The following is a 72,089-nucleotide window of genomic DNA, read 5'->3' as shown; positions in this document are numbered from 1 at the left end:
ATGCTGGGTAAGTGCACAAAGATGGTGGTAAAAAAGGGGGTATAAATGGACAATTTTTTTCTAAAATCAGGTGAACTTGAACTTGGAGGCAAAATTTTGAAAGTCATCCACTCAAGATATGAACATAATAAAAGAACACATATTGTAGTACTCTTAATCTAGTTTCCAAACTACTAAACGTTTTCAAAATTGGACAAGATTAAGGGGGTCAAATCCTTTGTGTACGAAAAAGAAATCCTAATTTTTTCTGAAAAACATAACATAGTGTCTGACGTGTGTATAAAAAAAGTCATAGTTAGATTTAGTATTTTGACAAATCCTTTGATAGAAAGATAGTTAAGATTGAGCACTAGAATATGTGTATTTTTCTATAATTTTTTGTTGAGTATTTTTGTTTTTTATTATTTTTCTAATCAAGCACATCTAGAAAAATTAGGTACCTATTTGTGCCATAACGTGCACTAAACAAATCAAAAATACATTTTTTTTATTTTAAATTGTAAAGAATCAAGTGCACTACAATAATATATAATTTTTTTAAAATTTGGATAATTATATCAAAAGTTATTAAAAAAATGGTGCACCTATGTGTGTGAGAACTATGGAGATATTGGTAAAAGAAATTCAATAATAATAGTTTATTGTTATTCAAATTTTAAAAAAATTATATGGTTAGAAATCTCAGAAGATGGGTGAAAATATGGTGGCAATTTTAGAAATACCCACTTGATGAAGTGTAAACCTGATGATGACAAAGTCGATAAACCAAGTTGATAAAATAAAACACGTCAAAAATGAGAGAAATATAGGGAAATCAAACATCCAAACCATAGCTTTGTCATCCAAGCCTATTTCCAATCCTAAATAGCCAAAAGCGTGTACGGGGGTACTTATGGTGTAAGAAGTGTGTATGCGCTCTTTTTACTATAAATAACATGTATGTGCTATTGTATAATATGATATTGTATATATAATATGTGTATATATATATAATATATGTAATACATAATATTTGTATAATATGATATTATGTATATAATATGTATATATACATATAATATATAATATTAATAGATATATATGTATATAATATATTAAGTATATATCTACACATATAAGTGTATTGTCTCCCAATCTCAAACTCTCTCTCTCTCTCTCTCTCTCTCTCTCTCTCTCTCTCTCTCTCCCCCACCCTCTCTCCCCTTCTCCCTTCCTCCATACCCCATCCCTCTCTCTCTCCCTCCCTCTCTCCCCTTCAATCTTCCTCCATACCCCATCCCTCTCTCTCTCCCTCCCTCTCTTCCCTTCTCCATTCCTCCATACCCCATCCATCCCTATCTCCCCTTCTCCCTTCCTCCATACCCAATCCTTCTTTCTCTTCTTCTCTCCCTCCCCCCCTCTATACCCCACTACAACTGTGTCTGCACTTCTATAGAAGTAAGTGAGTTTATTTCTTGTCTACAAATTCCTCTTTGATTTCTATCCTTTATGCTCTCCTAAGAAAATTGACTAATGGATTTGTGTGTGTATATTGAATAGGAGGAATAGGGTTTGAAATTGAACCATGGGTGCATTACTGTGACAAACAAGGAAACCTGCAACAATATTCTTCTCGAATGTGTTTTTAATGAGCAGAGCAGATGTGGAAAATAGTGTCAACAAAGCAACAGGATGAGTCAGAGTACCTGCAATATGTTTTTCAAAAGGAAACAAATGGTAGGAAGAGAAAGAGGGAGAGTAACATAGATGATGTCCTAGAGAATGATAGTGGTGCATATGCGAGAGTTCCCATTTTGTTACACAATACCTGTCACCTAAAGAAATTAAAGTTTGTTGTAAGCATGGCAGTGGTAGTATATGATGATCATCACTTGTCAAATGACTTGGAATGGTACATACCAATGAAAGAAATCAAGTGTGTAATTCGTATAGTCACAATAGATATCAATCCTATAACCTTGCAAATTTAATAGTGATGCTCTGAAAAATGGACAATGTTTAGACAAAATATATGGTGGTATAACACATATGAGAAACTGTGAGATTTTGCCAAGATCAAGAGGCAATGGAAAGCACAAATAAGAGAGACAAAATAAATGATAGAAATAAACTGTATTCTATCAAGATGAAAATATTGATCAATCGGATCATCAATTGATACATACAATGAATATGAGCCTACTTATATAGGCAAGGCTATATGAATATGTGAGGACACTAACATGACATGTTGTTCAATAAGAAACAAGAGTAGGTAGGAAATAGGTGTGGGTAGGTAGGAAAAACAATATAATATTCCACATGAGATGGATCACCACTAAATGTGGATTATAGCAACAAAATCACACCATAAAAAGTGGAAATTATCCTACACACACTATCCCAGTGTGGCACAAACACCCAAGTGTCTCATACCCAAACTACTATGAAATGCATGTACCTAATTAAACTTAAGTAAGGTGTAATACTATCCAAGATGAATATTTATTTACACCAACACCCCCCCTTAAGTGCAACTTAGAGGAGTGCACTTAAGTCTACAAAGCAACTAAGCAATGCAAGATGGGTCCCGACTATGAGGTCATGTTAGGTACCCATGTACAAATGCAAATGCATGAAAACCAATGCAAGGAAATCTATCACAAAGCGGGGAAAGAGAGAAAAACCCAATGGGAAAAAGCCCACCCCCAAAAGAGAGATGAAAACTAGATACAATGAACTCTCATAGAAGTATGTGAAGGACAAAACCCCATGTGAGGAAAAAGTCCCCCTCATATGAGAGAAGAAGAAGAGAGACTAGGAAGCCCCCCCTCAATCTGGAATCTGCACCAATGATAGAATCTTGAAGATGAATGAAGAAACTGCTCCATGAATGTCGAACAACATTCCTCCCCTTAGGAAGACACAAAACCAAAGGTGTATCCATGAAGTGTCCCCAACCATGAAGGGAAGATGAAGCAATAATACTCATGATGAAAGGAATATCTGAAAACTGCTCAAGTGTCCCCATGTCAATGCTGAAAGGTACCCCCTCCAAAGGTGGTAAACTGTGCCACACTGCTGAAAAAGGCACTCCAAGATCTAGTGGATATGAATGTAGAACAATATCCAAAGACTCATATGTCTCCTCAAAAGATAAAGAGACCTCCTCCAAGTGTTGTACAAAAGTATCCACAATCATGTCAACCTCTAAAGATTGATCATGTACAGAATGCACAATAGGGTCAGAGTTATCCCCCGCAACAATCAAAGAAGGATCATATTCATCAAGGAGAAGATGAATGCCATGAATGGTGTCTCCCAAATCTGCAATGTAGGAGTCCACAAACAAACCTGCAATGTCTATCAAGTAGGCATCCCAATCAACTGAAGCTGGAAGACATGAGATATCTTGTTGTACTGAATCATAAGAAGGAAAATTTGTCGGACTACCTACATCATCAGGTGCAATAGGTGGTGTGATATCAAGTGAAGGAGACGAAGTGCAAGGCTCAAGAATGGGGTCACATGTGAGAATCCCTAAGTTCAAATGCCCAAAGTTCTCCTCAAAATCTAAATCATCAACACAGGAAGAATCAACCTTATCAATAGGACCAAAATCTGAAAAAGAGTACAACTGAGATGAATGATCAACCACCCCAGTCGCAATGATAGCTCCACTCTCCAAGTCTCTAATGATAACCGAATCAGGTGTGAACTCCACAGTTTTCCTAGTTTCCCCATGTGTGATTTGATAGATGGAAAGAATATTATTTGTAAAGTGGGGTACACACAATACATCATTAAAGGAGTTATCCCCAATGGCAATAGATCCTTTCCCAATCACATCCATGTATGTATGATTTCCCATCAAAATCTACGGCATGTGGCATGGCTCAAATGTAGAAAACATAGACTGTGAAGATGCCATATGATGAGAAGCCCCTAAATCTAGAAGCCATCTCCCTAAATCATGACTTGTAATAGCACAAAGAGCTTGTCCCTTTCCTTTATCTATCCCAAAAGAGTGATCCTTTCCTTTATCTTTGGAAGAAGAAGCTGATGTAGACATTCTAGAAGGTAGGTTGATTCTATTCTTCTCAAGAAGATTCTTCAACTCATCAATATCCTTCTTATAACAATGATGTTCATCATGTCCTGACTTCTTGCAATATCAATAAAAAATATTGTCCTTATATGATTTCCTCTTAGGTGAGAATGGTGAATCACCTTATTGTGGAGAGGAAGATTGTGATCCATCTTGTTTTGGTTTAGACTTAGATTGCTTTTGATTCTTGCATTTTCCTTGATTACTTTGATTCCCTTTGTTAGCCACCAAAGCTTGTGACTTTGAAGATTTGAGAATCCCCATCATGGTCAACTTAGATTGCTCAAGTATCAACATCTCCGTAAATGAATTAAATGAGGGAGAAGTGTATGAGGAATCTTGAGCCAACCTATGGGTGTGAAAGCTAGATACAAAGGCTACATACTCTCAAGGAAGCTTGTCCAACAAGTTATAAACCAATTGAGCATATTTTTTGTCAATTCCACAATTCTTTAGCTTTTCTCTTAGCTTAGTTGCTTTTGTGACATAATCTTGGATTGTATCAAAATCCTTTGGATTCAAAGTTGTGAGCTCACTATCAAGCTTGTAGCCCTTAATCAAGAAATCCCCCCAAAATGGTGATTTTGGCACTTTATACTTAGTGCATATAGAATGGTCCACTTGCAAAATAAGGAAAAGTGGACTTTTGATTTCAATTTACAACTTCTCAAAATGAGATCTAAGAGACTTCAACAAATACTACTAGTGATCTAAAGTGAGATCCAAGCAAAATGCAAGTACCAAATATGCCAAAAATGGTCAAATACTAAAAGTATAATTTCTGCTTAAAATCACTACAAACAAATGGCAGATTATGAAAGTAAATGAAAAATATGCACTTTACAAAAAAATGGCACCTGAAAAGGAGTCCATATGAGCCCAAACGAAGCCTCCAAAATTGTAAAAAATGGGATTTCATGATTTCTGACAAACCTGTATCCAAAAATCAGAAAACTCCTTCACCACTATAAACATCAAGAAATTCTACCCCAAAACAAAAAAAACTGCTCAAAAAAATGAGTCCAGATGAGTGAGATATCGCTATTTGAAAATTGCCTGCAAAATTATAATTTCTGAAAATTTTTTGCCACAACGTCAAACTTCAAATGCCTCTAGATTTGGCCTTTGATGTCTGATTTTGATGAAACAAAAGGCAAAATTGATTTTCTTGGACCTCCTAAATCCAATGGTAACCTTATATTTGACCCATCAAGGTTCAATAACAACTTGGAATAGAAAACTCCAAATGGCAAACCCCAAATAGCATCAAATTTCTCTCAATTAGCAAGCCAATGACACTCTAATGGCTCCGATACCATGTGAGATTTTGCCAAGATAAAGAGGCAATGGAAAATACAAATAAGAGAGACAAAATAAATGATAGAAATAAACTATATTCTATCAAGATGAAAATACTGATCAATTGGATCATCAATCGATACATACAATGAATATGAGCATGCTTATATAGGCAAGGCTATATGAATATGTGAGCACACTAACATGACATGTGGCTCAATAAGAAACAAGGGTAGGTAGGAAATAGGTGTGGGTAGGTAGGAGAAACAATATAATATTCCACATGAGGTGGATCACCCACTGAGTGTGGAGTGTAACAACAAGATCACACCATAAAAGGTGGAAATTCTCCTACACACACTATCCCAATGTGGCACAAACACCCAAGTGTCTCATACCCAAACTACTATGAAATGCATGTATCTAAGTAAACTTAAGTAAGGTGTAATACTATCCAAGATGAATAATTATTTACACCAACAGAAACAACAAGAAACAAAGAGTTGTTAGTGTTAATCAACCAAAGACTATTCCAAGCAAGCATACCAAGAGAGACACTAAAAACACAATAAAGCATTTGACAATGAAAGCAAATACAATATGGCATCTCCAAATGCCTTCCACCATGCTTGTAGCTCCTCCTCTCTTTTTCCTCTCCTCTCCAAGTTCCAAATTAGTGTAGCTCTCAGCAGCTTTTTACACTATGGATGCCTTATGGAGGTTCAAGATTGAAAAATGATTAATCTAATGCTATGCAAGTGTGAACAAAAGATAAAATAAGAGATTATCTAATTAGCTAGTGTTGAATTTAAGCCAAAAGAGTGAATATGATTGATTTATACTAAATTCTTTCTAAAAAAGACTATAATGTAAATGCATACACGTTTTCAGGATCTGGATTATGAAGAAATGGGCTCTATTTATAAGAAAAATGGAGTAATGGATAGTTGAGATTGAGTAATCTCAACAAGGGTCAGGATTGAATGGCTTAAGATTCATGTGAGGACTTACAACCCAATCCCAGGATGACAGGTTCCAACATGAGATGGGTTGAGAGGAGAGGGAACAAGCATTAAATGCTTGACATGACCTGAGGGTTAACTTGGGAGTTAAGGTTAAGGTTGGGTTGAGTGAATAAATTTATTATCCAAAGAATAATGCTTTTATCCAATGGATAAACTCTTGTGCAAGAGTTAGTGAGGATAACCATGGTCAAAGCAATAAATGCTTGATGAGACACATGGGTCACATGAGGGTTGAGTTAGGGGTCAAAGTCCCTAACCATGGGTGCAAGTGGATTTAATCATAAATGGTCATGTAAGAGCCATTAGTGGTTTGGAAGACTTGAGAGGTTAAATTATTGAACATACAAAGCTTTTAATGCTTTTCAAAGACTTTGAAGTCTTTGAGAAGTGACTTCAAGTTTCTTAGGAATGTGAGAATATTGAAGGGATGGATTAGGTTAATTAGAAAGCGGTTTAGAAGAATCTAGAAGGGGGTTAGGATTTGCAAGTGGGTTTGGTGGGTGAGAGAAAATAGGATCTTTTATTAAAAAATAAAATTCATTTATTTCAACAAATAGGTGCAAGTTGCATTTTTAGGAGAATGCAAGTGGGAGGGGATCTAATGATTTAAATAATGTTTTATTTAAAAGAGGAAAGAGGATTAAATTGAATAAATAGTATTTATTCATCTAATTGATTGTGAATTTTGGTTTAATGAATTAACTAAAATAAATTAAATAATTTATTTAATTAATAGGAGAATGTTTTGAAGATGAATTAATTAAATGTTAATTTAATTAACTAATGACTAGTGGATTTTTAATCGAATAAATAGAAAATATTCATTTAATTAAAATGGACAGATGCATGTGACTACATTTGCCCCTCTTTGAGATGGTGTGGTTTATCACATCATTTCAAAGAAAGAAAAATAGGTGTGAAGAAATATGCCCCATAAAATGTTAATTTAATGGGTGGTATGCCCCCTTGAGAGATGGACCGAAAATTTCGAAAAATCAGGCGATCTCATAAAAGAATGAGAATTGGAGGGGTGGTAGAATAGAAGAAATTAGCAATAATAGTGAAAGAATGGAAGAAAATAAAGTGAATATAGAGAAATGGCAAGCCACTGAGTACCCTTAGGTCATGCAAGAGATACGGTGCAAATGTGGTGTTGTGCTTTTGATTGATACTGTATTATTGATCAAAATGGTTGGATAATCTGGTGCAATTGGTTAATTTGCCCAGGTTGAGTCAAAGCATGATAGTTGATGTCAGTTGTTCACTTGGATAGGATAAAGTTTGAGTAAGTGAATCAAAGTGACCTATTGAGCCTTAGACAATTGATGTAATTGCCCAATGAAGTCAAGGTATTTGACGCAAAATACTCATTGAGACTTAGACAATTGATGTAACTGTCCGATGTGATTGTGTTTAATTGGTTGACCAATTGATAGTGTGTGTGTGTGTGATGGATGGTTGTGGTGAATCATAGTAGCCCCATTGAGACTAGATCATTATGAAAAATTCCTATTGTATTTTAGGATTATCATGATCGATTACCTATTGAGACCCGAAGATACTTGATCAAAGTATCTGTTGATAGTCTAGGTGTGTGTGTGTCGATGTGCCTATGTAGATAGAGTAACTTAGTTGATTGGGTTGTGTTAGGATGGGAAATGTAGTTGGGTGAACTCACAATAATGGTTCCCACTTTTTTGCCACTTTTGACACTGAGATGAACAATTTTAAAATAATCTTCAACTTCCGACAACTATAACTTTTAAACTATTAAGAATTTGAAGATGATGTAAATTAGTGATTTGTAGAATTTTGTCTGTAGATTCTGTATATGTTTTTCTCAAATTTTTTTGAAGGATTTTTTAAAAATTTTTCCATCTCCCTCGAAAAGTAGTTTTTTACATCAAACAACATTTTTTAAGAGTGATGTGCCTCCCGAAATGTATAACTCTTTTTATAAGAATAATTAAAACTCAATTATTTCAAATTTTAGTTTGTAACATCAATATCCAAGGCTTGTAGCTGGTTTAATAGTGATATGTTAAATATTTTTCATTTTATTAAGTTTTGAAGTCCAACTAGTCATAATTCAGACATAGGTTTACGTTTGAACACATAACTTATTCTATATATATAGAAATTCAATTTTATTTTTTTTGTTAGAAAGAAGACATCAATACCCAGGGCTTAGATATTTTTCATAATTTTTTTGAATTAGTTTCATATTTTGTCCAATGCGTTGAACAAAGAAGTTCATGTTCGGTGAAAAACCTATATTTGGTAAAATTAAAAAAACAAGTTCATAATAAACTCAATATGTAATAAAATTATATTCATTGGAAAGCTTGCTTCGAGGACTATAATACTACATTTTGGGTTGTCAAGATCATTCCATTTGAGCCTTCAACCAGAGGTTTCAAGGCCAAAAATATGCAAAAAAATGTAGAAATCTTTAGAGAAGTGTTAAAAAAGGGGTTCGAATGAAAGGGGGTTCAAGCGAACCCCCCATTTTTAGGGGGGTTCGAAGGAAGGGGGGTTTGATCGAACCTGTGCGCTATAACTGAAAAATGACATAAATGGGCATTAAAGGTGCTTCACTCGAAAGATGGGGTTCGAGCAAAGTGGGGTCTTCGCTCGAACCCCAAAGGGTATTCCGTTCAAACACCCCCACTTCACTCGAACCCCCCGTAAACAAAATTTTCCACTTTCATCAATTTCCTTCGTTGGCAAAAGTGGGAACCAACTTTGTGAGTTCACCTAGTCTGTCCTGTTTAGAGATAGATGGTGATGAATGTGGCTTCAAGATAGGAAGGGTGACGGGGGGGGATTCAATGTTAGATAGAAGATATGGAGGACCTATTCCTATGGAAGAAGAATGAAATAGAGTATGCACCCATTGTCATTACTATGTATGAATGATATCCAACTATTTATGAATGTATGGATGGATGGAATGCAACAAAATACAATATATACAGATGAGATGGAATGACAATCCATAGTGCTTTATTTTCATCATTGAGCATGGGAGTATCAATCTCGGATGAGGTAGTAGGAACCAATGATGGAGCATTGTACCTGCACACAAACAACATAAATAAAGAACAAAGAATATGGACCCTCCATAATGGTTCATGCTCATATGGTCGAGGTATATGCTGTAGTTAGCAAGCCATAGTGATCCATGATTGTATTTTTCATATGATCATGTAGCTTAGTGAACTTCCCACGTAGAAACCATTAGTACATGCCCCAGAAATTCCTCAGAATAATTCACAAAAGACATACAAATAATGCTTAGGAACCATCCTGACCACTCTAATCACTTGTGGATATCCCGGAGTAGCGTAGGAACCTGATATATATAAATGAATTAATAACCTAAAAATCAACCAAGTAATTGATAGCTTAAACATAATTTTCTTGTCAAAGAAAATGCCATCTTGTCTTTGTTTTTGGTAAGGAAGGATGCATCCTTGTTAAGATAGTTTACGTGTTTGATGTTGATTGTTTGGTTGATGTGAGAAGTGGTCATCATTTGAGTGTTTCACAATGTTTGTTTGGTATTTGCTTGGATGCGTATGTACAAAAAGTGTTGCCATGTTTTTGGTTGAATTTTGATGTTTTCAAAATGTTTTTGGATTTTGTGAGATAGTTTGAATGAAGAACTCGATGAATCACAAGTAATGTAGAATCCACTTCCATCAATAGGTTAAGGGCATTGCCCCCAATTTTAGACATGACTATGAAAAAGCGGGATGAAATACTATCCTTGATTGCAGATCAATAACAAGCCATGGTTTGGATGGATGGATGAATGGATGAAATGAATGTGATCACAACAAGTTTGAAAGACAATGGAGCCATAGTTATTACGAGTGGTGCCTGTTTTCCTGGATTTCACCATCACACTTATCCAAGGTGGCACCAGAGTGGTTGTTCACCATTTGGATGCATGATTTTTCTTTATTATTTTGATTTTTTTTTTTTGTATTTTCTTTAGGACATTTATCTGAATGTTTTTGGTGTTTTTTTGGTATGTAGGGGAGCCAGATTCTCTGTGCGGCTTATGTATAAAACCGTTTGAGGTGCATGTTGTTGATCGTATCTGCTAGCGATTTGCCTTCTGATGTAGCCAACTGATATGCCCTAGACCCAAATTCAATAGTGATAACATATGGACCTAACTAGTTTGATTCAAACTTTCCCTGATGTTCTCTATTTGGTTGGTTACAAGGATTCTCTCTTAGAAAAAGATCACCTACCTCAAATGTATGAGGTCTACCTTGATGATTATAGCTCTTGCTCATGCGCTGTTGATAGGATTTGAGGTGATTGTATGCATCTTGTTGTTTCTCATCCAATATCTCTAAGTATTGGAGATGGGATACTATGTATGCTTCATCATCTATCAAATTATGTAAGAAAACCCATAGTGATGGTATCTTGACCTCAATAGGAAGGATAGCTTCTACACCATAGACCAGTGAGTAGGGAGTTGCACTTGTAAGGGTTCGAATGCTAGTTCGGTATACCCATAGTGCTAGATTCAATTGAACATGCCAATCACAATCGATATCATTGACTATCTTCTTGAGGAATCTCAATATGTTCTTGTTTGATGCTTCGGCCTAACCATTTGCTTGCGAGTAATAGGGCATAGAAAAGCGGTGTTGGATGTGAAACTTCTCACAGAGCTCATAGACATCCTAATTTTTGAATGGAAGCCCATTATCTGTGATGATGGACATGGGTACACCATACCGGCAGATGATGTAATTAAGGATGAATGAGGCGATCTGCTTGCTAGTGACTTGGGTAAGTGGAACAACTTTGATCCACTTTCTGAAGTATTTGGTGGTGGTAATGATGAATTTGTGGCCATTGGATGAAGATGGATGAATCTTACCCACAAGGTCAAGTCCCCATTGAAAAAAAGGCCATGGTGTTGTGATGGGTTGCAATTCATGTACTAGTGCATGTATCAAGTCTCCATGAACTTGGCATTTCTTGCATTTTCTGACAAAATAGTAGGAGTCTTTTTCCATGGATGGCCAATAGTATCCAGTGCACATGAGTTTCTTGGCTAGTGATAGACCACTTGCATGATTTCCATAAATTCCTTCATGTACCTCTTCCAAGCCCTTTGTTATATCATCTTGTTCTAGACATCAAAGGAGAGTACCATCAAGACTGTGCTGGTATAGGGATTCAGGAATAATGGTACATCGAGCAGTTTGGTGAATGAAGGTTTTATGTTGGTTATTCGATTGGTTAGGAGGAAGTGTGTGATCGCGTAGATAGGTGTAGAACTCACCATACCATAGGGATTCAGAACCGATAAGGCAACATATCATCTCATATTCAGGGATATCATAAGTGGGAATGCAAAGTTGTTCAATCAAGAACTCGTAGTGTGTTGAATTCTATGGAAGATCTAGGAGAGATGCAATGGTAGCCATAGCATCAACAGCTCGATTCTGATCTCTGGGTATCTTCTCAAAGGCGATTGTAGTGAATGATGCCTTTAATTTGTCCACCATTTATTTGTATAGCATGAGTTTATCATCCTTGGTCTGATATTCATATGTTGCTTGTCGAATGACTAGTTGGGAGTTGCCATATGCTTGTAGTTCTTGTAACTTCCATTGTATAGCCAATCAGAGTCCTATGATTAAGGCCTCATACTTAGCTATGTTGTTGGTGCATGAAAAAGTAAGCCTGTAAGACTTCGGGATGCTGTCACCTTGAGGTGTGATAAATAGAATGCCTATCCCTGAGCCATGCCTAGTGTATGAACCATCAAAGTATATTTTCTAGGGTTGTGCTATTGTGATAATGAATATCTCTTCATCTAGAAAATTGGAAATGAGAGGATGATCGCCTATGAGGGTAGCATCAGCCAACTGATGTGCAATAAATTGACCCGTGATAGCCTTACGGTCAACATACTCGATGTAAAATTCACTTAGAATCATCACCCACTAGGCAAGGAAGCCTGTCAATGTTGTTTTGCTGAGTAAGTATTTTAGTGGATCGATCTTGGCAATGAGTTGTACTTTATGTGTTAATAGATAGTGCCTCAATTTATTAGCTGCCAAGATTACTGCTAAGCAAGATCGCTCAATATGTGTGTAATTGAGTTCATAGCCAACTAGTGTGCGAGATATGTAGTAAACAACACACTCTTTTCCTTCTGCATTATGTTGTGCCAGTAGCACTCCTAATGCTATATTTATTGTTGATATATAGAGTAGTAGAGGCTTACTCAGATCTATTGGGATCAACAATGGTGTATTCATGAGGTAGTCTTTAAGCATCTGAAATGCTTGTTGGAATCTGGTATCCCATTGAAAGCAGATGTTCTTGTGCAACAGAGGTGTAAAGGGGTGACACTTATCTACCAATTATGCAATGAATCTTTGAATTGATTGTAGGCGCCCTTCTAATGTTTGTAGCTGATTAATATTATTTGGAGGTGGCATGTCCATGATTGCTTTGACCTTTGCAGGATCTAACTCAATACCTTTGTTTGAGATAATGTATCCTAGAAGCTTCCCTGAGGTTACTCCAAAGACACATTTCTTTGGGTTGAGTCAAACATGATATTGTTCCAGTCTGTCAAAGATTTTCTCTAATATGTCCAGATGACCTTCTCTTGTTAGTGATTTTGCCAGTAAGTCATCAACATAATCTTCCATTATAGTATGCATCATGTCATGAAAGATGGTGGTCATTTCTCTTTGATAGGTTGCTCCTGTATTCTTTACACCAAAAGGCATTACATTCCAGCAGTATGTTCCCCATGGACATGTGAATGCCATCTTATGTTGATCCTCTTATGCGATCTTTATCTAATTGTACCCTAAAAATCCATCCATGACTGAAAGAATGGCATGTGTTGTTGTTAGGTCCACTATTATTTTGATGTTTGCTAGGGGGAAGTCATCTTTAGGACATGATTTGTTTAGATCTTTGAAGTCAGTACAAATATAGATGCCCCTATTTGGTTTGCCAATAGGTACAATATTGGATATCCAATCCACATAATCAATTGGTATAGTAAAACCAACATCGAGGAGTCTCTTAAGTTCTCCTTTGACTAGCACTACAATCTGGGGATGCATCTTACAAAGCTTCTGCTTAACAGGTTTGGCTCCTTCTGCTATGGTGAGGTGATGCATGGCTAAATCCAAATCAAGACCAAGCATGTGTGCATAGTCATATGCAAAGTTGACTTGATGCTTATGGAAGAATTTGATAAACTTAGTATATTCCTCTGGAGTTAAAAGATATGCCAGATGTATGTGGTGAGGAGTTTCAGGAGTCCCCACATTGTATTCTTTCATTTCCTCGATGAGAATCATTGATCATTCCTGTTGTGTACTAGAGGGGAGAATGTCAAACCTTCCATCCTCAGGTTCCTCAAAGAGGTTTTCAGCATTGGATACACTCTTTCCTTTTACTTTTGTGGGATCAAACAGTGCCACAGTGTGGTTTTCACTAGAAGATCCATGTTTCATTGTTATATTTTTGTAGCTGAAAGGTTTGGCATCTGCCCCAAAGTATGTTGCACTATTAAGTTCAATGGTGAATCGAGCTTTGTGATCCCTTCTTAGTATGTTATCTCATAGTTCCAAAAATTCAATGATCGCCTCATCGTTTTGGAAGTGGTCAAGGCATGGGGGATTAGGTTGGTTCCATTCAATGAGTCTAAAATGGATAATGGGCATTACCTCATCGACCAGGTTAAGTTCATAAGAGGTATCAATGAGGGTTAAGACATTGTGGTGAAGGTCATTGATGGTACTCTCCCTGTTAGAATTAGGCATAGGATGTGACGTAGGGTCTGTGGAAGATGTTTCCAATTCAGGAACCCAAGAGGTTTTGATTTGTGCTTCTCCATAAACAAGGATGTCTTTGCGAGGTAGAGGTGGTGATGCATCTTCCTCATCTGAAGTATTTAGATGTACTGAATCAAATTACCACTCATGTGAGTCAGTCTCTAAGTCACTTTCCAGGATCTGGTTTCTATACCATACTAGGATGTCCTTTGAGTTAAACACTGCAGGTGTGATTGGTTGATGTGTTTGGATAGATGGAATGATTGGTACTGTAGGAAGAATTATAGGGATTAGTGAGTCCGATATGGGGAGTACCGATTGTGTTGAATCTGCTGCTTCTACTGGAATTACCGGTGTCATAGATACTATTAGGAATTCTGATAGTGCTAGTGGTGTTGTTGGTGCGGTTGTTGTGGTTGATGGGATTGCTAGTTTGATTGGTGGGATGATTGGTATTGTGCATGGTTTTGCTGGGATTTTTAGTCTCAATGGGGCAGTTTCTGTGGTGCGTGATGCTACTGATATAATCAAAGGTGACATCTTTAGAGTTTTAGGCTGATATAGAGGTTTGTTGGGTTTTCCTTTGAATCTAAGTTTAGGAAGGATCGCCTTTTGAAAGCCTAATCCTGTGTTATCTTTGGGCTTTAATTATGGCTATAGTGGTTCATGTCATCCTTGCTTGCAAGTTCCCAAAACACTCTAACCATCATAACCCATTCTTTCAATAATGAGAAGGCCTTTGCCATACTGACCTGTGGGAAGCTTAGCTTGTGGGATGTCCATGGTGATTGGGTCTTTATAGATCCATTCTTGTAACTCTTCATCTCTAGTTTCTTCTTCTTGACTCTTTTCAAGGATGAAAGGCATCAAAGTGCATGTTGGCTTGACTAGTGGTGATTGAAGTAACCGTTGAGGTTTACCATGAGTTCTAGGAGAAGTAGGCATTTGTCCAACACAAAAGAGTTGACACAAATTGTACTCCCCAAGACATTCCTCTGCTATTTTCATCTTGAGCTTCTCTTGCTTGGGTATAGTGGTGTTTGAACTAGAAAGAGAGGTTGGACTTATGTGTGATGTGGATTTCATGGCTTCTCTATTGTTGGGAACGGTAATATCTAGTTGATGATTGATATTGTGACAATATGCAAAGGGATTTGCATCGCCCAAGATTGTAATTTCTACACCATTATGTGGGAACTTGATACACTGATGGTAGGTGGATGGAATGACTTGCATGGCATGTATCCAAGGTCTTCCTAACAATAAATTATATGGTAGAGGAAGGTCCAAAACTTGACAGATGATGTATTTCACCACTGGGCCCAATCGGATTGGTAGCACAATTTCCCCTTAGGATGAATGCTCTGCATCATCATAGGCTTTGATTGTTATCTTCTTAGGTTTCCAACCATGGCTTGGAACTAATATGTATTTAGGTTTGCAAGGACTGACGCCTCTTGGAGAGCTTGATCCAAGATTGTTTTATGAGATGGGGATATGTGCAATATCTCTAAGATAGATATCAGTGCAGGCATTTTGTCTAACTGTTCAACAAGGTTATACTGCTTTGGGATAGATGGGGTGCCTTGTGGAGCTACTTTTATGGTAATCTTGTCATGATGTGTAACAACATTGCAAGTGGAGCTAGGATTTTCGATGGTCATAGTTGCAATTTGTTCACTAGAATCATATACGTGTTTCATTGTGTAATATACATGGCTTGTGTATAATTAGTGGTATCTATTTTTCTCCCTGAAGTGGAAGGACCCCTTTGGTCTTGTGATGGAAGTGGATTTTTGAACATAAGATGATCATTGTTTGTTGTTTTCGGGTCATGTCCTTTGATTTCGATTTCACCTCAGTCAATAAGATCCTAAATAAGATCTTTCAATCTATGAAAATTGCTTGTCTTATTCCCTTTCCCTTGATGGAAATTGCAATGTTCAATATCCCTCCACCATGAAGGTTTAACCTAAGGTTAATAATTTAATGTTTTGGGTAAGGTCACCAGATTTTGAGAAACCAACTAATGTAACACCATTTCAATAGGTTCCCCTAATGGAGTGTATGTTCGTTTTGGTTTAAAATTTTGTTGATGTTTCTTGGGTTCCTCTTAAGTTATATTGCATCCTTGATTTGGAGGAGCAACTGTGTTATTCTTGGGTGGGGGGTTTTGTCCTAAAAATTGGACCACAGGTTGTGCACTTTTGATAGTTCTTGCATCCACAACCCTGTCATTGATGATATTTTTGTTTTTCTTCGAGAAATTAGGCTTATCACTATTGAAGCGTGGGTGACGGCCAACCTTTGGCTCATTGTATATCTTGATAAGCCCTTTTTTTATGAGAGCCCGTTCACATTTTAAACCTTTGGTGATCATGTCATTGAAAGAGTCTGTGTCTTTTACATCTAGGTGAAATTCCATTTCATCATTTAAGTTGGAAATAAATATTTCCAGCAGTTCTTGTTTGTTGCTATTTTTTATGTTTATGTTGTGATTGTCATTGATGGACACACACTTGCATTGAGATATCCTTTATATGTATGAGTTAGAGCACAACCGGTATTTGTTCCAACCGGTATGTTGTATTATAGTCTTTAGACTATTGGTGTTTTGCAGAATGTGTTTCCCGGTTTGAAGCGGCATGTTGACCCCAAATGGTTCATGGATACCAAGCGGTACGAGGGATTAAAGTGGCATAACACATTTTTACTAGTCTTCATTTTTGTCAAACCAACAACTGACATTTTGTATGAACCGGTAATACTTTGTGATGAGTTACCAACCGGCATTTTGTGATGAGTTACCATACACTGATTGTTTGACGGTGCCCAAACTTTAACGGTGCTTGTTGTGTCATAGTACTAAGTATGTCCAGGTTCATTGAACCTAGGAAATTGTTATGTAATCCTATTGGACTGACATGAAATCAGATTCCTTTATAAGGACACCATGTCTAGGGTTTTAGGTGGTTGATGTGTTTGTAGAAAAAGTTTATGTTGTTGCTAGGGTTTAAGGTGGTTGAGGAGTTGGAAAGAATATGAATGTGTAGAAGACTGAAGTAATGCTAGAGTGCATTAGGAACGAGCTATCAAGGATCTAACCAAGAAGTCTGTGCTACTAGCTAGATCATACACTTGTTGATTACTCACATCTTTGACAAGTCGGCAGCCCTTAACTGAGTAGGCACAAAAGCCTTTTGTAAATCCTCTAACAAGGTGGTTCACATCTATGGATCTAAAATCCTCTAGCAAGGTGGTCTTTAATCAGACTTATCTCCTAACAGAGATTGAGATTCCTGACAGGATCAGTTCTGATAAAGAACATTGTAAGACCTTAACTGGTCTGGTTCCTATTTTGCAGATAGTTACTTGTGAGTTCCATCTCACCATGGTTTTTCCCATTTGGGTTTCTACATCAAAATCTCTTGTGTTATGGTGTTTTTTCTTCTATGGATGAATGCATTATTAGTTATTTGGTTTGCATCTGTGTTAATCAGTTTGTCTGCTAAACTATTTTACCGGTTTACTATTAGTCTTGCAAAGTGTTTAAGTGCAGAAATTTTTGGCATCAGTTGGTATCACAGCCCACCTTTCTATAAGTTTAACCACTTGGAAAGAGATATGGGGGAATACTCTATAAGGGAACTTACACATCGGCTCACTCAGTTTGAGCAAGCCTATGATTATCTGATGGTCAAATACAAGGCATCTCAAGCAAAAAGGAGAAAACATGCTGAAAACCTGATGGAGCTATTTGAAAATAGATCTTTAGATGAAGCAGACATGGAAGCTCTAATTGCAGAAGTAAATAAGTTGAATGAATCAAACTCCAACTTGAGAAAGGATTTGGAAGGACTGACTATCTAGATGTGTCAAGAGCTTGAGAACCGAAGTAAAGTTGAAGATCTGGTGAAAGAAAGAGATCATGAGATCTCCAAGCTGAAACAAGAGATCAGTGCCCTAACTACTCAACTCCATGCAAGCAAAGTGGAAAAGGAAGACATGCAAGGAGAACTAAACATTGCCATCTCTAAGATGAAAACCTGTTGGAAACAAATGATGCTCTTTCCAAAGAACTCTCTAAGTCAAAGGAAATACTTGCTAAGTTCAACAAGAGTACTGTCAAGAAAGAGAAAAAGCTTGAATTTGCCAAACTGGTCAAGAATACCAATGGACTTGGTTATTCCAGTCATGAGCAAGGTGAGACCTCTAGTACAAATGCTGGAACTTCAAAGTAACAATTGGCATCAAAGGATAAAGATAAGCAAAAATTTCAACCTGTTTGCTTCAACTATCTTAAAGAAGGACATACTGCAAATGTGTGTAGGAGTAAGGCTTACAACAATTTTCCTTATTTCCTAAATGATAAGCCTAGATCCTATAGATTCAATGGTAACTATTATGCATGCAACAAGTATAGGCATAGAGCATCTAAATGCAGGACAGTTATGAACAACATTGATAGATATCCTAAGAGGACCCAAAGAGCTGGTCCTGAACCTTTTGTGAACTAGAATCACAACCGGTTTAATGCCTTCAATCATCATGAAAGAAGCAATGGCTATCAAGCAGCAACCAGATGGAGAGCAAATTGTATGGTCTATCATGGTCATGGTCACACTGCTGCAACATGCAGAAAAAAGAATGGAAACATGAACAATGGACCTTGGAGAGAACCTAGATTGGTCTGCTATCACTACAACAAACCGAGTCACATTGCCAAATTCTATAGATCAAGGAAGAACATATCTGATGATATATCGGTCACTCCAGAAGGAGACATTGATGTTGACACTATTCAAGTGGACATGAACAAAACCTGGAAGAAGAAACCAGCGGTATTACAAGAGGAACCAGTTTCTGCACCTAGTGTTGAAATCACAGAACTGACAAACTAAACTTCAGAAAAGCTTAGGGGGAGCAAACAGTGAAATGTTTCGAACCTCCGGTTTCTGGTAAAAGACCTTAACCGGTAAGTGATACCTGTCATTTGGTAGAAGACTAGAAATGGTAAAAAGGCAAATTAGGGTTTACGCCCTAATGGAGGAGCATTAATTGCAGTTGGTGAGAAATATGCTTATAAGGATTTTTCAAATCATGTCTCACTATCAGTTTTTGAGAGAAGAAAATTTTTTCAGAGAGTAGAGCGATGAAAAGGAAATTTGAGCTGAGATTTTGAGAAATTGAGAAACCGCGAAGGAGATTCAAATTCAAACTGCAAATGGTCAAGTGGAGAACACAAAGCAATGATTCAGCAACTGACGGAGTGTGAAGTGAAGGAGAATCTGCAAGCCCTAAATTCATGTGTTTCAATAGGTATTTCTTGAGTTCTTAAAATTTCTATCATGGCTTTCACATCTCATACTAGTTCTAGTGCATCTGTCAAGTCTGCAAGTTTTATTCAATGAAAGTCTAAGTATAATGCCCTATCACAAGTCCCAACTAGTGTGATAGTAGAAGAGGGAATTTCTGACTACACAGATTGCAAGATTGAAGACCTAGGGTCTCTAGCTATCCACTCCCAGTTAGGTTTATTTTGTGGAAAGGATAAGAGATCAAACTGGAGTATAATATTTTGGAGAAGAAGAAGCTCCACAATGTTGTTTACTTTCTGGAGGATTTCACAGAGGATCATATAAGGATCATTTTGAGCAGAGTCCATGGTGACAAGATGTACCTGGAGAGAACACATGATATCACACCATAGGTAATTCATGTAGTCATCAGATTCTACAACACGGGGGAAGTGCCAGCCCTAAGGACAGTAAGCAAAACTGAAATGTCCAACATCACTGATTTAGTGAGGAACTCACGTAGCATGATAGTCAATTCTATAAAGGATGATCTGGTTAAGTATTCCTGCATGGTGATAGGCTACCGGACATTCTCTGCCAGCAAAATTAACTCTATATCTACTGTAGTGGTAAATGCCGCTTACCGGATGATAATGGAGGATGCATCATTTGACCTATGCACCGGTATGCAGAGACAACTCTTGTTGAATCAAAAGTCAATCAAATAGGATAATACACTAAGGCTCAAGTTTGGACAACTACTGGTTGGGTTGTTCTTCTATTTCCAAGGCTACTTTCCAGGAGTAGGAGATGTCTAGTGGTTTGCTGACCAACCGGTGACTAAGCAAATTAAGGAAAGCATTCAAGCAATTAGAACCAATTACCCCAATGTTCTGAACAAGTATTTTGATGAGTTCAGATAGAAAATGAGCCAAAGAATGAGAATATCTGGTGACATCATCAAGAAATATGAGCACAATGTCTGTTTCACCATCAAGGTGGATCAATGCATAATGGAGGTTGTTGAGCCTAGAATGGAAAAAGTGGAGCCAATGGGCTATGAGGTGATGAACGATATGCTGGAAGGGTATGCCTCTACCCTTATTGCCTTGCCACTTGATCATAAGGAAAAGAGGACGAGAACCTATCCAGAAAGAGTTACACCAGTCGAGGAACCCTCTACAAAGAAAGGAAAAGAACCTATAGTGAAGAAGGCAAAGACAGTGCCTGCAACATCAACACTGATTACTACTGTAACTCCAAAAGTGACCAAGCAGTCACCAGCCAAGAAGAAACTGGAAGCAACATCGGCTAAAGTCTTAGAGAGGAAAAGGAAGACAAAAAGAAATACACCAGATTCAGAGGAAACTATGTTTGAGGAGCAGCCCAAGAAGGCAAGACAGACAAGAAAGAAGACAAAGAATGAACCGGCATCATCTGCACCGGTAAATATTGATATCTCCTCCTATAAACCTTTGACACATTGTCAAAGAATAATGAAGAATATTAGGAGAAAATTGCTTCATGGTTTAATTGAGTATTTTGATGACTTTAATGATGATGAAAAGGAAGCGGTTGAAAAGGAAGTAATTCAGTATTTATGTGTTAATGACCGGTCACCTTCAGAAATTAGATCTGAAACACCAGATTCTTTGTATAAGTCCTTAGACAATAAATGGTGCATCACCATAGAGCAGGAATAGGAAATGAGAGAAAACATTTTTGCTGAACATTTTCCTGATGTATTGAACAAATACAAAGGTCTTTTCTTCATGAGAAGAAGAAGACTCCTATTACTGGAAGGGAAGGATAAGGAAGTGCTCAAGGATACACACACTCATGCTCTACAAGCTTTGAAGATGCATCGAGTGGCTGAAGCCAACCGGCAAGCGGAGAAAGAACTGATTATAACAAAACCGGATGAAGTATTTGATGATGAAGGAAACTTGGTTGATGAACCAGTCGACACTATTGATGTCGATGCCCTGGACGTAGAAGATGTTACTCAGGAAACACAATCTAAGGCAACAGGATAGGAGAAATAGGCTGAACAGGTTGATAAGCAAGCCAAGGATAGATAGGAAGTGGCAAAGGAAGAGGCCAAGCATAGGAAAAAGGATGAAAAAGAGAAGTAGAAAAAGAGTGGAGAAGAGAAGAAGAAGAAGGATGAAGAAGAGAAGAAGAAAAAAGATGAAGAAGAGAAGAGGAAAAAGGATGAAGAAGAGAAGAAGAAGAAGAAAGATGAAGAAGAAGAGAAGAGGAAAAAGGATGAAGAAGAGAAGAAGAAGAAAGATGAAGAGGAGAAGAAGAAGAAGGATGAAGAAGAGAAAAAGAAGCAAGAAGATGAAAAGAAAAAGAAAGAAGAGGAAGACAAGGAAGAGGAGAAGAAGAAGGAAGTAGAGAAGAAGAAGAAGGAAGAGGAAGAAAAAGAAGAGGAGAAAAGGAAAGAAGTAGAGAAGAACAAAGCAGAGGAGGATAAGGAAGCGGAGAAGAGGAGAGAAGAAGAGAAGAAGAAAGCAGGAGAAGCAGAGAAGAGCACCCAGATGGAGACTCCAAAGGCAATTGGGAGTCAAGACAAACCGGCTGATCTCACCAGTCCTATCAATCTCCAGTCTACAAGTGAAATGGAGCTAATGCAGAGCATCAAGGTTGCTCAAGAGCGCCTTGAAATTATTCAAAGGAAAAAGGATCAGGATGTAATTCAAGCAGCTATGGAAACTCTTACCGGTTTGATACCCGGTACAAATCTTCCCAACACCGATTCATCACTAGCTAAACTTAAGCTCCTATGCACAGTAGTAGATGATCAGGTGCAGAGCCTAGAAGAGGTAGTAGAGGCACATGTCAAGAAGGAGCATAAAAAAGCTCTTAATATAGCTCTGGTGAAGAAGTTGAATGAGCTCTGGTCTAAACTAGAGAAAGAACAAAAGGATATAAGGGATGCTCTAAATGAGGGGAATCTACTACTCAACAAGATCTACCAACCCCATTTGTTCTATGATGATGTGCTAGCTCAGAAGCAAAAGATTCAAACAGAATTGTAGTCCTACACGAGCACATTCAGGCCACCTTATGATTCCTTTACAACTTATGGGCAAACCATTCACTGATTTCACATCTAGTCAGCAAAAATGGAGCAAGACATTACCACCTGGTCTACAGATTTGCAGGAGCTACAACTAGTTCTACTCCCATGATTACAAATTCATCAGAAGTGCTATCTGAACCTGAATGCCTTGACCGTTACATAGGAGATGAGCACAATTGATGCCATGGAAGAACGAGTCTCCCAGATGCAGATGGAAAAAGAAGTAGCCACCTCCCTACTTGAGTCCTGGTCTTTGTCGATGAAACAATTCTTGCATGACTTTAAATATGTTTTTGACAAGTATTATTCCTTATTGTCATAAACTATTATTATTTTAATATCAAATGTAAACAGGGTTGTTCAGCTATACTTTGTCATTGTTGGCAAAGCGGGAGAAGAATTCTATTTGGGAGAAGTATCTCGTAATCAAAATTTTGATATATGTTGTGAATATCTCAATGTTTATGCTCTATATACAAAAGTGTTATACATTGTATTGTTAAAGGGATAGTGTATATGCTTAGGGGGAGCAATTTTGCTAATGGCATGATTTTGTTGTAAAACACTTAGATGTCAAAATTTTATTTTCCTAAGTGTTGCCATTAATGCCAAAGGGGGAGATTGTTGGCATTTTTTATGTTTATGTTGTGATTGTCATTGATGGACACACACTTGCATTGAGATCTCTTTTATAGGTATGAGCCAGAGCACAACCGATATTTGTTCCAATCGGTATGTTGTATTATAGTCTTTAGACTATTGGTGTTTTGCAGAATGTGTTTCTCGGTCTGAAGCGGCATGTTGACCCCAAGCGGTTCATGGATACCAAGTGGTATGAGGGATTAAAGCGGAATAACACATTTTTACCAGTCTTCATTTTTGTCAAACTAGCAACCGACATTTTGTATGAACTGGTAATACTCTGTGATGAGTTACCATCCACTGATTGTTTGACGGTGCCAACACTTTAATGGTGCTTGTTGTGTCATAGTACCAGGTATGTCCAGGTTCATTGAACCTAGGAAATTGTTATGTAATCCTATTGGACCAACATGAAATTAGATTCCTTTATAAGGACATCATGTCTAGGGTTTTAGGTGGTTGATGTGTTTGTAGCAACAGTTTATGTTGTTGCTAGGGTTTAAGGTGGTTGAGGACTTGGAAAGAATATGAATGTGTAGAAGACTGAAGTAATGCTGGAGTGTATTAGGAATGAGCTATCAAGGATCTAACCAAGCAGTCTGAGCTACTAGCTTGATCATACACTTGTTGATTACTCACATCTTTGACAAGTCAGTAGCCCTTAACCAGGTAGGCCCAAAAGCCTTTTGTAAATCCTCTAACAAGGTGGTTCACATTTGTGGATCAAAAATTCTCTAGCAAGGTAGTCTTTAATTGGACTTATCTCCTAATAGAGATTAAGATTCCTAACAGGATTTGTTCTAGTAAAGAACATTGTAAGACCTTAACTGATCTGACCTTAACCAGTCTGGTTCCTATTCTGTAGATAGTTACTTGTGAGTTCCATCTCACCGTGGTTTTTCCCATTTGGGTTTCCACATAAAAATCTCTTTTTTTATGGTGTTTTTGCTTCTGTGGGTGAATGCATTATTAGTTATTTGGTTTGCATGTGTGTTAACCGGTTTGTCTGCTAAACTGTTTTACCAGTTTACTATTAGTCTTGCAAAGTGTTTAAGTGCATAAATTTTTGGCATACTAATTCACCCCCCCTCTTAGTATTCATCATTGTTCAAGCAACTAAAGAGAACGTCTGCTAGAAATTTGACGCCATCGTTACAAAAAGACTGAAAATAGCTCACCTCATTTTTTGCTTAGTGTTACATAGATCAGCCATGGTGATATCGCATTCAATGTTGTGTGACTAATGTGCCAGGAACTTTTGAACTAGTTATTCAAAGGTCCTAATGCCACTTGGTATTCTGGAAAACCATGATGTTGTTGGTCCTCCCAAAGTTTGGGGAAAGAGTCACATTAGGTCTGTGTCCTCGTAAGCCACTTCGAGGCAAGCTGAATGGATTTCTCTAACATGATCGTAAGGATCTCCTTTTCCTCGGTACTTTTCAAACTTGGGTGTTTCAAACCCTCATGGAAAAAGTGGCATATGAAGATTCCTATCAAAGGGATAGGGACAAATGTCATTGAGTGAAAATTGATTGGTTTTTACACCACTATGAAGTTGTTGGGCGAGATTCTCAACTTGTTGCCACAACATGTCTATTTCATTTGGAGGAGGAGGAGGTGGCAGATTACCTTGATGAAGGGTATATTTGATGTGATCTTGACCTGATTCATCCTCATTACAACTTTGGAATTTTGATGCTTGTCTTAGTTGTGCAACATCAAAGTTAGAGGGTATTTTAGCCCCGTCTTGAGCAAGTCTTAAAAAGTGAGCATCAACATTGCTCCTAAGTATTTCATCAAAAAGTCTATTAGTGAGAGGGTTGTGTTGTGCCCTTTCTATTGCCGCAGGAGTAGGAGTACTTGGATTTTCATCATTTGTGTTTCCTCCAAGGGCTTCTTGGAATTCATTGATATTTTCCTCCAATTCCTCTTCAATTTCTTGTTCTCTAGACCTTGATTTGGTATGAGCCATTTTGTTTATAAATTTTTGTTGAATTTTAATGAAAATGATGATGATTTGGTGATGGAATGAAAGATTGATGTTTGGTGGGATGTTTTGCATATGGATCTCTAGCACCAAAGGTAGATGTTACCAAAGTTATTTCTTGAATTTCTTGTTGTGTTTGATTGACAAAGTTTGATGTGATAAGGTTTAGAGAGATCTGAGATGTTTTACAGACTCAAATACCTAGTAATGAGAGGATTCACTCATAGACTAGTTTTAACCTACATAGAAATGCCTCTTAGGATGAGTTTATCCTAGATGTAGAGACACTCTAAAAAGTGATGTATTGTGTTTGATTCAAGCAATATCGAAATAGAACTTATGACAAAAAGCTTTTGATGTTTTGAGAGTTGGAATGGATTGATGATGTGTGAATGCAGGAATGGATGAAATCTTAGCTTCAATAAAAACTTTGTGTTACAAAAGGAACAAACTCTTCCTCTTCTTGTTTAAGGGTTGGTGGTTCTACACTAGCTGAGTTATATGTGATATAAATGTCTGGAAAGAAGGCAGGATTGATCTTGCCTCCCTTGTTTTTGTGATAACTCAAAGCTCGATATTGAGTAAAATCTCTGCAGTTTAATGACTCTTGATCAAACTCGTTTGATTTCCCTTGAAGGTATAGACACATGTGACATAAGAAGGTTCTATGAGAGACAAAGATTTGTCTATTAAGATAGAATAATTTCCTTCTTTTGATAAAAGCCTTTGAGCTTAATGGTTTTTTCTTTAGGTTGATATGTTGATAAAGATTCTTTTCTCTCAAGATGTGAAGAATGGTCATATAGTTTGATACTTTAGTTATTTCTCTTTGTTTTTGATCTTTTGTTGGTATGTTGAAAATGTTTATGTTGGATGAATAATTGTTTTGGAATTGGATTTTCTGATTTTTCTTTGACAAGAAAACAAAGCAAGTACACAAACACAAGAATGTTGCCTCAAAAGGAACAAATAGGTGTGGGTCTAGATCAACCCATTCCTTTGAAATTTTTATGACCCTTTCCTTCAAATATATTTTAGGAGTTTCCAAAGCCTGAAGTCAGCTCAATTTGCACTGGTCTTGACTCAAAACAAAAAAACACTTCAAACACTCTTTATCCCTAAGGTCAAATGGCCAGTTGCGATAATTTCAGCACATCTTGATATTTCTTCAACTTTGGTAATACATACCTTATGAATCCCATCGTGGCAGGTAAGGATGTGATATACTAAGTCTTACATGAGCATAACAAATAGGTGATCCCTATGATGGGGGACTCACCACTTTTCTCGGGCTACAAGTAATTTTTCAAAAAGCTATGTTTCTACTAAAGGAAATATGTATGGTGAGTATCTTGGGAGTAAAACCTTCTATGCTCTTGCACTGAATTCATCACAAATATCCTCAATCAATAGAACATGTGCGCTACTACATAAAGGTGTTTAGTAATTTTTTATGTCTTTGGACATAAGTTGATCTTGTAGTGACTCACTTAAGAGCCTTGTAACTTGTGGTGGGGCCCATTTCTCCCTTCGACAAGTTATACTGTAGGAACATCTATACCCAAGGCTACAACTTTTCTTCTCACCTGATTTCTATAGCATCTCAAAGGATTTACCATGTGAGGTCATTCCCAAGAGTGATGTGTCTCTTGGCAGGCCTCTTTTAAAAAGATAAAATTTGAGTGTTAGTAACACTTTTCTCTTGCACCTAGGACCACGAAAGCCAAGGGAGAGGATAGTGTGTGTTAGAAGTAGGACCACTCAACAAACTCTTTTTGCACAAGTGTGCCAAACACAAAATACACTTGTTCTTTTTTAACTTGTCATCGCAATGGTGATCTAACTATTTGGAGATGTTGCTCCAATAATCATGGTGTTATTTTTAACTTCAAAGGCAATGTGTTGAGTAAACTAGGAAAAAAAAAGAAATCCTGGTCAACTTACATTGAAACACGTATGCATGAAGTAAATCACTTTGAAACACAAGAAAGCTTTGGACAAATTGATTGTTCTATTTACTTAGACAAAAATTGAAGTGTTGATTGTGAATTTCCTTAAGTTTGATGCAAGAAATGAGATTTGTTTGTTTTGTTTTAAGCACCAAATATAAGTGAATCCTAACTTGCAATGAAAGTAAATTTGTTTGTGAGTTTTAGAGCACCAAAAATAAAGTGTTTTTGCAGTTGATTTTTAAGCACCAAATGAAAATTTTAAAGTTCCCCATCTTGAATGAAAAACAAAATTTGTTTGTGAGTTTTTAAAGCACCAAATGAAAATTTTGATTAAGCAACAAAAAGGGTTAGTTTAAAACCCACACATGAAACAAAAAGTTAGTAAAATCTGAATATATGGTGGGATTCCACAAGGATAAGAAAAATAATTTTATCAGTTACAAGGTCTTTTTTACAATGTTTTGTTACAATAGAGCTACTCTATATGAGAACAAAAGTGCTACTTAACACAAATGCGCGAAAGTAAGGACAAAAGTGCTAAAGTAGGGACAAACACACTAAAATAGGGACAAACATACTACTTAAAAGACAAAAGCACTAGACTATAGACAGAAGTGCTAAATTTTGGACAATAGCGCTATTGTAGAAACAAAAGCACTAGAAGACCAAATAGTGATAGCGCTAAAGCATGAACAAAAGTGTCGAAGTGCATCCTGTGTGTCAAGTTAAACAGGCAAAAAGTTAGTTGTCTAAAAAAAGGTTGCATGTTTGATTCAGGTTCACCAAATGATGCTCTGCAAAATGGACAATGTTTAGACAAAACTTGTGGTGGTATAACACATATGAGAAACAACAAGAAACAAACAATTGTTAGTGTTAATCAACCAAAGACTATTCTAAGCAGGCATACCAAGAGAGACACTAAAAACATAATAAAGCATTTGACAATGAAAGAAAATACAATAAGGCATCTCCAAATGCTTTCCACCATGCTTGTAGCTCCTCCTCCCTTGTTCCTTTCCTCTCCAAGTTCCAAATTAGTGTAGCTCTCAGCAATTTTTTGTACTATGGATGCCTTATGGAGGTTCAAGATTGAAAAATGATTAATCTAATGGTATGCAAGTGTGAACAAAAGATAAAATAAGAGATTATCTAATTAGCTATTGTTGATTTTAAGCCAAAAGAGTGAATATGATTGATTTATACTAAATTCTCTCTAAAAATGACTATAATGTAAATGCATACAAGTTTTCAGGATTTGGATTATGAAGAAATGGGGTCTATTTATAGGAAAAATGGAGCAATTGATAGTTGAGATTGAGTAACCTCAACAAGGGTCAAGATTGAAGGGCTTAAGATCCATGTGAGGACTTTCAACCCAATCCCAAGATGACAAGTGTCAACATGAGATGGGTTGAGAGGAGAGGGAAGAAGTATTAAATGCTTGACATGACTTGAGGGTTAACTTGGGAGTTAAGGTTAAGGTTGGGTTGAGTGAATAAATTCATTATCCAAAGAATAATTCTTTACCCAATGGATAAACTCTTGTGCAAGAGTTAGTGAGGATAACTATGGTCAAAGTAATAAATGCTTGAGGAGACACATGGGTCACATGAGGGTTGAGTTAGGGGTCAAAGTCCCTAACCATGGGTGCAAGTGGATTTAATCATAAATGGTCATGTAAGAGCCATTAACGGTCATGTAAGAGCCATTAGTGGTTTGGAAGACTTTAGAGGTTAAAATGTTGAACACACAAAGCTTTTAATGCTTTTTAAAGAGTTTGAAGTCTTTGAGAAGTGACTCCAAGTTGCTTAGGAATGTGACAATATTTAGGGGATGGATTAGGCTAATTAGAAAGGGGTTTAGAAGAATCTAGAAGGGGGTTATGATTTGCAAGTGGGTTTGGTGGATGAGAGAAAATAGGATTTTTTATTAAAAATTAAATTCATTTATTTCAACAAATAGGTGCAAGTTGCATTTTTAGGAGAATGCAAGTGGGAGGGAATTTAATGATTTAAACAAATTATTTATTTAATTTACTTAAAAAAGGAAAGAGGATTAAATTGAATAAATAGGATTTATTCATTTAATTGATTGTGAATTTTGGTTTAATGAATTAACTAAAATAAATTGAATAATTTATTTAATTTTTAGGAGAATGTTTTGAAGATGAAATAATTAAATGTTAATTTAATTAACTGATGGCTAGTGGATTTTTAATCAAATAAATAGCAAATATTTGTTTAATTAAAATGGACAAATTTATGTGAATACAAAAAACATTATATGCTTTGGAACTTAGGCAGTACTCTTAGGGTTAGGTCAAGCTCTTACACTTGCTTTTAGCAGAGCCTCGTTGTTTCTTCAATTGGAGTCTCTCCCATGCTAGCAATGGTCTAACTTATCTATATCAAAACTAAACTATTGATGTTCTATTGTATGATGTTCTATTCATAACTTTAAATTTAATATATCATTTTATTAGCCCACCATATGACCCCTTAGGTGTCATAAGAGGTCACATTGTGTCCTAATAGGTCATATGGTGTCCTGTGACCGCTTAGGACACCATAAGATTCCTTAACACACCATATGGTGTCCTAAGGTGACATAGGATGCCATATGACCCCTCGAGACACCATTGACCCATAACAACACCATATGGTGTTCTAAATGGCCATATGGTGTTCTATGATCCCGTGGGACACTATTTGGTATCATTATAGGTCCTATCATGTGATAAGGGATAATATAGTGTCATATGACCCCTTATCAAGCTAAAACAATGCTAACCGATTGTCTTCATTATTGAACTTAACCATGGCAATACCAGTTAAACACAGTAAGACTTCAGACAATTAAACCAGTAAAACCGAATACTTCAAATAAGATTCAACACTTGATAACTACTTCACCAACATAACTCATGCATGTGTTGTATCAGTAATACCATAACCATTAGCTTTGCATGCATATTCACCTAACCAAAGACCACTCAATCATCACATGAAAAATGCACAACTCATGACACAAATTTTTCAAATGGAAACCCAAATGGGAAAAACCATGTTGGAGATAAATACCCGCAATCTTGTTTTTGAACTCTTTAGAAGCTCGTTCTGTTAGGAGCCTAGTCCGGTTCAAAAATTTACAATAAGGTTCTGTTAGCAACCGGTCCTGTTAAAGATCACCTGATTAGGGGATGGCTACATACCCTATTAAAGGTTGAAACCCTATTAAAAGTTACCTCGCTAGAGGATTTGAAGAACTCAATGATCTTGAGTCACCTAGTTAGAGGATTTACAATAAGTCTATTAAAGCTACTTAGCAAAGGGATTTTCCTACTGTTCAAATGATTAGAAGACAATAGGTAAAGCTCTGATCAGCTCTGATCTGATAACAACTCTACATGCTCAAGGAAATCCTTTTCAACTCCTCTACTCGGCAATCACACTCTGTAGTTTTCCACTTAGTGGTCTGGCAAGTATCTCATCACTCGAATATAAACACAACATTTTCCAATACAAATAATAACAAATATCATTGACCTTATAGACAACAATTAGGTCGGTAGCATAAACCCTAAACCCTAAACATTTTAGGTTTACAATTACAAGAAGTCCATTCCTGATCATTCAAAACACTTTGCATAGAATAAAACAATCTTAAACAGATCACAAGTCATTTTGCATCGCCCATTTTTCAACACATATGGAAATTAGTACCCCATCATGCTCTCTTCACATACCGCTAAGAAGAATGTTCATTTCTAAGGTAGACATTTAATGCAATCAATCTTGACATGCAAGATCCTCAAGGAAATCCTTTACATGCACAAAATGGCATGGAATGTCTATGTAATCCTTATCTCTTAGCTAACTCATCATAGAATGTCACCAATTGCATCACACAAGCTAGATTGCCAAACCGGAAACCCTAGAGCTGATACTACCAACTGGTAGTCACACTTAGTAAAACCCTGACACTGGTCCACTTCATCCCTTCATACTACTTCTCCTACCTGAACACTAATAACAACTTCTTCCAATCTTCATACTGGTTCACCTACACTTATTGACATCAATGAAAACATACATTATCATCACATCATCATATCATCATACCATTTCATCATATGCCAACAATCTCCCCCTTTGGCATTGATGGCAATACTTAGTGTAGCATTGCAACTATTAAAATAAACATAGACTAGTGCAACTATAACATATACCTTCATCATCAGATATCTTCTCCCATATCATACATCATCGGATATCTTCTCCTCCTTTGATAACAATGCCAAAGTGGAGGCACAAGCTTCCAAGCTCCACTATGCTGCTCCCCCTTTGGAGTAGCATCCTTCAACACATTAATGCTGAAATATTTGACACTGTAGTACCTGACTAATGTGGAGCACACATTTTTAATCACTTCATGAAGGTGCAAAACCCCTGATTTACCATTCAAATAGGCAAATATAGTCTTCGGTAAGGGCTTAGTGAATATGTCTGTTAGCTACTCCTTACTAGAAACATGTTCTAATACAACCTCTTTTCTTTGAACCTTCTCTCCCAAGAAATGATACTTGAGCTCAATGTGCTTTGTTCTAGCATGCAATACCGAATTTTTGGAAATATTTATTGCACTTGTGTTGTCACAAAATATACTCACCGGTTCAGATATAGGTACTTTGAAACCATCCAATACATGTTTCATCTAGATTCCTTGAATGCAGTTGATAAATGCTACCACATACTGTGCTTCAACTATAGACTAGGAAATATAACTCTGCTTCTTACTTGTCCATGATACTTGTTTTCCACCAAGAAAGAACGCTCCACCGGTTGTGCTCCTTCGGTCATCCACATTACCTATCCAATCTACATCGGTAAATACTTTGAGATTAAAATAACCATTGTATGGATACCACAATCCATAATTAGCTTTACTTTTTAAGTATCTAAGAATTCTCTTGACTGCTACCAAGTGGGATTCTCTTGGATTCTTTTGAAAATGGGCCACAATGCCCGCTGCATGAGAAATGTGTAATCTACACACCATGTTACTATCTTCTAATAAGGAAAACCCATCTGGTTGCTCAATATACACTTCCTCTTCTAGGATTCCATTCAAGAATGTAGACTTCACATCCATTTGGTATACCTTGAATCCCTTAAATGTTGCAAATGCAAGTAGCATTCAAACATGTTCTAGTCTAACCATTGGGACAATTGTTTCTCCATAGTCTTCTCCCTCTTCTTGAGCATATCTATTGCATACAAGTCTTGCCTTGTTCCTTACAATTGTGCCTTCTTCATTCAACTTATTCTTGAAGACCCATTTGGTACCTATGACAATCTTGTGTTTTGGTCTAGGTACCAAAGACCATGTTGCTTTCTTTTCTATATGGTCTAGCTCTTCTTCCATTTCCTTAATCTAGTCTTCATATGTAAGTGTCTCTCTAGTGGTCTTAGGCTCAAATTTAGAAATCACGCAAGAGTTTTCTTTCACCTTTCTTCTTGTGAGTATCCCTACATCGTTATCTCCTATGATCTTCTTTAGATCATGATGTAGTTTCACATATCTAGGAGTGACTCTAGCTGGTTCTATTTGCTTTTCCTTTTCTTCTTCTTCTCCATATTCTTCTTCAGCTACTGCAGATTCTACCGGTACAGGAACACTGAGGTCTTTGCTTGTTTCTTTACTAACTAGATCCCAGAAGGCTACACCTAGTTCATCTTCCACTTGCTTGTTGCAAGTTTCCTCAGGATCCTCAGGGGATTCATCAACCCTGACATTGATACTCTCAAAAATTTTCTGAGTCCTATTGTTGCAGTGTTTGAGAGCATTGCTCATAGTGGAATATCCAAAAAATATTCCTTCATCACATTTAGCATCAAACTTGCTCAGATGCTCACCTCTATTGATATAACACTTACTACCAAATACTTTAAAATAAATCATAGTGGAGTCTTCCCAATCTAGTACTCATAAGGGGTTTTATCTTTACCTTTCGTAATGAGTACTCAGTTCATAGTATAGACTGTAGTGCTCAATGCTTCTCTCCAAAAAGTGTGAGCAACCTTTCCTTGGATCAACATTGTTCTGGCCACTTCAAATACAGTCTTGTTATTCCTTTTTGCTATGCCATTCTATTGTGGTGTCCTTGGGTCAGACAACTGCCTCTTGATACCGTTCTCTTCATAGTACTTGTTGAATTCATCAAAAGTGAATTCACCTGCTTGAAGAGTTCTTAGGAATTTTATCCTCTGACCACTTTCCTTCTCTACCAATGCTCTAAAGGCTTTGAACATTCCAAATAACTCAGATTTGTCTTTCAAGAATGTCACCCACATCATTCTTGAGCAGTCATTAGTAAGAATCACGAAATACCTATCTCCCTGAATACTTCTAATTTTCATTGGACAACACAGATCAGTGTGCACAAGATCAAGCAAGTTCTCTACTGAAAAAGACTTACCTTTGAAAGTTGAGGAAGATAGATCTTCCCAAGTTGGCATTATTTGTACAAAGAATTATCTGGTTTTTTCAGCAAAGGCAATCCTCTCACTGCCTTGATCTTACTTTCCTTGACAATATTATAAAAATTCATATGACAAAGTCTCTTATGCCATATCCAACTTTCATCAAAATTCATCATCATACACTAACTAATATTGGCATTCAACTGAAACAAGATACCTCTGGTTTGCTTACCGGTGGCAATAAGTTCACCACTCTTTCCAATTATTCTTTAGACTCTACCTTTTAACTCAAAAATGATTCCTTTATCATTTAGCTAAGCAACACTCCAAAGGTCATGCTTAAGACCTTCTACCTAGTAGACATCATCCACACCGCTCTTTCCATTCAATGAGATGGATCTTTTACCTTTCACCAAGCATGGTGCATCATTGCCAAACCAGACAACACCTCCATCATATTCTTCTAGAGATAGAAAATTTCTCCGCTCACCAGTCTTGTGGTGAGAACACCCACTATCAATAATCCACTCATTAGAGTTGTCAATGAGAGAGACAAGGGCTATCTTGTCAGACAATTCTTCCTATATAGCTACAAACACTATGTTCACATTGTTTTCATTGTCAGATTCTTCATCAGTAACACCTTCATCCACTACAACAAGACAAATTCTCCTACCTCCTCATTTATACTTTCTAAACCTCTCTAGTTTATCCTTATTGTCATTGCTATCACAGTTAACAGCTATTTGTCCTATCTTATTGGAGGAAATTTTTTTTAAAGGAAGCTTACCTCTATATTTTCCGGTGCCTTTTGGAAGTCTCTTGGAAAGAACAGCTTCAAACTCCATCATAATCACTTCATCATCCATATCTCTACATTTCCTAGATTGATAAATGGTACTTACTTCTTTTCCTTTTCTGGTTGGTGTCATAGATGCTTGAAAGGATGACTCAGCCTTCTGAACACTATCATCATAGCTATTCAACTCATATGAAGTCAACTTTGCAATGATAGAGTCTAAGGATACCTTGGTTTTGTTGATAGACCTTAGCTCCTGAATAGTAGCAACTCAGATTGCATAGATCGGTGATAATGATCTCAAAACTTTACTAGCAATGGTGCCATCATCAATTTTTCCACCAATGCTCTTGATATCTCTGACCACAATCTTGATCCTTATGCCATATTGTTGAATGGTCTCTCCTTCAACCATCCTCATGTCTTCAAATTTTCCTGTAAGGCTCTCTTCCTTAGCTTGCTTCACATGTTCATCACCACCATAAATGGTTTCTAGAGTGTCCCATATATCCTTAGGAGTATCCTTATCTTGTACATCAATGAAACCAATATTGGACAGGCTCCTAATAAGGGCTTCCATGACTTTTCCATTTTCTCAAATCTCTCTTTTCTGATCATCGGTTAGAGTGCCAATGGGGATTACATAGGCATTCTCAACATAGCTCTAGTGTTGAGCACCCAAACTCTTGATATAAATCTTCATTCTGTCCTTCCATATTTTGAAGTTATCTCTATTGAACTTAGGACCTTCCTTCTTCATCATTAAAGCAGGATCTTTTGCCACAAGCGGTTAAGCTTATATCACCGAGGACGTGGAGTATCTTTGATACCAATTGATGAATAATGATGAACAACAAATACCCTAAGTGGTACTAAGAGGGAGGAGGGGGGGGGAATCAGTACATACAAAAACTTCTCAACAACTTATCAAGTTAAAACAATGCTAATTGGTTGTCTTCATCACTAAACTTAACCATGGCAATACCAGTTAAACATAGTAAGACTTCAGATAGTTAAACCATTAAAACTGAATACTTCAAATAACATTCAACACTTGATAACTACTTTACTAATATACTTCATGCATGTGTTGTATCAGTAATACCATAACCATTAGCTTTGCATGCATATTCACCTAAACAAACACTGCTCAATCATCACATGAAAAATGCACAACTCATGACACACAAAATTTTCATGTGGAAACCCAAATGGGAAAAACCACAGTGGGGATGAATACCCAAAACCTTGGTTTGAACTCTTTAGAAGCTCTCTCTGTTGGGAGCCTAGTCCGGTTAAAAATTTTACAACAAGGTTCTGTTAGGAACTGATCCTATCAAAGATCACCCAGTTAGGGGATGACTATATACCCTATTAAAGGTTACCTCACTAGAGGATTTGAAGAAATCAATGATCTTGAGTCACTTGGTTAGAGGATTTACAGTAAGCCTATTAAAGCTACCCAACAAAGGGATTTTCCTACTATTGAAATGAGTGGAAGACAACAGGTAAAGCTCTAATATGATAACAACACTACATGCTAAGGGAGATACTTTTCAGCTCCTCTACTCTGCAATCACACTCTACAGTTTTCCACTCACTAGTCTAGCAAGTATCTCATCACTTAGATACAAACACAACATTTTCCAACACAAACAATAACAAACATTATCGACCTTATAGACAACAATTAGGGCGGTAACATAAACTTTAAACCCTAAAGATTTTAGGTTTACAATTACAAGTGGTCCAATCCTGACCATTCAAAACACTTTGCATAGAATAAAACAATCTCAAATAGATCACAAGTCATCCTGCATCGTCCATTCTTCACCGCATATGGAAATTAGTAACCCATCACACTCTCTTCACATACTGCTAAGAAGAATGTTCATTCCCGAGGTAGACATTTAATGCAATCGATATTCACATGCAAGATCCTCAAGGAAATCCTTCACGTGCACAAAACTAACATGGCATCTCAATCTCATCCTTATCTCCTAGCTAACTCATCACCGAATGTCACCAATTCCATCACACAAGCTAGATTGCCAAGATGGAAACCATAGAGCTGAGACTACCAACCGATAGTCACACTTAGTGAAACCTTGACACCGATCAACTTCATCCCTTCATACCATTTCTCCTACTTGAACACTAGTAACAGCTTCTTCAAATCTTCATACCGGTTCGACTACACTTATTGACATCAATGACAACATACATTATCATCATATCATCATATCATCATACCAGTTCATCATATGCCAACAAGGACACCCTATGACCCCCTAGATGTTGTTAGGGGTCATATTGTATCCTAGATTCGATTTCTCTTCCTATCCCTCCCCCCTACTTCTTCTCTCTCTCTCTCTCTCTCTCTCTCTCTCTCTCTCTCTCTCTCTCTCTCTCTCTCTCTCTCTCTCTCTCCTCTCCCTCCTTCCCTCTCTCTCTCTCCCTCCCCCTACTCTCTATACCCCTTCTTCTCTCCCTCCCTCCCCCCTCTTCTCTCCCTCTCTCCCTCTCTCTACCTCTCTCCCTCTCTCTACCTTCCCTCCCCCCTCTCTATCTCTCTCCCTCCCTCTCTCTCCCTCTCTCTCTCTCCCTCCTTCCCTCTCTCTCTTCCTCTCCCTCCCCCCCTCCTTTCTCTCTCCCTCTCCCTCCCTCCCTCTCTCTCTCTCTTTCTCACTGCCTTTCCATAAATTTTTTAAGGCGTAGGAGTTTGTACGTGGTACTTATTACTTGTAAGCATGTACGGGGTACTAAGCCCATTATTTGCTACCCTGCGATAACATTTTCTATGCATAGGAGCATGTGCATGCTACTAATTAGTACAAAATGGGAAAAAAAATACTGTTTGGCTTGCCAACATTTTATGGACTAACAGTACGTATGTGGCACATAGACATAGTTTTTTGTATATATAAATTCCCATGAGCTATTTTTTACATGTTTAGAGGCATAATTTTGTATATTTAAATGGCAATGAGCTGATTTGTGCACATGTACATGCCAAATTTTGTATATTAAAATGGTGATGAGCTGAATCGCACATATTGTAATTCCAAATTTTGTATAAAAGCCAATGAGATGATTTGTAAGACATTTGTTTGTATAATCAAATAGCCAAGAGCTGATTTGACCATATTTAGAGGCAATTTTTTGAATAATATGTGACAATATTTTGTGACTATTTTGTCTGTCTATGTTTTGAGTATATGTTATGTGTCCCTGGTCAATCATGAGCATTCTTAATTCTTGTATAATCATAGAGAATTATTTGAGTCATTATCGGGTCATAGGGGTCATAGATTGAGACTAGATACAATTTGAGCAAAAATTGTCAAAAAAGTTGTCAAGCAACTTCTACATCGCATCGATAGGGTATGACTCAATGTTTTGGCACTTTGGGATGCATGATAGGGCCATACCTAGTGTAAAACTGCCCACCCAGACATGCTCACAATGCCAGTTTTTGCACACGACGAACCAAATCAATTCTATCCAATCCTGTAACTTTGCATTGCATGCAACTGATGCTTTTTGCAGCAGACAAAAAAATGCTACCATTATAGAGGAGCCTCATGTGACCCCATGGGTTCAAATGGATCAACCATATATGTCCTGGATTTGAAGAAATGGTCTGTCAAATTTTGACAATGTTTTGGACTCAGGGCACTTGAGAGATCGCCCCAGTATGGTATGACTCTCAATGTTCTGCTACATTGGGATGCATGAGAGGAGCATTCATAGCATAAACCTGCCCACCTAGACGTTCTCGTGATGTCGGATTGTGCACATGATGAACCGAATCAATTCTAGCCAATCCTGCAACTTTACATTGCATGGAACTGACGGTTTTTACAGCAGGCAAAAAAATGCTACCAATTGAAAATGGCTCCGAGTCATCAAAACCTGAGATAGGCCATTGTAGAGGAGCCTCACACAACCCTAGAGGTTCAAAAATATCAACCATATGTGTCATGAATTTGAAGAAATTGTCCATCAAATTTTGACAATTTTTTGGACTTAGGGCACTTGAGAGATCGCTCTGGTATGGTATGACTCTCGACGTTTCGGTGCTTTGGGATGCACAAAAGAGCTATGCCTAGTGTAAAACTACCCACCCAGATGCACTCGTGATGTCAGTTTGTGCACACGACAAACCAAATCAGTTCTAGCCAATCCTGCAACTTTGCATTGCATGCAACTGATGGTTTTTGCAGTAGGTAAAAAAAATGCTACCAATTGAAAATGGCTTTGAGTCACAACAAACTAAGATAGGCCATTGTAGAGGAGCCTCACATCACCCAACATGTTCAAATAGACCGACCATATGCATCCTGGATTTGAAGAAACAGTCCGCCAAATTTTAACAATTTTTTGGACTCAGGGCACTTGAGAGATCGCACCGGTATGGTATGACTCTCGATGATCTAGTGCTTTGGGATGCATGATAGGGGCATTCCTAGCATACACTTTCCCACCTAGACACACTCAAGACATCGGTTTGTGTGCATGATGAACAAAATTTGACCATTGCAAGCGTGAGGGTGCTCTTGCACCAAACACATATTGTTGTTTATATTCATATTGTTGATTGCATATGCAAATATTCATTTAAATTTCTAAAAGGGCAGACACCAAATACAATGAATACACAATAATGAACTGAATACAAGGAGTTTTGTAGGGTTAATTAAACATTTTAGAAATTTAATCAAATCATATTCCACGATTGCAATGTTTTATATCATATATTTATATCATATATTTGTTGGTATTTTTGATGTTTATGTTGTGATTGTCATTGATGGACACACACTTGTATTGAGATCCCCTTTATATGTATGAGCTCATGCTCAACCAGTATTTGTTCCATCCGGTATGTTGTACTCTAGTCTTTTCACTAGTGGTGATTTTGCAAAATGTGTTTCCCGGTCTGAAGCGGCATGTTGACCCCAAGCGGTTCAGAGATCACAAGCGATACGAGGAAGCAAAGCAGCACAACACATTCTTACCAGTCTTCATTTTTGTCAAACCAGCAATCAACATTTTGTATGAACCGGTAACACTCTGTGATGAGTTACCAACCGGAATTTTGTGATGAGTTACCAATCCATTGATTGTTTAACAATGCCGACACATTGACAGTGATTCTTGTGTCGTGTTACTATGTCTAGATTCACTGAAGCTAGGAAAATGTAATGTAATCCTATTGGACCGACATGAAATCAGATTCCTTTAAAAGGACATCATGTCTAGGGTTTTTGTGTTGTTGAAGAAGTTGCAAATACAGTTTATGTTGAGCTAGGGTTTAAGGTGGAAGTAGAGAGCGATCTTATAAGAGAAGATCGAGTTGTAACTAAGAGAAAGAGAGAGAAGACTGAAGTAATGCTGGAATGTACTAGTTGTGAGCAATACTGGATCTAACCAAGCAGTTTGTGCTAGTAAATAGATCAAACACTTGTTGATTACTCACATCTTTGACAAGTTTGTAGCCCTTAACCGGGTAGGCCTCAAAGCCTTTGTAAAATCCTCTAACAAGGTGGTTCACACGTGAATCTAAAATCCTCTAACCAGGTAGTCTTTAATCGAACTTATCTCCTAACAGAGATTGAGATTCCTAACAGGATCTATTCTGGTGAAGAACATTGTAAGACCTTAACCAGTCTAACCTTAACCAGTCTAGTTTCTGTTCTACAGATAGTGACTTGTGAGTTCCATCTCACCGTGGTTTTTCCTAGTTGGGTTTCCATGTCAAATATCTTGTGTTATGGTTTCATTGCTTTTGTGGGTGAATGGTTTATTCGCATTTTAGTTTATATGTGTGATAACCAGTTTGATTGTCAGACTGCTTTACCGGTTTATCTCTAGATTGTATAAGTGTTTTAGTGCAAAGATTTTTGGCATACTAATTCACCCCCCCCTCTTAGTATTCATCAATATTTTTGTTGTTTATGTTCATATTGTTGATTACATAGGCGAATGATCAATTAAATTTATAAAAGGATAACTACAAAATACAACAAATACAAAATAATGAACTCTGTACACATTTATTGGATCGAATATCGACATTTCTATATATAAAAAAATAGCATGTGTGCCAAGTAAATACAAGTATTGAAAAAATGTAGCATATGCCAATGTAGAATATATCTACATTTATTGGTCATTCTATGACCAAAACTAACACTATATGATCCTAAAATTTTGGTGGATCATCAAAATCAAGCCTCTTCGATGCAGTACGTGGCTCTATAGATGGCTACAAAACCACAATTCAAAAGCCAAGTTAGAATTATTTTGTAGAAAATAGTTCACAATTAACAACATAACTATGCATTTAACTATAATTCCTTTGCAATTGAAATGTAGATTACCTCATCGGCTGATCGAGGAGCTAATATCTTCGCTCTCCTCTTCTTGTCACTCTTAGGAGCTTTCTTGAAGACATACTTAAATGGATCCACGTTACGACCATACCATGAAGGGGTCTATTGTAGATTAAATGTACAAGTAATACAATGTACGAACATAAACATATCAAAAACACTTAAAATCTATAATATAGAGAACAACGACGTACCTATGCTTGGGGTGCTTCTCCAATGGACTGAGGATGGCTCACCATCGATGGAGAAACTGTTGCTAATACCTATACAAAAATTCTTCAAAGATTGAATACAATTAATATAATGATAAGTATTGTAAGTTAAAAACAATTAATTTTACATATCAAAAAAAAGTGTACCGGATCCTCAGATGCTTCTCCAGTGCACAGATCACCATTGATGCAATAGGTATGGATATTTCCTGTGTGAAAAAATTCTAAGATTATAATATATCACAAGTTCAAATGTATGCATTCATATAATCATGAAATCAAGAAAATAAAGTAGAGAAACATACTGATGGGATGGGGTTTGGGATAGACTAGCCTAGTCTATGCTCTTGGATCATTTTCTTGGATCACCAAGTGTTATAACCACACCCTAGGGTCTCTAGGACTTCCCCTATTTGTGGAATCCCCTGACCTTGCCCAATCCACCCACCAACAACTTGAATTTTTTCTCCTAAGGTCTCACCTACTCATGAGATCCAAAGAACCCTTACTTAGGCTAATAAGGGTTTGGCTTGTACCACACCTTCTGAGGTCCTAGCAAGGATAGGATAGGTCTAGGAAATGATTTTCCACCCACTCATGTGCCCCCCAAGAGGTTTCCAACATCCAACTCCTTACCAATTTCACTATTTTGTCTTTTTCCTACAAAATAGGGCTACAAGGAATGTGCCCAATTAGGCCTCCTATCAGGACTTTTAGGGCTCCCTCTTGCAAATGATGCACATGCTTGTGAAACTTCCCAAAAGACCTATTATTCATTTGGCAATGGCTTAAGGATTTTTCTGGTTTTGGGCCTCCAAGTGTCTGTACACTACCCTAGGTGGATTTTAAGGTTTTTAAGGGTTTTAAAGAGGGTTTTTAGGCCTACTAGGGTCACAATGTAGGTTTGATGTTCTTGCCACCTTTTTGGGATTGGTGGAAGCTCCTCCTTCACACCAATGGTCCTCCATTCACCCCTCTACAACTCCTCCAAAGGGTGTCTCCTCCTCTATCCTTCCTTGCTCTCCAAGACCTCTGTAACTTAACCCTTCCTAGTCAGGCACTGTCCAGTCTCGCCTAGGAGTGGGTCTTTAGATGGCCTCCCTGCATCTTCAAGGGACCTGCTTGCTGTGAAGTATTGTATAGGTTCTGCACTCTCATTCCCCATGGTTTCATGGTAATTCCACAATGGGGAATGTAGTTATGAATCCATTGACACAAACCAGTCCAAAACTAGATAGTGAGAAGCAAGTTTACAAAATATTTACAAACACACACAACCTGCAAAACAAAACCTAATCTAAATGCTCACAATGGAATTAAATACACCATACAAGACACTCAACATAGTTTTTCTTGAAAATCAATCTATTAATGATCATTTCTTACTCCATTTGTGTCGATTGGCTATTAGGGATCCCACAGATATTGAGAGGGGGGGTGAATCAGTATCTAACCAGTAATTAGAATTTCTTAACTTAAAACATGCAGAACATAATATAGTAGTGTACTGGTATGTAAGAAATAATGCAATAAACAGAATCAAGAACATCCAGATGAAAAGCACACCATAACATAGGATTTTAATGAGGAAACCCGGTGTGGGAAAAACTTCCATGGGATTTGTGACCCACAATATTCACTTACTGGCCAATAAGAGAATATTACTTACAATAGGGGCCTGCACATGCAGGAAGACCAACTACCTAGAGCTCACTGCTCAATGGGAAGTCTCACTGACTTACAATAAGGATTATACAAATCCAATATCTTGTATTGCTGTACAATAGCATCTTCAATGCCAGATTTAGTACCGGTTCTTGCTCTATTCTTTACATATACCCCTTGACCTATATTTTGCACAATAGGTCTGCCTAATATTTTCCTATATTCTTATACACATCATTCCAAATGTCTATAATGATCTCTTTTATATATAAGAGTCATTTTACAATTTGCCAAGCCGGCTTACACATTTTTACAATAATAAACAAAATATAATATAACAAAATCCTGTCGACCTCTATGCTGGTATACTTCCTTTCTTCTATGTCGGTGTCGGTGTCTTGAGTGCTAGTGTAGAGTGTGATTTGCTGATAGCAGTATAATGCCCTTGCTGGTGCCATAGGATTGCAAGGTTTCCATCAATGACAAAACCTTCAATCACATACAATGTCTCATTGGAGTGTGGATATGCCAACAATCTCCCCCTTTGGCATTGATGGCAACACTCATGAGAAATTTCAAAAAGTATCCAAAAATGTGAAGTCCAAGAAATGTTACCAAAAATGTGAGAGCTCCCCCTGAGCATATGATTCCTATGATTTGAATTTTCTCATCCCACTACTCCCCCTTTGGCATCAATGACAAAGGTTGTCAAGATGTTAGTAGAGTTTGTGGTTTCAACCTTTTAGCTGGGTAGTTATAATTTGAAAAAGATCTCCCAAAATCAAGTTTATACTATCCATAAACTTCTTGCTATCCTTTATTGATGTTTTTGTTCTCTTCACTGTATCGGTGAGATGCTGCAAATGCTCTGCCGATGTTTTGCTTCCCTGTATTAGTGCCTCAGAAATTTCCTTCCGCAGAGATGCTAGATAGTCCAATCTTGGACCTAGTTTTGATCTCAAATGTTTTGCCTTACTTATTATTCTTTCTTTCTCTCTTTCTAATTTAAGTAGTTCTTCCTCAAAATTTGTTATCCTCTCCTCAAAAACTGATAGTATATCAGGTGAGTTGACAGAATTATCTGCAAGTTTATTGATCTCATCCTGTACCTTGCTCATTTTCTTGTCAATATCTATAGCCAAAAAGTTTGTTTTATAGGTATCTTTGTACAAATTTTTGTACTCTTTCAACAAATTACATAATTCCAGTAGAACTGTGTCAAAATCTCTATTACACGTCTTTATTTGCTCATCAAAGAATTTTTGTTTTTCAACTTCTACTTTATCCTTCACTGACTCTTCTTTTATTTTCTCAATGTTTTCTGAGATATATTTACGCAGTGTATCCAATTGTCCTAAAGAATCTTTGTTATCTATATTACAGTTAGGAGCAATTACCTTGAAAATTGGTATGGTATCTTCAATTGCTTTGTAAGCTTGTGAGCTGCAGTCAGTTATTTTCTTGATAGAATCAAGTAGTACCTCAGTCACATTGGTTGATTTGAAGCTTGATGATGAATCAATAATTTGAGTATCAGTGGAAGTAACCAAGCTTGTTTTGACCTCTAGTAGGTCTGTTTGTGTCTGCATTTCTTTAAGCAATGGTTTTTCACTAGTTGCTGGTGTTATTGTTTCCTTATGTATCGGTTCTGGTTGTTGTTGTTCTAGATCCTTTAGCTCTGTTTGTTTCTTTGTATGTTTCATTGCCTCAGTCTATGTCTCAGTCTCTACCTTTTTCTCTTTATCTTCTATCAGTTTATCAGTTTCCCCTTCTACCGAAGGCTCACTAGCCATATCTGTCTTTTCTATTGTATCTTTGTCTACTACTATGTTGATCTCTTGAGTATCAACATTCACAGTATATAGGACTTCAGGATTAGGATTATTATCCTCTACATCCATACTCTCAGCTCCCGGTTGATCTTCAGTAGTTGTTGATTTTACCAGTGGAGTATTTAAAGGAGGTGGGGGTAAGTTGTCTCTAACTTTGATACTAGGTGGTCCACCAACTTTTCCTTTCCCCTTGTCTCTATCTTTCTGATAAACTTTTATGGTTTTGGGGTTCCTGTATTCTTCTTCTTTTTCTTTCTCAACTAGGAATATATCCCATCCATTTTCTATTTCCTCTGTTACCTCATTAGCTCTTCCTACCATTAAAGCAATGTGTCGGTGTGCAGTAGAAAATACTGTCCGGTTGGCTTGAGCAATTAGGTCATCAATTTCTTCTGGAGAGTTTACCGGATATACAACAAGTAGCTTTTCAATTTTTATTTTCTTTTCCAATTCTATCACTGCTTGTCTTCTTGCATCTAGTCTTTTGAATAATTCATATGGTATTTCACTGACTACTTCCATCAAAAATTTCTTGTACATATCCATGTGCAATATAACACTATTTTCAACTTGCTCTTTTTCATCAGTTGTTAGAGTGTCATATATTTTCTCTATATTCTTCAGTTTACCTTCCTCTATGATTTCATTCAGTAGTATATCAAGAGGGGCCAAGTCTTTGTTTGTCCTTTTCTTCTTCTTGGGTGTTAGTTTCTTCTTTGGTGTGGCCTTTCTTACCAGAGATCTCACTACTTGTTGCTTTTGCCTTGTCCTCCTGGGTGAGGGTATGGTTGCCGATGAGGGATCTCTTTTTCTTACAACTCTTTTGAAAGTTGCAAGCATGTCACTTCCTGAAGAATTACCTACCAGTGATAGGTGAGTTTCAGGCTTTGGAGCTACTAACTCATCCTCTGTTATGCCGGTTTTCTTCAATACATCTTCTTTGATGGCTTTTGCTTGTTTGGACACTTTCCTTACAACTGCCTCAACCTTTTTCACCCTTTTCTTTGATTGAATTTTTCTTTCAATATTTTATGCACTGCCAAATACTTCTTCCTTAGGTTCTTTGGGGGCTTCTAGAAGTGCTTTAGCATATGTTTCAACTATGTGATCATCTATTTCATAGCCCATCTCAGTTACCCAAACTGTCCTTGGGATGACCGCTTCCATCCAGATTTCATATTTCTTGATGACAAAGCATATTTCATCTTTGTATTTGTCTACAATCTTCTCTGATAACCTTATTCTTTTCTTCATTTTGGTCTTTAATGCTTGAAAGAAGTCATTAATATTGTTTTCCTTGTTCTCGCCCATGTTATTGAATAGTTCTGTTAATTGTTTGCCTATCGGTATGTCATATCCAAGTTCTTTGTAACCTATACCGGGAACCTATTTTGTTATGTGTAGCATTAGACATACTAATAGATTTCCAAATCTAAAAGTTCCTTTCTTATCCTTCTTGATCTTTCCAAGATTATCAATTAATTCATCCTTTAACCAGTCACATATGTCAATTTTTGCATTATCTGTGACCATATCATAAGCACTCTTAATGCATAAACTTGAAACTAAATTGAGTCTATTAGCATGAGTAGCTTTATACCCTAATATCATATTGATGAATCTCACATTGATATCTATTACATCATTAACTCTTAGGGACCTCTTGTCGAATGTTGCACCAGTTAGGTTTATAACTAGGTCATTGGAAACCTTCTTGGTTTTATCTGGTCTTTTACCAGTGGTCGGTAACCTTGTGACAGCTTTCACAGCTTCCTTGGTGATTTTGTGGATTGCATCTAACCAGAAAAACTCTCCATGTACCCTGCTTAAGACTATCCTAATCACATCCTTTGGAAATTCAGGAATGCTAAGGATCTCTGTAAATCCTAGGGTCTCAATGATCTTGTGTTCATCTTTTATATTGCCAGTATTATCACATATCATAGTTTTATACATGGTTTTAATTTCCTCATCTCCTAATTCCTCAATGTTGTAGTGGATGTACATTTTGGGGTCTTTAGCATAGACAACTCCCTTAGGAATTTGAGAAAAAGCACCTAAGGTATCATCCTTCTTTGCTATCTCGGGAACTAACCGAAATACGGGCCTAGGTCTTTTTATTACTTCAACAATAGTAGGGTTTTCTATATATTCAATTGCAGAGGTGGATGCCATGATTGAATACCTTTTACTACCTTGGATGGATGATTTCTTGGAGTGTTCTTGCTTCTTGCTTGAAATGCCTTAGCTCAGAATCTTCATGCTCTTCAAATATTTGAAATCTCGGTGAAATAAAATGGAGCCAAAACCTTAATTTTATAGTGTCTTTTCGCCATCTACCACATTAATTGCATATTGGTTAAGTATTCACTTAACATTGTTTTCTAGTAATAAGTAATTTCCAACTTCTTATCTCTAACTGAGGGAATAATAGGACATGTATCAATAGATTGCCAAACCCTCAAGGAAACTTTCTTCAATTAGATGAAGAACTTCCTGCAGGTGGAGCATTGATCTACCCTTCCGGTGAAGCATCACTCTGTTTTGCTGGTGAAGTATTGGTTTGTTCTATCGGTGGAGGACCATTCCCAATATTTAGATCAGCTTTTCTAATCCATTGTTTTGAGAATTCTTGCTTAACCTCTTCAACTTTTTCTTTACCTTTCAAGCTAGAAATTTTGTTGTCTACCGGTGTTCCTTCACTTCTACAAAATTTAGCAATATACCCAATCTTGTTATATGCATAACAAGTTACATTATTCTTCTAAATAGCTCTCCCATAACTTATGCCAGTTTGTGTTCTACATTGATTAGATAAATGTCCAAATCTTCCACAAACATAAGATCTCACATTCATTCTGCAGTTTTCAGAGTTGTGACCAACTTTGTTGCATTTAGAACATTGACCAATGGGTGTGTTGATATTCTGATAATTTCTAAATCTACATTCATTTGCTCTATGACCATACTTATTACAGTTAAAGCATTTACCATTGAATTTATAAGCGTTAGGTTGTATTACTGGTTTGTTGTGATCTTGAGTATTTGCAGTCCCACAGCTTTCACCAACTTCAAAGCCAATTCCAGAAGTGTCACCTTTAGGTTTTGGATTCTTCAGCAAGGTGCCAAGTTCCTCTGATCTTTTCTTGAAATTTTCTTTATGTTGATTTGCAGTTTCTAGTTCTCTTTCTAAGACTTCTTTTGTCTCATCAGTTCATTTGAGTCATTTTGAGTATGCATCAGATCTATCTTCAACATGTCATTTTTATAGCTAAGTCTTGTGGTCTCATTTGCTGCATTACATAGTCTTCTGGTCAATTCTTCTTCATTCTTCTTCCTATCCTCAATCCCTTTGCAAAATCTCATAGTCATATCCTGCATTTCATTTTTTGTTGTCATGATCTCTTGTTTTAACTTGCTTATCATATCATTAAGTGATTCCTTTTCATCATTCTCATTTTGCAATTTTTCACAAAGTTCTCTTCTCTTATTTCTTGCAACAGTAAAATTTTCTTGAAGTGCCTAAATGATGTCCTAAGCTGCTCTTAAAACATCTTCTAGTTTGATATTTTTTTATTTTTTTGCATCATAGTCTATAAGAGCTCCTTCCAGTTGCTTCATCAGATTTTCCATCTTTACTGGTGTCAAGATCTTCCTCAAGCTGTTAGGCTTTTGAAAATAGAGGACTGGGCTCTGATACTAATTGTTAGGGATCCCACAGATACTAAGAGCGGGGGTGAATTAGTATCTAACCAGTAATTAGAATTTCATAACTTAAAACATGCAGAACATAATATAACAATGTACCAGTATGCAAGAAATAATGCAACAAATAGAATCAAGAACATCCACAAGAAAAGCACACCATAACATAGGATTTTAACGAGGAAACTCGGTGTGAGAAAAACCTCGGTGGGATTTGTGATCCACAATATTCACTTACAATAGGGGCGTGCACATGCAGGAAGGCCAACTACCTAGAGCTCACTGCTTAATGGGAAGTCTCACTGACTTACAATAAGGATTATACAAATCCATTATCATGTACTACTTTACAATAGCATCTTCAATGCTAGATTCAGTACCAATTCCTACTCTGTTCTTTACATATACCCCTTGACCTATATTTTGCACAATAGGTCTGCCTAATATTTTCCTATAGCTTCTACACATCATTCCAAATGTCTATAATGATCTCTTTTATATATAAGAGTCATTTTACAATTTGCCAAGTCGGCTTACACATTTTTACAATATTAAACAAAATATAATATAACAAAATCTTGTCGGCCTCTATGCCGGTATACTTCCTTTCTTCTGTGCCGGTGCTAGTGTCTTGAGTGTCGATGTAGAGTTGATCTGCTGATGCTGGTATAATACCTTTGCCAGTGCCATAGGATTGCAAGGTTGCCATCAATGACAAAACCTTCAATCACATACAATGTCTCATTGGAGTGTGCATATGCCAACACTAGCAACAAAATTGCAGTCACAGTCAAGTCACTTTGCTTTGGCCGTACAACAACTGACATCCAACCCATTGTCTTAGGGTTTGCAACTACATACACTACCCTTTCCTCAATCTGTGTGCCCATAGTAGGGTTGTCCATGCTAAAGTAAAGATCTTGACCACTAGGTGGAAAAGTTGCTTGACAACTTTGAAAAGTTGTCATGCAACTTTTGAGCAACTTTCTCAATGTTGCTTTTCTTGATTCCTAGGCCCACATTGGGCTAACCTAAGGACACCACCATGCTAAGAAGGACCCTAAGCACCTCAAAGGCACACATACCCTCTAATTTCAAGAAAAAATCAACTTTGACTTATGACCCTAGGACCTCAACTAGGACCTAAACTAGACCAAATGAGCACATGGCTCTTATTGTATATACAATGGCTTCTTAAAGAAGCAAGAACACAATCAAAATAAAATGGTGGGAGCCCTTTGAAGGGTGCTCCTACACCATACTCCCCCTCTACAATAAACTAAGGAATTAGGGGAGTGAGAAGAGCCAGATCAATGCCAAACTTCTTGAACTTGTTCTCCTCAACCCAAGTAGCTTCAGACACAGGTTGACCTACCCACTTCACCAAGTGCTCCATGTCGACCTAGTATCTAGTAGACTTCTTCACCCTTGACTCCAAGATCTCCTCTGCTATGGGCTGCTTCACTTGAGTAAAGCATTCACATCCAATTCTTGTAGTACCTTGGCTTGATTCTCAATCTGTCTTGTTATCTCACCTTTGTACATGATTAGATCAGCAACATTGAAGATTGGTGAAATGGCTAAGTCTGAAGGAAGATCTACCTTGTAGGCATTCTCACCATATTTTGACAGAATTCTACAAGGCCCTACCCTCTTCATTTGTAGTTTGGTAGGCTTGCCACTTTGCATCATAGATTTGCTCAAATGGACCATCACATAGTCACCCACCTTGAACTGAACCTCTCTCCTTTTCTCATCCACTTTTGCTTTCAGTTTTTGAGTAGACTCTAGGATGGCTTTCTTGACCTGTTCTTAGACTTCCTTGATGGTTTGAGTGAAGTCCTCTACTTGACCACTCTTCATCTCCATGGAACCAAGTTCTCTGAGTTCACACACTCCCCTTAGATGTCTACCATAGACAACCTCAAAAGGACTTCTTCCAGTGGTCCTATTTACACTATCATTATATGCATACTCTACTTGTGGAATGACTAGATCCCATGTCTGTCTATACTCCTTAGTTAGACACCTCAACAAGTTGCCTAACACCCTATTAATGACTTCAGTTTGACCATCAGTTTGTGGATGGTAAGCTGAGCTAAATGATAAGTTATTTCCTAGTATCCTCCATAAAGTTTGCCAAAAATGGCCCATGAACTTGTTGTCCTTGTCTGAAACAATGCTTAATTAGAGTCCATGAATCGTCACAATCTCCTTAAAGAAAAGATGTGCAATATAGCTAGCATCATGTGTAGTCCTACATGAAATGAAATGGCTCATCTTGGAAAATCTATCTACTACCACATAGATGCTATCCACACCTGTCTTTGTCTTGGGGAGTCCTACTACAAATTCTATGCTTATACATTCCCAAGGCCTATTTGGAACTGGCAATGGTTGATAGAGACCAGCATTACTTGATCCTCCTTTTGCCCTTTGACACACACAACATTGCTCAACATACCTTTTCACATCTCTTGGCAACTTGGGCCAATAGTAGTACCTCTGTACTAAATCCAAGGTTTTGTTGATCCCAAAGTGTCCACTTAGACTACCATTGTGTTTCTCTTGGATGAGGTTTTCTCTCATGGATCCTCTAGGAAGACATAACTGATTACCTTTGAACAAGAGACCATTTTGGAGAGTGTAATCTACATACTCACCATGAAAATGATTCTCAAACTCCTTGCAAACTTTGTAGGTTGATGATAAGTCTTCATCTCCTTCATAGAGGTCCTTGAAACCTTCTATTCCTATGCTCTGCAATTGTAACTCTTGAACTGTCAACAACTTCCTGCTTAAAGCATCTGCCACCTTGTTGAGTTGCCCCTTTTTATGCTTGATGGTGAAGGTGAAGGATTGGAGGTATTCCATCCATTTCAAATGTCTATTGCTAAGCTTCTCTTGAGTGTTAATGTAACTCAACGCCTAGTTATCTGTGAAAACCACAAATTCCTTTGGGAGTAGGTAATGCATCCATTTTTTAAGAGACTGCACTAATACATACAACTCTAGGTCATAGGTCGAGTACTTCTTCTTTGCTTCATTGAGCTTATCACTGAAAAATGCCACATGTCTTCCCTCTTGACTCAATACACCCCCTACTGCAATTCCACTTGCATCACACTCCAATGTGAATAGCTTGTCCAAAGTAGGTAAGAGTAGGATGGGTTTTGTGGCTACTTCTTGCTTCAATAGTTGGAATGCTTTATCAGCCTATTCAGTCCATTTGAACTTAGTTTTAAGGCCTCCTTTTATGGTTTCAAGGAGTGGTGTACATATGCCACTGAAGTTCCTCACAAACTTCCTATAGAATTGAGCTAAACCATGGGAACTCCTAACTTCAGTCTCTATTCTAGGGGCAGGCCAATTCAAGATTGCCTCCACTTTGCTTGGATCCATCTTCAAGGTTCCCTTAGACACCACAAATCCTAAGTAGACCAGCTCCTGCTTTAAGAAGTCACACTTCTTTAGGTTGATTGATAAATTTTCTTCATGCAACCTCTCTAAAACTAACCTCAAATGCTCAAGGTGCTCCTCTTTGGTTTTGCTATAGATGAGAATGTCATCTAGGTACACCACCACAAACCTGCCTGTGAAGTCTTTTAACACCTCATTCATGAACCTCATGAAGGTGCTTGGGGAATTGGTGAGTCCAAATGGCATCACATGCCATTCATACAATCCTTCTGTGGTCTTGAAAGCAGTCTTCCAATCATCACCCTCCTTAATTCTATTCTGGTGATAACCACTTTTAAGGTCTAACTTGGTAAAATACATAGCACTACCTAAACAGTCCATCAAATCCTCTATTCTAGGTATAGGAAATCTATACCTTATGGTAATCCTATTGATTATCCCTTAAATCAGTGCAAAGTCTCCACTTGCCTCCCTTCTTTGATGCTAGCACTACTCGGACTGCACATGGGCTGATGCTCTTCTTAATCAGTCCTTGCTCCAATAACTCCTGCACTTTCCTTTCCACCTCCTTGTTTTGGTCAGGTGTGAGCTTATATGTAGCTTTATTAGGTAGGGATGCACCGGGAACAAAGTCTATTTGATGGCTTATAGACCTTCTTGTTGGGAGTGTTACAGGTGCTCCATCACTCATTATGTCCTTATACTCTTTCAACATTTGCTTCACCTCCTTGGGTACCTCTGCTTGCAACTTGTCTTCCTCCTCCTTTGGCTTCACAAAGATGGTACAACTTACTATCTCCTCCTCATGTAGCAAGTGTAAGAACTCTTTGCAAGTAGCCAATAAGACATTAGGTGTCCTTGAGGTTCCCTCTTCATTCTCTGTCAAGGACTGAATCTTAAAGGTTTTGCTATCCTTCTTGAAGGAAATGGAGTTCTCCTCTCCATCATAGATCACCTTCCTATCAAATTGCCAAGGTCTACCTAGCAATAGGTGACAAGCATCCATGGGTAACACATCACAAAGGATCTTATCCTTGTATCCTCCAATAGAAAACTCTACCCAAGTCTGTTCATTGACTAGCTCACTCTGCTCTTGATTCAACCATGTCACCTTGTAAGGGTTAGTGTGGGGTATCTTGTGAGTTTCAAATTCTTAGTTGCCTCCTTTGATATTATGTTAGCAGTTCACCCTGAATCAACTATCACCTTGCAAACTTTACCAAGGATCTTACATCTCACCCTAAATAATGCTCTCCTATGCTTAGGTTCATTCTTAACCAGCTGTCTTATCAAGACCCTATTGAACATTAGATTTTCTTCAATCTCTGATTCAATATGGTCCACCTCAGGTGTCTTGCTGCTTGAAGAGTCTTCATGTGCATAAGCAACCCTCTTTCCACTTTTTGATGAGGTAGGCTTGTCAGGGAATCTATAGGTCGGGTGTCCCAATCATCCACAATTGTAACATTTCATGGTTGGAAAGTAGGTGTTACCCCTGCCAGTACTTCTACCCCTACTTGGACCCCCTTGTGTACCTCTTCCTCTAGAATGGCCTCCTTTGAGATTGGTTTCACTGCTATGTTCAGTCAACTTGGCTTCTCCTTGGTTCCTTTGCTCATTTGCCTTGCTTTGGTAACCACCTCGGTGATTCATTTGATCTCTACCTCTACCTCTACCCCTATTATTAGAGCCTCCTTTCCTTTTGTTCCTCTCTTCAACCTTGGCAGCAAGCTGATGACATTTTTGGACAATGGTGGGAGTCCATAGGCTTATCTCCTCTTGAATGTTCTACTTTAGGCCACTTAGATACCTAGCCACCTTGATAGATTCATCTTCCTGGACTTTGGATCTAAGACAAAGCTTTTGAAATTATTTGGTGTAGGAGGTCACATCAAGGTCTTTCTACTTTAGTCCCTGTCTCTTCTTATGAAGTTGAACTTCATAATCCTCTGGTAAGTAGTTCTCCTTGATCTTACTCACCATGGCCTTCCAATTTGCAATAGGTAGCTTCCCCATGCTAACTCTCTCTTCTTGCAAGTACTTCCACCATGTCAAAGTTGCTCCGCTTAATCTTTATTTGGCAACCTTAACCTTTTGAGCCTCTATCACTCCTTCACACTCAAAGTGGTTCTCCATACCCTCAATCCATTCCATGATAGTGTCAATGTCGATCCTTCCACTGAAATGTGGCAATCCTTCAAAAGCTTTGGTGTTCAAATCCTTAATAGCCTTTACAAAAGGTTCTTCATTGAATAAGGGCTCTGGTTCAGGTATAATGTCATCTATGTCTATAGTTTTTTTTCCTTTATCCCTGGTGTCCTCACCCCAAGGTCCTTGTGTCCTCTGATCCACCACTTCTTGTAGCTTGTCCCTTATCTCACTCATAGCTTCTTCAAGGAGTCTATTCTTCTCCTCCTTCTCTTCTACCTCCCTAGCCAGCTCTGCATTAGTGACCATTCTATTCTCCCCTACTGATTCACCAGTATATAGAGACATTCATAGTCCACCAGATCTTTAACTTGCTCTGATACCAATCTGATGGGATGGGGTTTGGGATAGACTAGCCTAGTCTATGCTCTTGGATCCTTTCCTTGGATCACCGGGTGTTCTAACCACACCCTAGGGTCTCTAGGACTTCCCTTGCTTGTGGAATCCCATGACCTTGCCCAATCCACCTACCAACAACTTGAATTTTTGCTCCTAAGGTCTCACCTACTCATGAGATCCAAAGAACCCTTACTTAGGCTAATAAGGGTTTGGCCTGTACCACACCTCATGATTTTCCACCCACTCATGTGCCCCCCAAGAGGTTTCCAACATCCAACTCCTTACCGATTTCACTATTTTGTCTTTTTCCTACAAAATAGGGCTACAAGGAATGTGCCCAATTAGGCCTCCTATCCGGACTTTTAGAGTTCCCTCTTACAAATGATGAACATTCTTGTGAAATTTCCCAAAAGACCTATTATTCATTTGGCAAGGGCTAAAGGATTTTTCTGGTTTTGGGCCTCCAAGTGTCTGTACACTGCCCTAGGTGGATTTTAAGGTTTTTAAGGATTTTAAAGAGGGTTTTTAGGCCTGCCAGGGTCACAGTGTAGGTTTGATGTTCTTGCCACCTTGTCTAGATTAGTGGAAGCTCCTCCTTCACACCAATGGTGCTCCATTCACCCCTCTACAACTCCTCCAAAGGGTGCCTCTTCCTCTATCCTTCCTTGCTCTCCAAGATCTCTACAACTTAACCCTTCCTAGCTGGGCACTATCCAGTCTTGCCTAGGAGTGGGTCTTTAGATGGCCTCCTTGCATCTTCAAGGGCCCTGCTTGCTGTGAAGTATTATATAGGTTCTGCAGTCTCATTTCCAATGGTTTCATGGTGATTCCACAATGGGGAATGGAGTTATGAATCCATTGACACAAACCAGTCCAAAACTAGACAGTGAGAAGCAAGTTTACAAAATATTTACAAACACACACAACCTGCAAAACAAAACCTAATATAAATTCTCACAAAGGAATCAAACACACCATACAAGACACTCAAAATAGTTTTACTTGAAAATCAATCCATTAATGATCTTTTCTTACTCCATTTGTGCCAACTGGCAACAAAATTGCAGTCACAGTCAAGTCACTTTGCTTTAGTCGTATAACAACTGACATCCAACCCATTTTATTAGGGTTTGCAACTAATTATACTACCCTTTCCTCGGTCTATGTGCCCATATTAGGGTTGTCCATGCTAAACTAAAGTTCTTGACCAATAGGTGGAAAAGTTGCTTGACAACTTTGAAAAGTTGTCATGCAACTTTTGCAACTTTTGAGCAACTTCCTCAATGTTGCTTTTCTTGACTCCTAGGCCCACATTGGGATAACCTAAGGACACCACCATGCTAAGAATGACCCTAAGCACCTCAAAGGCACAAATACCCTCTGATTTCAAGAAAAACTCAACTTTGACTTATGACCCTAGGACCTCAACTAGGATCTAAACTAGACCCAATGAGCACATGGTTCTTATTGTATATACAATGGCTTCTTAAAGAAGCAAGAACACAATCAAAATCAAATGGTGGGAGCCCTTAGAAGGGTGCTCCAGCACCACATACCTCTGCCCTCTCTTGATCCATGGGCGAATTAGGTGCATTCAACAAATCCACATAGCTCAATGGTCATTGTACATGTAAACTAGACAATAAACACTAATCAATATACAAACCCCAACTAATACTTGATTTCAACATTTTCAAATAATTGTACAACTAAAAATGTGTTCAATTACCTTCTTCCCACATTTTGGCATCTTCGAGGAATTCTTTTTCTTAGGATGAGCCCTAGATGCGGAGGGGGTGCCCTAAAAAAACAACATTAACATGAGATATTAGTACAGATAATAAATTAAATATAATTTTAAAAATCTAAAATGATACGACTTGCATATTCCATCAAAACAATACATAAAAAGAGTTGTACAAAATATGATACCATATTGCCTTGTAGGCCAAAATCGATCACTGAGAGCATGATGTCATCAATCTGGGACATTTGATCTCCTGTCAACACCTACAAACCAAAAATTGGACCAAGCATTAAATATAGTTAGTATATCTTGTATTTTTTTGAATTCAAAGTGTAATGTTATATTTTAACATGTTACAAAATTTATACCTCAGGCATCGAAGTTGCAGCTATAGTAACTGGGGGAGGAGTATGGGATACCACTACTGCATCCTAAAATGCATATTATTTGTCTCAATTTAAATCGATGTATAAATGAAAAATCATTTTTATAATAAAAAATTTAAAGTTACTGATAAATAAAATGCTACGAATTCAAATCAACACACCTATGTTTGTCGCTCATGGGCAAATAGCATGTCCATCAATTCATCTGTCAACAAGAAATCCTTAGTCGTGCGGGCCTGACATGTACTCCCACAAATCATGCACAGATGAGATGTGGATCCATCTGCACCAGTTGCATCATCTATCCTTGAGCATATCCTTGAGAAACTGACACACATATGTTCGATGGGCTCTCTGTCGCCACCTGGAGCAACTAATGGCTCATCATCCAATATAATAGGGTGTGCTAACGACGTCCCATGCTAGATGATGGGACCAGTCAATGTTGTGGCCACCTAAAGAGTCTGTAGCTCCATCAACTCTTTCAGCTCTACTAGGCCAACCTAATGCACCTTGGGTTTGGGTGCTAGGGGGCGACGACTCTCCAAGGGTAATCACCTATGGGCTCTAGGTCTATCTTGGGCAGAGCCACCACCTCTACTATGGAACTCTCCCATGTAAAAATAGTTTGGGTGCACATTGAGCACAAACTCACAATATAGTTTTCTCAAAAAATATAATGGCATGTCATAATTATTACAAGGTAGATCATTAAAGACCATCCACCACCTCTGCCAAAAAATATTCTTCATCTGTACATTGGTAAACCAACATATGGGAAACCTCTTTGCATTAAGAGGTAATGACTGACCAGTTTTGGGATCAATGAAAAGGGCACATATTTGTTGTTTACTAATATTTTTGTTTTTAACTCCCTTGTATGATAGCCCATCGGCATAGAATTGATGATACCTATCCCTAAAGCTTCCCCTTTTGGTAATTTGTGTGGAAACAACTATGACACTACTAGCTAATGTTTCTAGGCTAGTGGCAAGGGATTGATGATGCTCAAGTTTGGATGTTTTCAATTTAACAATCAGTCTATTGATTTTAGATGTATTTGGTCCTAACTGATTAATTAATTGCCCCTGTGTTTCAGGTGTGTGATCAAAAAGAGGAATTGGGGGTGTATCTTGTGGGTTTTCAGGAGGTGCATTTGGTTGTTCTTGTTGTGGATTAGAAGAATATGGTTTTTGAAACAAAAAATGAAAAAACCTAATCAAAATTAGTGAAATTAAATTCAAAATGTAAAACGAATTGAACAAACGAAAAATAAAGACAAAAATAAACAAAAACTAACCCTGATCCATAGTGTCAGGAGGATAAATCTAGCACCTCGTTCGCAGTTTAGGAGAGAAAATGAAGAAAAACTAAAGTAAAAATGAGCTATTCACGGGAAAATAAGACCTAGTTTTTTTTTTTTTTTTTTTACAGGCACCGCGTATGTGGTTCTCTTGGAATTATTAGCACGTACGCGCTCATTTTCCTATAAGTAGCATGTACGTGCTCATTTTTCTAGAGGTAGCACGTACGCGCTACCTTCTCTAGGCTCGGGAACAACAAACCTAAGCGCGTACGCGGCCGTTTCAAATTTTAGAACCGTGTACGCGCTGCCTGTTTTTCCATTTTTTTTGGGTGGTGTCCACTTTTCTGACCACCATCTTTGTGCACATAACTTGCTCTTAGATAAGACTCAACTAGCATTCTTCTCCTCCAGTTAGTGGCCCACATCAAACATTTAATTTCAAAGTTACCTTCATGTGAAGTTAAATATTCTCAAATACAAACATCTATTTAATAGATTAAGAGCTGAGATTAAGTCCAAAATATTATCTTTTATATTATACAACACAAATATACATGAGTGTTGGGAGAATTTTCCAAACCTTATTGATAATGTTAATATTACACAAGGTGTGGTTTTTTAGTACAACATGGAAAAAATCAATTCCTAACCTATAGGATTGGTTTTCTTCCAAAATAAAAAAACCTTGTCTACTTGGCACCAGCTACAAGGGTTCCTATTACAAAGTTCTCTTCAAAAAAGTCAATTTAAAAAATGTAGCTGCAACTCACTGGCCAAATCAAAAGTTATGATCCTCCAAAGTTTTATTAAGAACTATACAAAGCTCATTGGATGCAAAAAAGACTTGTAAAGGGGTGTTACACCTATTCATAAACTAATGATATACAGTATGATACATCATAAGGCATATATGATTGGGTGATAATTTGGGAATCACTTTTGTGTGGGTTTTGCTAATGAATTTCTAACTACCATTTAATGGTTCTATATTTTTTATCTCCTATATGTTAGATGATTAAGATGGAGGTTGTGTATCGATTTTTATAGATATTCCTCTACATCTCCCGTTGATGATACTCCTATGAAGGCTTGATCTACAAGTGTATTGTAATAATGTTTTACTAAATAATATATTGAGATGCTTTGGAATGTTCATTTTTCCAACCAAGAGGATTTTTCCCTTGAACACCTATGTTATGATATTGAAAAGAAGTTTTAATTCAAATAGGGTTGGATGATAATGTGATATTTGATTCGTTTATGCATGTCATCTTAATGCATATATGGAAAAATTAGATGTTCAGTTGTCTTTGTTCATTCTATTTTCACTAGTATGATTTTGAGGCATCCAATATGAAGGTAACCTATTAGATGAAATATAAAGAAATTGCAAATCTCTTAACTCTTAATAAAGAATAGCTTGTGCTCAACAAAAGCAAAAGGTTCATTGTTATATTGGATGAATTATCTTCCATTACACATAATCAATGTGATGTTTTAGTTATCCTACTTTCTCATATTGGGATGTGTTTGTTTTATAATTTTTATTATCTTTATAAAGAAAATTTTACAAACCCCTCTATTTTGTGATGGCCTATTCTTTTATAATAAACTTTGTGTTATATTTTTTATATGATTTTCAACCATGTTTGGATCATTGGAGTCTGAATTTTCTTATTTTTTTTATTGAACAAACTAGATACAAGAGTGAAAGCTACCAATTGGTAGCTTAAAGAAGAAAAACCCTAAGTAACAATAATAATAACATAGACAAGAGAAGATTGAAAGAAAGATACAAAAGAGTCATATCATAAACTAAACAGCATCACTTTAACTAAAAATATTAAAAAATTACTCAAATGTGATTTTATATCCACCTACTATTTTTGAATATATATTCTAGTATTTATTTATAAATGATATATATATATATATAACTCATGACCCATAAGCTACTAAACAAAAACATCAGTCACTAATACGGAGTTAATACACGCATTAAAGAGTTACATGACGACGTAAAATTTATCAATTAAATATTAGTCTTCTCTGTTGGGTGAGTGGGACAGAAAAGGAAAGACTGTCGGTACTGCAGTGCATATCATTTTCTCAAGAAGCTTTTATACTTCTACAACAAGGCAGTCACAACATCGTAGCAATAGGATCAATTATTGGCCCCGCAATTTCCTCGGATTAGCATCACAGACTGGCAGTGTAAGCCAACTAAGCACAAAATCGAATGAAGTCCAATTATGGATTATAACTCATCCATAAAAATCGGGTGTAATAGTTACATATTTGGTTAAAGTGCTTTATTCTTCTTCCTATCTATCGAAAGCGCATAATAGCATTTAGAATACTTCAATTTACTTGATTGTATTGGTTTTACCCAAAAGCCGATACAATCATATGAATGTAAGAAAATATAAGACATTGATCAATATCTTTCAAGAGAGTAATGTTGCTTGTAGTTACCTATGTGAACCTAGTAAAATATAAGACACAGATCAACATTATTGAGAGCAATGCCAGCGTGAAAATAAAAGTACCTTCAAATCTCAATGGAATCTGATTAGGATAATATACCAATCATATTTACAGAACGTTTTCGAATAACCCCTTTTTAATTAATTGAGCTGTCAAGTTGGGTTAACTTTTTAGGTGGTGGAATAAGAAAATATCTAAGACGTCAGCAAGACAGGAAAAAGTGGGTGCAGGAATCAAGCAATGTTGGATATAAATTGGATAAGAGACACAATGGTTTGTTATCTCTAACCTTGTGTACTCTTTGCTTCCCAATCGCTTTCCACTTTGGGTTAAGTTTTGCAATCCTTAGAGGATCTTCTTTACAGTATTTCTTTCCTATCTGAAATCTTTGTCTGGGTTGCAAGTTAAAAGTAGAATTGATCAGGTGGGTAGGCACATAAGTTATTGTAGGGAAGTGTGATTGAATATCAGTCTTAAAAATGGTTGGCAAGTGGTTGGTCCGAGTGATATCTGGAAGTACATCAGGGAGGAAGGAGGACCAACGCCCTAAACAAGTGAGTCCACAACCTTGTGAAAAAAATCCAGTTCAGTTTTCTGATAATGTGTATGCTGCTTCCCAACCCTGCTACAGTGCAGAAGAAGATGTGGATAAGGCTGCAGAGGTTTTCATCCATAAGTTTCACGGAAATCTGAAGTTGCAGAAATCACAGTCAGAAGCTAGATATCAAGGATACCTTGCAAGAGCTACTTAATGATGAAAAAGAGTTGATTTATCATCTACAGATAAGATAAAAGTAGTCTAAGAGAACAGTTATGGCTACAAGAAGACTTCTTATCTATATGTATATATAGAAAAGGTGTCTGGTGTGCAGCTTTTTAAGAGGTTAGCAGCTTTGAAATTTGTAGGTATAAGTCTATATCTTTAGAGTGATAATTTGTAGGTGTCAGAAGGTCATGGAAGCCCAATAAAGTTTGTATTCGTTGCTTTTGCAATCTTTATGTTGATAATTTATTACTGAAGAAGCAGGCCCACATCTCTTGTTGATTGGATTATATTTCTTTTCCTTTTGTAGCTATCAATATTTTAGTAGAGTGTACGGTTTTGCTAATGATTGGATCAGAGTGGTGAATTATATTTTATTGTTTAATAATTCATATATAAATATTAATTTTTTTTTAAATTAAAGAATTCTAACAATATACAAACAATGATTTGATCATCATTTTAATTAAAATTAATTAGAATAAAAATTATTTATAGCTATAGTTGTAAATTGTTTGGTAAAACTTTTTCAAATAATTCGTTTATTTAATATAGCTTTTTTAAGGTGACATATTACCCATGTTGAAAATTTGTTTTTAAAGTTTCCTCCAAGAATCTCCGCATAGAAAGTTTTCACAAAAGAATATATTGAAAGATACAATATTAATAACTATGATAACCAATCATTATGTTTGTGTTGATAATAACTTAGAATTTATCTAATCTTTTAAATGTTTTTCACATCTTTATAAGACATAGATAACCTTCAATAAAATTGTATAAGATAAAAGTGTGTATCTTATAATTTTCATCTTTCATTTTATGTTATTCTAGATATTATAGTAAGTACACAATCCTAACACTCAATTTAATTGGTTTGGTGAAGAGCCAACCTTAATTTTTAAAATAGTTAACCAAAATCTAGTTATCATTTAACTTATTCAACCTTGATTTGTTCTTATACATCCCTCTATAACCTAGATTGGAATATGCCACATGACCTCTACTATTGATTGCACTTATAAATTTCTCACATTAAAAGTCAATCTTTATACAACTAGGTCATCACCATGTAAATCCATAGACTAAATACACGATTTTAAGTGCATAGAGTGAGTGCAAGAGGTTGGGTCCACTTTTTGTCATAATGGAAGAAATTTTTTGAGGCACTTATACATAGAATATTAATATGGTGTAGAAATATGAAGTGTAAGATTTTATTTTTAATTTTTTATATTGTAATTTATTTTAATACCTACAAAATAAAAAATGGTTTAATAAATAATATGCAAAAAGTGGCTTCTTTAAAATCATATGTTATAAATGACATATTATTTAAATTTATTTTGTTGAAAAAAATGTATGACGGTGAAATTTGGTATATGTATGTATGCATGTATATTTCTAGTTTAAGTTTCATTAATCATTTTTCTAGGCTTAATGTATGTCTTTTAAAAACCACATGTGTATAGCTAGCATAATATGAGATAAACTAATCATAATATGATTTTTCTTTTTACCATGTTTAGAATTATGTGTAGATTGGTTGGACATAATTTAGTTTTCAATATAAAATTAAAGTCAAAAGTTAATAGAAAAAGGTAATATAAACTATTTCAAATTTACTAGTTCATTTCTTTAAAATATAACAGATAAAATAAAAAATGCCAAAATATTAAAGTTACATATTTAAACTTATTTTCAATTGTAAAAGATTTTATTCAAGTTCAATACCTTTCTTTCAAAACTCACCATACATATTGTTTAGCTTAATTTTAAATTTTCATGAAAAGTATGCCCATTATATATAGAAATTGTTATGTGGTCTAAATAGAAACATATACCTATTTCTAAATAATCTTTGAAAATGTGGAAGGTGGGAGGCGAAAGGGGAACAAGGGTTCTAGGGGGGGGGCAGAGGAGAAGTTGTAGGGCTTGAATGAGTGAACATTGAGAGGGGGGTGAATAGGTGTTCTGCAATTAACAATTTTCTTAAATTGATTCTTTAACCACCGGATAAAAATGAATATAAGTAAAGCACAGAAACTGAAATAAAATAATCACAAAACCATAACACCGGAATTTTTACATGGAAACCCAGAGAGGGAAAAACCATGATGAGATTGGAACCCACAATATCACAATACTATGATCAGGAGTATAATAATATTACAAGAAGGGAATGAACATGCATTCAGGCACACTGCATAGAGCTCATTGCTCAATTTCAAAGAGGGCTACAATGCAAAGGAAGGCTCGCTGCCTTACAAGTGATTACAAATAATAACAAGAATTTATGAACTAAATAATAGCATCTACATATGACAAAAAGAAGTTTCGGTTAAGCTCAATTTATTTTCTTCCATTGTTTTATCTCTTTGCTCTGTTTTGCTACTCTTTCATATACTGGAGCACAAGAATCTTCAATCACTCACACAAGTCTTCACACAATTGGTCATACAATCTTCATATACTCATATCTCATACCAAAATGCTCAAATGAATCAGTCTTATATATCCGCATCAACAAAATAAGTCAATTCCCATGTCGGCTTCCAAAAACTGCATAACACACAACATAAAATGTGTAACCATAAGTCATATCAATCCAATTACCAATCCATATGGAACCCAAAGAAATTGATAACTAGCTTCCCACATGTCTACTCAATCACCTCAAACTCAAAACCAATCACGAAAATTATCCCAAAGATTCTGCATAACACGTTACACCAAAATAGCTCTGTTCTTCCTAAATTATCAGTTACTGGATCTTCTAACTTGTAAGAGAGTCAATACCAGAGGCTAGGATTGAGAATCAAGATGCCTCAAATATCTAACAATCTAACTCTTTCACCACAACCAAAACTATGCAACTAAAATGGAGATCTGCACAATGTACTTATACTTTGTCACTTATTGTGTTCCACCTTCCATAGTTAAGCATAAATGAATATCAAACTTTCCAAACTTCCTGTAGATCAATTCTACATATATCAGATATGATATCTAATCTGTGTTTCCATCAATGATATCCCAAGAATAATATTCAAGAACAAATCTCTATCAGTACATCATCTCTTCCCAACAATCTCCCCCTTTGGCATTGATGGCATCACTTCTGAAAAATGAAATGACACTATGACTTGAAAACATCAAAATTTTAAAACTGCAATACCTCAACAACTCAATAAGTTTCCCTTGAGAATTTAGATAATTTTTCATACCTCACTCTCCCGCTTTGATAACAATGCCAAAGATAGGTATCCACCAAAATTTATATATAAGGGTATACTATCTTACATGAATTTAAAGATATCTGCAAAAATGGTTTTCAGGGGCTAGATGTGGTCATCCCAATCTTTCTCCAAATTCTCCAAAATGTTGATTAGAGCACTAAACAAATAAGTATGCTTCTTTGTTCCTCTATTATATTGAAGAACACTCTTATTCATATCATTCATTGCATCCTGCTAACTGCTCAACAAGGTATCCAACTGGGGAGCTGTCAAATTCTATAGTTCTCCCACTCTGCCAACTACTCCATCCTTTTCTTGATTAAGGCTGTTAATTTTTTCTAGTAGAGCCATCACCTGTGCTTCATAGTTAGCCATCACCTATGCTTCATAGTTACTAGAAATAACTAATTGAGGGGCATAAGATTGAGAAATATTGGCTAACTTTCCTTCACATTCATTTATCTACTTATCAATTTCTACTGTGAATTTAGGAAAAACAAGACATGACATATATATCTTATTGCCTTTATCTAATGCTTCTTGTATAGCTTTTAAACTAGTAATCAAACTAACCCTATTTCCTTCAACCATTTTCAAAATTGTTCTTAACCACATAGCATTAAATTGATTCAAAACCTTTCCTTTTGCTACCTTCTCTAAGGACACAAAATGAGAATCAATTGCTTTTAGCATGCTCCTCAGCTTACCAAAGGGAGTATCAGCTGTATCTAGTTTGAAGGATGGAAAAACCTTCTCTAGCACACTTTTTGCCATAGAGATCAGATATTTATCCTCTAAATGGTATTTAAATAAATCTTCACTTGCCTTGGCTTGTGCAAGTGTTGTAAGCTTTAGTGCTTGAACTGGAGATAGAGAGTTGAGATCAATAGATCTTGTGGTGAGATATGTGTCTAAGATAATCTATTTCCCTTTGTCCATAGTGTGTCTTGCCGTTGGAACCTGTTCAATCTTATCTCCATCCATTTCCAACTTTGCCTTCTCTATTTCTTCACCTTTCTGTTCATCTCCAACCTTCTCAGGTGCCTTCTCAAATTCAACATTTATCACAGGAGGATTTTTATCAGCTTCACTGGAGTCATTAACCTTCAAAATATCAATGGTATCATGCACAAATATAGTCTGTACACTAGTCTACTCATCCGGAGCGGAGGTATCATCATGTACATGCACTTCTGGAGGGGTGTCAGATTTTGTTGGATTAAATTCATATTTGTGCTCTTCCAAAAATTGTTTGAAAATTATTTCCGTCTCCTTAGCTACTTCACCTATTTTACTGAGCATGATCTTGTTAACTCTCCTTTTGCTTCTAAATCTGTCCTTCAGAATCTTAAGCAATCTGCCAACTTTAGCCTTAGAAATCAAAGAATAAAAATTAACTGACACATACTCTCTTATTCTCTCATCTTCCAAACTGGTTGTATGCCTTTTGGCATCCAAAATTTCATACAAACCATTTAGAATCATAGATAATAGTTCTATTAGGGCTTTGCTATATACATTCATGTATTGTACAATGACTTCCTCTATTATTCTTTGATCATTTTCATCAAAAATCTCATAATACTCAGATATATTCTTTAGATTTCCTTCCTTTACTACTTCATCAACTATTTAACTTATTGACATTGGTGGCACAACAATGTAGGAACCTTCTATTTTACTGGATTTCAAAGCTTCATCAGGATCAGACTTAGGCTTCTTGTCGGGATGAGGCCTACTAGATTGTGGTCTCAGAACTATCTTAGCAGAGGTAGCAGTCTTCTTCACTTGGATGACACTGCTTCATCAGACTCTATTTCTTCCTTAGTAATGGCCACCACATAGATTCTCTCAAGATTCCCTTGCTTCCTCTTCTTTACTCCACCAGATCATTTTGTTTGAGGTTAAGGTGGAGGGACAAGCTTCTGTGGTCGGAAGGAAGGTGTTGACTTTGTTTGTCTGGGCTTTATAGAACTAGAGGCAAATTTAGTCTTCTTTGGTTGAGCCATGTCCTCCTCTTTTAAAATATTTTTCTCTCTAGCCCTTCAGATAGCTTCCTTTTTGATACCCATGTTCTCAGTGAGCTGTTAAACTTTTATCCTTACTCTTGTATGCATTTTGAACTTAGTGAATTGAGAATGCAAGCTTAAAAATTTCTCTTTAAAAGTACCAAATCTCTCTTCCTTCTCATCCATTGGCTTTCTCAAAAGATGTTGAGTATACATATAAAGAGTATTTGCATTGACTTCATACCCCATGGGCATGATCCATACTATTATATGCTCAACAACTTCCATCAGGCATTGATCAATCTCCACCATAAATCATATGGTGTCCTCATATTTCTCTACAATCTCCTTCAGAATCCTTTCCTGTCTTTGCATCATACTCTAGAAAGACTTAAAATATCCCCATAGAATAAATTTTGTGCTTGTGTATCACCCAAACCCTGAAAATCTTCTTTGATCTATACTGCCATCAGTTTATCATATTTTACTGAGCACATGGGAATGTAGACCTTGTTGTGATGGAAATGCTGCAAGGAATTGCACCCCAGTTGGAAGTCGTTCAGACAACCCAGAGAAGAGGCCTACATATTGAAGATGTAAGTGAAGATGAAGGAGAAGAAGCCTCGATAGAACAAGTAAACCCATTGGTGATTAATCTAGATGAAGACAGGTTTTTGAGGGTTTTGAGTAGGGTAAATACTAAACCTCATTTTACCACAATGGAATATGATGGAAAGTTGGATTCAAACGAATTGATGGATTGGATCTCGGAGATGGAGAAATATTTTGATTTTGAGAACATTGCAAAAGAAAGAAAGGTGAAATATGTCTATACCTGGTTGAAAGGTCATGCATCTCTTTGGTGGGAGCATTTGCAAGTTGATAGACTAAGAAGAGGCAAAGAGAAGATCAAAACATGGGATCGGATGGTTGGTAAGTTGAAAAAAAATTTTATGCTTGTTGATTATCAAGTGAATCTATTCTGAAAGTTGTAGAATTTGAGGCAGAAGCAATCTAGTGTGAAGGAGTAAATTGATGCATTTGGCAAATTGAATATCAAATCCGGACATGTTGATGATTAGGTTGAACAAGCTGCAAGATATTTGAATGGATTGTGGATGTCTATACAAGATGAACTTAGTTTGATCAAATTGTAGAGTGTCGAAGAGGCTTACCAGTATACCCTGAAAGCATAAGAGAAGCTGAACAAAAGATATGAGTAGAAACAAAGAGGTAGAGGTGGAAGGTTTTCTTGAGGAAGAAGATGTACCGAAGGTAGAGGAACCCGTACGGATTAGAACACGGACAAGGAGGTGAGCGAAGAAGGTAATTTCTACCAAAAAGATGATAGAATTTTTTACAGGAGGAGAGAACTAGATAGCTATCGGAATGAGAATTTTGGAAAAGGAGACAGAAGGAAAGACAAGAGAGTATATAGAGGAACTTGCTACAAGTGTAGAGGAGAAGGACATCGCACTTTCAAATGTAAGAAGATAGAGAATACCAGAAGAACAATAGTGGTGGAAGAAATCCCTACTGGATTAGCTAATAAACTGTAAAATGGAGAATTGGTGATGATGAGGAGAGCTTTGTGTCATACCAGAGGAGATGAATAGCCCTTGCAGAGGAAAATTTTGTTCAAGACCAAATGTAAGGTATTCGGTAAGTGAGTTGTAAAGGTGTTATTGATAGTGGTAGTTCCGATAATCTTGTTTCAAAAGAGATGGTGAATAAGTTTAATTTGGAAATATTGAAACACCCTAAGCCTTATCAGATAGCATAGATTCAAGATGATCATAAGTTGCTAGTAAGTGAGCAATGTTTGGTGAAATTGAAAATTGGGAATCGTCATGATGAAGTCTTGTGTGATATTATGCCTATGGATATTTGTCACCTTTTGTTGGGTGGACCTTGACAGTTTGATAGACATCTAATACATGATGGGAGGAAGAATACATACACTATTATGGCCAATGGGATGAAGTAAACCTTGTTGTGCTTCAAGGAGCCTTTGAAGAGTAAAGTCTATACGAATGCTAGAATCTATTTGGTGGATGGAAGAAAATTCTTGGATGGAATGAGACATGAGAATGTGTGTTTTGCCTTAGTTCCTAAGAAGACTGAGAATCTGGAGCATGAAGAAGAACAACCAGAAGAGATAAAAGAGTTTATGATAGAGTATGAAGACATCATATTAGATAATGTTCATGATGGATTATCATCTATGAGAAGTATCAGTCATTGTATGGACCTGGTTCTCAAAGTTAGTTTGCCTAACAATGTTGCACACTAGATGACATCGATAGAGAATGAATAGTTTATTGGAGAAGTGTAGGAACTATTGAAGAAAGGTTTGATTAGAGAAAGTCTGAGTCCCTATGCAGTACCAACAGTATTAGCACCTAAGAAGAATGCAAAATGGATGATGTGTACCAATTCCAGAAGGATAAATAACATAACAGTGAAATACTGGTTTCCTTTGCCTAAGATGGATGACATAATGGACTACTTGGGTGGAGCCAAATACTTTACAAAGATAGACTTGAACAGAAGATATCATCAGATCTGGATCAGAGAAGGAGATGTGTAGAAGACATCATTTAAGACAAATGAAGGACTGTATGAATGGTTGGTGGTTGCTTTTGAATTGACTAATGCACGAAATACTTTCATGAGGTTGATGAATGAGGTACTGAAGAAATTCTTAGGTTTATTGTATATTTGGATGACATTCTAATTTTTAGTAAGACAAAAGAGGAGCATTTTTTGCATTTGAGACAAGTTTTTTAAAGGTTGAGAGAAGAAAAGTTGCTGATAAATCTTAAGAAGTTTACTTTCATGAAGGAAGAATTAGTTTATTTGGGATTTGTGATATTCGAGGATGGTTTGAAGATGGACCATGAGAAAGTAAAAGTAGTTGTTGAATGGCCTACACCAGAAAGCATTCAAGAGGTAAGATCATTTCATGGATTGGCTAGGTTCTACTAGAATTTCATCAGAAATTTCAGTTTAGTTTGTAACCCTATGATTGAGACAATGAGGGGAGATAGGAAAGAATTCAAGTGGACCACCAGAGAAAACAAAATTTTTGAATTGTTGAAGCGGAAACTGACTGAGAAGCCTGTGTTAGCTTTACTGGATTTCAACAAAGTATTTCAAGTGGATTGTGATGCAAGTGGAACTACAATTGGAGCATTGTTGAGTTAGGAAGGGAGGGCAGTATCTAATTTCAGTGAGAAATTAAATGATGCCTAAAGGAGATACTCAGTGTATGATCAATAATTTTATGCCATAGTTCAAGCCTTGAAGAAGTGGAGACATTACCTTTTATCTAAGGAGTTTGTGTTGCATACAAATGATCAAGATTTCCAGTATTTGAATAGTCAGAGTAAGTTGAATCAGAGACATATGAGATGGGTAGAATTCTTGCAGAGTTACACCTTTATGTTGAAGCATAGAAGTGGAAAATCTAACAAAGTTGTTGATGCATTAAGTAGAAGAATGAATTTTCTGACAAAGATGATAGTGACAATATTAGGATTTGAGGAGTTGAAGACCTTGTATGATGATGATCCAGATTTTGTAGAACCTTGGATAGCATGTAGAGAATCGGCTATGGTAGACAAAAGCAAGTAGTTGGATTACTTCATTCAGGATGGGATGTTATTCAGAGGAGTTCAGTTGTGCATACCTAAGAGTTCTATGAGGGAGAATATGATAAAGGAGAAACATAGTGGAGGATTAGCCACACACTTTGGTGTTGATAAAACAATAGAAATGGTGAGTGAGCATTACTTTTGGCCCCATATTTATAAGCATGTTAGGAAATATGTGCAAATTTGTAGAGTTTTTCAAGTTGCAAAGTGTAGTACTCAGAATGTGGCATTGTATAAACCTTTGAGAGTATTAGAGAGACCTTGGGAGGATATAAGCATAGATTTCATACTTGCATTTCCTAAAATACAGAGAGGGAATGATTCTATACTTTTTGTGGCGCATAGATTCTCAAAGATTGCTCATTTCATACCTTGTAAGATGACATCAGATGTAGTGCATGTAGCTGACCCATTTTTCAAGGAAGTGGTAGGATTGCATGTATTACCTAAGAGGATAGTTTTAGACAAAGATACTAATTTTGTTGGTTATTTTTGGAGAACACTTTGGAATAAGATGAAGACAAATTTGAAGTTCAGTTCTAATTTTCACCGACAGACTGATGGACAAACATAAGTAGTTAACTGGAGCTTGAGAAATTTATTAAGATTCTTACTTAGAGACAAAATCGGAGGTTGGGACTTGATTCTTGCACAAGCATAGTTTTCCTACAATAATTTAGTAAAGATTTTTACCAGAAGGACACCTTTTGAGATTGTTGTACCAGAGAAAGTATTAGCAGTGTAAACTGGAGAAGTGCAGAACTAGAAGAATTTTTAGATCACGTGAAGGACTTGCATATTCAAGTTAAGGAACATTTGGAGGACATGAACAACAAGTATAAGGAGAAAAAATATGACAAGAGGAGACATAAGGAATTTGAAGTTGGCAGTGAAGTGATGGTGTATCTGAGAAAAGAAAGATTCCTAGTTGGAACTTATAACAAATTGCAGGTGAGGAAGTTTGGACCTTGCAAGATTTTGAGAAAATTCAATTCTGAAAATGCATATGAAGTGGAGTTATTGGATAGTCTAAATATTTCACCTATATTTAACATTATAGATCTACATTAGCATCATGAACCAGAATTTACTGAGGACAATATTACAGACTTGGAGAAATAGTTGCCCAGGAGGAACTAGATCAGATTGAAGACATTCTGGATAGTAGGATTGGGCATATTATCAAGAGCAGTCAGTATAAGGAGTATCTTGTAAAGTGGAAGGAAAGACTAGTTGAAGATTCATCTTGGATTTCTTAGGTAAAGGTAGACCACCTTGGTTTTCCTCTAACCACAAAAAAGTGAGAGACTCACTTTATCAAAATCCTCAGATGTTTGATCCAAGAGAATCCCCAGTTCTTGGCAATCTTGCATCAACCAAACATATTTCCTTTCTGTTTGGCTTTTTGTTTTACAGTTTCAGCATTTCATTCTGCATTTTTATAGCATTGGCTCATCGGATCTTGAGGAGTTGGATTTTTCTTGAGGACTTGACCATCTACCTTATTCCCAAACCATGGACCATTTTTATCATTTTCTAGCAAGTTATCGCTATTGGTTTCCGAGACAGTTTTTTGGTACTGGTTGCCTGGACCTATTTTGCATTTTTAATCTACCGAGATCTACCAGATCCTTTCCATAGCTTGTAGAACCCTGAGCATTGATTCCATTATTCCCTGGCATGTGTCTAACCTTCCTTTTTATCTACACTTCACCCTTTATATTTTCCAGAGGAATTTCTTTGGCGGATGCCGACCTTGTTGTTTGTACATGTTTGGTCTTGTTCTTCAGCATTTGATCCCTTTTTGGGCCGACTGAATCCCCTTGGATAATATAAATCATTAAAATTGAGAATTAGAATGTAGATAAGCAAATATTAGTTATGAGATAGGATACAAAAGATAGATCCTAAGATTTGAGGTCCCAGTTGTGACTTGTTATGTAATTAAGCATGTTTCAGCAGGCTAGTGAGCTGATTTCGGTAGACGGTTGTTACCGATTGATTGTAATCAATTTTCATGATATAATTCATTCAATTTTGCATTGCCTCCATCATATTCTTGTGTTTCTATTATGTTTTCTCTTGCTGACTGGTCCAAATTATTTTCTTTGAGGTCCCTAGTAACTAGTGACTACACCATTTTTCATCATCCCATTATTCATGCTACTTCTGCACTGATTTTCCATATGAACAAATATATTGTAAGTATAAC

Source organism: Cryptomeria japonica, chromosome 4 (genome assembly GCF_030272615.1).
Source record: "Cryptomeria japonica chromosome 4, Sugi_1.0, whole genome shotgun sequence".
NCBI lineage: Eukaryota > Viridiplantae > Streptophyta > Pinopsida > Cupressales > Cupressaceae > Cryptomeria > Cryptomeria japonica.
The sequence above is the reverse complement of the archived record's forward strand: the minus strand, read 5'-3'. Positions refer to the sequence as shown.